General features: G+C 42.6%; 1 long non-coding RNA gene across 1 annotated transcript; it reads right to left on the reverse strand.

Moving 5' to 3' along the window:
- Nucleotides 1-21,706: 21,706 nt before the first annotated feature.
- On the reverse strand, nucleotides 21,707-30,860 carry LOC309361177. Its single transcript, XR_014164369.1, has 3 exons — nucleotides 30,147-30,860; nucleotides 29,886-30,048; nucleotides 21,707-21,848 (listed from the first exon to the last, which is right to left on the reverse strand). It is a non-coding gene; the product is annotated as an uncharacterized lncRNA (long non-coding RNA).
- Nucleotides 30,861-72,089: the final 41,229 nt, after the last annotated feature.

Below are 72,089 nucleotides of genomic sequence, written 5' to 3' on the forward strand. Positions count from 1 at the left end.
AAGGCAGCTTGGCCAAAAGGTGTGCTCTATTCAGACAGACAGGGGAGGAGAGTTTATGGCAAGCTCCCTAAGAAACTGGTTGTGATCCCAAGGGTTTAAACATAGGCTTACCAACATGGCAACTCTTCAGGAGAACGGAGTAGCAGAGCGTAGGGGAGGTGCCTTGTAAACACAAATGAAAGCATTGTTAGCAGATGCAAATCGTCCAATTAACTATTGGGCTGAGAGTATTAAGACAGCGAATTATATTGGAAATTGTTTGTGGCCAAGGGTATTAGACGACATACCCTACAAGATTCTCTATAGCAAAAGTCCCAGTTTGCAACATTTGAGAATCTTTGGGACAAAGGCATGGGTTGACATACCTGTAAAGAACCGAAGAAAGGGTGGGAAAAGGGCACAGCAGTTGCTATTTCTTGGGTATGAAAGTGGAACGAAAGCCTACAGCTTTGAAGATGATAAAAATATTTTGAGTTATAGTTGGTCAGCCAGCTTTAATGAGCAAAGAAATTGGCCCAAGATACATGCAAACCTGCTGCCAGAAAAAGGTTTTACTGCCAAGCGTACCTGATAAGGCAGTTGAAACAAAGCTAAGAATTGGCAGCACCCCCAAGGAAATTGAAAGGGAGGGGGTAAAGACTGAGCAATTTTCTCCAGCTGCTCGCATGGAGCAGGGGGAAAAAGAAAGTGCAACCGGGACAGGAGGAGGTAAATCTCCAGAGTCAATCCACCCCAAAAGCAGTCCTGAAGGTAGCCCAGGAGGCCTGCAAGAAGTAATAAAGGTCAACTTCCAGTCCGTTTTGGGTTCCCAGTCACCATAGACCAGGTTTGTGTAAGTGAGCCAGAAAACTTTGAAGAGGTGCAAGAGTTACCTACTCTAGAGAAAGAGGCATGGTTAAAGGCAATGCAGGCAGAGTATAACTCTCTGCTAAACAACAATGTGTTTGTACCTACAGAATTGCCTGAAGGTAAAAAGCCAATTAGCTGTAAGTGGGTTTTTTAAGTGAAAAAGCTGGCTGATGGTAGTTGTCAAAGGAAAGCCAGGTTGGTTGCTAGGGGCTTTACACAAAGGAAAATGATACATTATGATGAAGTGTTTGCCCCAACAGCAAAGGCTGAAACAGTAAAATCAGTTTTAGCAAAGGCAAGTCTGAGGGGATTAAAAGTTAATCATTTTGATGTTGCCTCAGCGTATTTAAATGCTCCTATTGATGCCGAGGTGTATTTACAGCAAATACCAGGTTATGAGCTGGAAAAAGACAGCATGGTGTTAAAGCTGCAAAGGGCACTATACGGTTTACACCAAAGTGCACGTCTGTGGCATGAATGCATAGACACAACTTTGAAAAAGATGGGATTCAAACAAAGCCTGGCTGATTCCTGTTTATATTCAGCAATGGTGCAAGGAAGCGTTTGTTATTTACTTTTATATGTTGATGACATCTGTCTAATAACAACTGCACAAAAGCAAGTTTCTTGGTTTATAAACAACCTAGGTAACAAATACAAGCTGAAGTATTTGGGAAAGATTCAAAATTACTTAGGAGTAGAGGTTCAGAGAAATGAAGAGGGCGTCTACTCTCTGAGTCAGAAGGAAAAGATTGAAAAGTTACTGAAGACATATGGAATGGAGAGGGCAAATGAGGTTGACACTCCCATAACGAAACAGTACAAAAATGAACCAGAAGAACAAAAATGTGAGAATGCAACAGCGTTTCATTCTTTGTTAAGTTGTCTGTTATATTGAAGTTGCTGGACAAGACCCAACATAACATTGGCAGTGCACATGTTAAGCCAAAGAAGTGCAGACCCAGCTTGGAGAGATTGGGTAGCACTTAAAAGAATCCTAAGGTATCTGAAAGGCACAAAAGATTACAAACTGGTGCTGAATACAGGATATAATCAGCAAGTGTATGCATACACTGATGCCAGCTGGGGAGACAGAGAAAATGGAAAGTCTACCACTGGCTATGCCATATATATTGGAAATACCCTGGTTCAGTGGAAATCCCAGAAACAAACATTTGTTGCCACAAGTACTTGTGAAGCAGAGTACTTGGCCATAAGTGAATGTGTGTCACAAATAGAGTGGTTTGCTTGCCTAACAAAAGAACTTGGAATACCTTCTGAAATGCCAATCACTGTGCTCAGTGACAACATGGCAGCACATCTTGCCAACCAACAGCAAAACCTGTCCAGCAGTAAAGGTGGTGGTGTAGTAGAGTGTGGTCAGAGAGAGTCTTCCTATTTGCCTTAAGGTGCAACCAGGTACTCTGTTTGAATGTATGATCTGCTTGTGTATTATAGCCTGTAGATATTTGTATATATAGCTCACAATATACTGCACTGAAGAACCTGGAACTCTGAGCATTTCTGCTAAAGTACCGTGAAGAATTTGCGACAAACTGTTCAGTTTTACTGAGTGTAATACAAGCTTGATTGTCAACATATACATGAACTGGAGAATTGCTTTGTATGCCCAAATCTCTCAGCAGCTGCTTGTAATACACTAACTCACTGCAGAGCTTACTAAGTGCAGCATATTCAGCTTCAGTGGATGATATGCTGACTATACTTTGCTTCCTGGACTTCCATCCAATTAGTGACCCACCAAACAAAACCACTAGCCCAGTCACTGATTTTCGGTCAGCTAAATTTGCCCAGTCTCTGTCTGAGTAGCACTTTAGCATTTCATCACCTGCTGAGCTTAATTTTAAAACACTATCAGCAATTTGCTTCAGGTACCTCAGAACACGTTTTACTGCCTTCCAGGGTTTAGACACTTGCCTGCTCAAAATCGCTACTGCGTAGCTGATATCAGACCTACTCCACTGCGATATGTACAGAAGACTCCCAATAGCTGATTGATATAAATCAGGTCGCTCAAACACCGAGCTTTCATCAGCTTGCAAAGACTTAACAAAACCTAAATCCATGGGAGTATTTGCCCCTTTGCAGTCCTGCATTGTGTATGCTGTTAGCAGTTGTTTAATTTTCTTTTCCTGGCTAAGCAACAAACTGCCATCATCCGCCCAGCACACTCCCAGACCCAGATAATTTTTCGCAAAACCAAGGTCTTTTACTTTAAATCTTTTGGCTAACTGCGTGGAAAGCGCTTTGATTTGTTTATCAGCCTTAGCAACATGGAGCAAATCGTCCACAAAAACCAAACAGAACTCTCTTTTCCACAAATTTTAAACACACACACACACACACACACACACACACACAAACAAACATAAATCCTAACCTTATTAAAACCAATCTTATTAACATTGTTAAGCGACTTCCTCGTATCCCCTTGGTTGAATTTCAGTGTATATCATTTTACCGGTTTTCCAAATCCTATATTCTCATAAAATTAACTTGGTCACATAACATCTTTCTTTCTTTCCTAATCTCTATTTCATAGACTCATAGAATCATAGAGTTGGAAGAGACCACAAGGGCCATCGAGTCCAACCCCCTGCCAAGCAGGAAACACCATCAGAGCACTCCTGACATATGGTTGTCAAGCCTCTGCTTAAAGACCTCCAAAGAAGGAGACTCCACCACACTCCTTGGCAGCAAATTCCACTGTCGAACAGCTCTTACTGTCAGGAAGTTCTTCCTAATATTTAGGTGGAATCTTCTTTCTTGTAGTTTGGATCCATTGCTCCGTGTCCGCTTCTCTGGAGCAGCAGAAAACAACCTTTCTCCCTCCTCTATGTGACATCCTTTTATATATTTGAACATGGCTATCATATCACCCCTTAACCTCCTCTTCTCCAGGCTAAACATGCCCAGCTCCCTTAGCCGTTCCTCATAAGGCATTGTTTCCAGGCCTTTGACCATTTTGGTTGCCCTCCTCTGGACACGTTCCAGTTTGTCAGTGTCCTCCTTGAACTGTGGTGCCCAGAACTGGACACAGTACTCCAGGTGAGGTCTGACCAGAGCAGAATACAGTGGCACTATTACTTCCCTTGATCTAGATGCTATACTCCTATTGATGCAGCCCAGAATTGCATTGGCTTTTTTAGCTGCCGCGTCACACTGTTGGCTCATGTCAAGTTTGTGGTCAACCAAGACTCCTAGATCCTTTTCACATGTACTGCTCTCAAGCCAGGTGTCACCCATCTTGTATTTGTGCCTCTCATTTTTTTTGCCCAAGTGCAATACTTTACATTTCTCCCTGTTAAAATTCATCTTGTTTGTTTTGGCCCAGTTCTCTAATCTGTCAAGGTCGTTTTGAAGTGTGATCCTGTCCTCTGGGGTGTTAGCCACCCCTCCCAGTTTGGTGTCATCTGCAAATTTGATCAGGATGCCCTTGAGTCCATCATCCAAGTCGTTGATAAAGATGTTGAATAAGACCGGGCCCAAGACAGAACCCTGTGGCACCCCACTAGTCACTCTTCTCCAGGATGAAGAGGAACCATTGATGAGCACTTTTTGGGTTCGGTCAGTCAGCCAGTTACAAATCCACTGAGTGGTAGCATAGTCAAGACCGCATTTTACCAGCTTCTTTACAAGAATATCATGGGGCACCTTGTCAAATGCCTTGCTGAAATCAAGGTAGGCTACATCCACTGCGTTCCCTTCATCTACCAGGCTTGTAATTCTGTCAAAAAACGAGATCAGGTTAGTCTGACATGACTTATTTTTCAGAAATCCATGCTGACTATTGGTGATCACAGCATTCCTTTCTAGGTGCTCACAGACTGTTTGCTTAATGATCTGCTCCAGAATCTTCCCTGGTATTGATGTCAGACTGACTGGGCGGTAATTATTTGGGTCCTCTCTTTTCCCCTTTTTGAAAATAGGGACAACATTTGCCCTCCTCCAGTCTGCCGGGACTTCGCCTGTTCTCCAGGAATTCTCAAAGATGACTGCCAGTGGTTCTGAGATCACATCTGCCAGTTCTTTTAATACTCTTGGATGCAGTTCATCTGGCCCTGGAGACTTGAATACATCTAGACTAGCCAAGTATTCTTGTACTATCTCCTTAGTTATTCTGGGCTGTGTTTCCTCTGCTGAATCATTTGCTCCAAATTCTTCAGGTCGGGCATTGTTTTCTTTATCGGAGAAGACTGAGGCAAAGAAGGCATTGAGAAGTTCAGCCCTTTCTGTGTCCCCTGTTTGCATTTGACCATCTTCTCCTCTGAGTGACCCCACTGTTTCTTTGTTCGTCCTTTTGCTACAAACATACCCATAAAAGCCTTTTTTGTTGGTTTTAACCTCTCTAGCAAGCCTGAGTTCATTCTGTGCTTTAGCTTTTCTGACTTTGTGTCTACACGTGCTGGCTATTTGTTTGAATTCCTCTTTGGTGGTTTCCCCCCTTTTCCATTTTTTGTACACATCCTTTTTTAATCTTAACTCAGTTAAAAGTTCTTTAGATAGCCACCCTGGCTTCTTTAGGCACCTTCCATGTTTCCGTCTCATTGGTATTGCCTGAAGTTGTGCTTTTACTATCTCCCTCTTAACAAACTCCCAGCCATCATGAACTCCCTTTCCTTTTAGTATTACTGTCCATGGGATCTCACCAAGCACTTCCCTAAGTTTTATGAAATCGGCTTTCTTAAAGTCAAGAAATTGAGTCCTAGTATGCTTGGCTGCTCCTTTCCGCTGTATAGTAAACTTCAGAAGAGCATGATCACTCGCGCCTAATGATCCTTCCACTTCTACCCCACTAACCAGGTCATCAACATTGGTTAGGACCAGATCTAAAATGGCTGTTCCTCTTGATGCTTCTCCCACTTTCTGGACAATGAAGTTGTCTGCAAGGCCAGTGAGGAATCTGTTTGACCTTATGCTCTTGGCTGAGTTTGACATCCAACAAATATCTGGGTAATTGAAGTCCCCCATTACTACTATCTTCCTTCCTTTTGCATGCTTGGCCATCTGTTCCAGGAAGGCATCATCTATGTCCTCCGTTTGGCTTGGGGATCTATAGTAAACTCCCACAATGAGGTCACTGTTATTCTTCTCTCCCTTAATTTTGACCCAAATGCTTTCACTTTGGCTTTGAGGTTCTAAATCTTGGATCTCTTCACAGGTATACACTGTTGGGATACTGCCAGGGAGACAAAGGCCATCACTGCCTCCACGTCGTCTCCGGACGATCTGTTGATGTCCCGTAGTCACACAGTATCAGCAATTAGCAGCACCAAGCCTCAGAAATAGAATGCCACATTCCTGGGCTGGTGCACACTCTTTCAGCAGAGTTCACACAGCAAAAGTTGCACTCAGGAGAGTATCATTTAGAATGTTTATTCAGCGTTGGTCAGAACAAAGAAAACATGACCGACTGCTATCGTGTTCTGGCGCAGAGAGAGAAAACGAAAGCAATAGCAAACTTAAACATCCTGAGAAACAGGACATGCGCAGACTCTGTGACTCACAAGCCTGCTCTCTCTTAAGGTGGAACGGAAATATCCTAACATCCTCCCCCTTTCCGTGTAACCTGTAGTACCTGTGGTTCACCCAATTGCAACTTCTGTACGTAAACCTTAAGTTGTTCTCTGTTAACAATCTTAGACAACAGATCAGCAGGAATTTCATTTCCTGGCATGTAGGACACCTGAATCAGTCCTTTCTGAATACACTCTCTTGCACGATGTAGCTTAATCTGCAAGTACTTGGTTCTTTGCTTGCAACTCTCTGAGTTCAGCAAAGCCAAACAGGATCTATTGTCTTGATATACCTGTATAGGACATTTCACAGAAACCCCAATGTCCTTAAACAGTTGCATCAACCATTCACAATCCATGAGTGAAAATGACAGAGCATTGAGTTCTGCTTCACAGGAACTTAGGCTCACTGTTGTCTGCTTTTTGCACAACCAGTCAAACAGACAGTGGTTGTACATGTAGCACACTCCAGAAGTGCTTGTACCATCCGTGGTGTCACTTCCAAAACTTGCATCTGCAAAGATTTCAAGACCTCCAGTCTTCTGACTGGTGAACCTCAGCCTGTAGTGCATAGTCCCTTTCAGATAGCGGGCTATGCGCTTCAGAGCTTTCCAATCCTGAACAGTAGGATTGTTAGCATGTCTGCTAAGCAGGTTAGTGCTTACAGCAATGTCAGGTCTTGAGCATCTAGCAATGAAATTCAACTTGCCTAGAATGCATCTGTACAGCGCAGTGTCAGAGAACGCTTCAGCAGTACTATCTACCTGGTAGCCTGTCACCATCGGTGTGTCTGCTGGGTTTGCATCAACCAAATTCAACCTGGTTAATACATCAGCAATTTTCTGTGTTTGGTGTACCAGAAAATTACCTGCTTGGTCCCTCTCCACCTGCAGAAAAAGATAGTTGGATACCTCACCAAGATCCTTCATGTCAAAGTGCTCCTTCAGCTGAGCTAGGGTGCTTTGGTAAAAAGCCTGATTCTTCCAAAACATCAGAAGATCATCAACAAAACATAAACAATACAGTTTGTTTTGCCCCTCCTCTTTGACAAACACACATGGATGAGCTTTGCCCTGGTGAAAACCTAGAGAAAGCAACGTCTCAGTGAGCTTTGTGTTCCAACACCTGGCACTCTGCTTGAGACCATATAAGGATTTCCGCAGTTTACAGACCATTCCCTTCTGTATCTGCATTCCATCAGGTGGAAGCATATACAGCTCCTCCCCCAGAATCCCGTACAAAAAAGCTGTATTAATGTCATGGTGAGAAACATGCAGTTTCTCCTCTGCAGCTATCTTGAGCATTAGCCGAATGCTCTCATATTTGACGGTGGGCGAGTAGGCCTCATGGTAATCCTGTCCTGGTACCTGTGAAAAACCTCTGGCAACCAACCTGGCTTTGTGTCTGACAACCTTGCCATTCTGGTCTGTCTTGGCCTTGAAGACCCATTTGCTGCCAACCAGTCTCATTCCTGGGACTACCGGTACCAATTCCCAAGTTTGGTTCCTGTTCAAGGAATCAACTTCAGCCTTCATGGCATTAAGCCAAGGCTCAGCATCTTTAGAGGTTAACTCCTGAACCTCTTTGAAGCTTGAAGGTTCCCACACCTTCTCTGAGCTACTAAGAACAGCAGTTGCCATCTTAGCAAACTCATCAGCAAATCTCTTTGGAGGTCTGCCTTTGGTGGCCCTCTCAGATCTGCGAACCAGACGTAAGTCTTCTGGACTCATCTCCTCCTTCTTAGGAGAAAAGTGACCAATGGTGAACAGTGGTTCTTCCAGTTCATTGTCAGACGCATCAGATGGTCTGACTGAGGCCTTTGCGCTCTTGTAGTCTGCTGTGTCATCACTGTCACTGACAGCAGCAGCAGCGCCACCAACTGAACTGGAATCCGAACTCTGATCATCATCATCATCCTCATCCTCAGCTTTCTCAACATCATCTGTCTTTTCCCCATCACCTTCATCCTCCTCTGGGTAACTCTGGAAAATTCCCACATTTTCCCCCCACTTAGGATTGTACTCAACACTCTTGGTGAACTTAATGGACTTAGAGTTAGTCATCCACACCCTGTATGCACCTTTCTCGTACCCCATGAACAAACCATGTGCCCCACGCTTCCCAAGCTTGTTGTTTTGTGGGGAGTGTACCCACATGTCAGAACCGAAGATTCTCATGTGCTTGACGTTCGGTTTCTTACCAAACATCTTTTCGTACGGAGTGCAACCTATGGGTGATGACAGTCTGCGATTAACGGTATAAACTACCGTCGACAGAGCTTCCCCCCAAAACTTCTCAGGGAGGTTGGCATCATGCAACAAGGTTTTTAGGCCTTGAAGCAACGTTTGATTTGCTCGCTCCGCAAGTCCATTCATCCATGGCGATCTAGGCGTTGACAAATCATGCTGGATTCCCTTCTCAGTCAGGAAAGCTTCAAACTGCTGAGAAGTGAACTCCCCGCCCCGATCGGTAAAAAGACAACCGATACTTTCACCACGAACATTCTGCAACCAAGCACAGAATGCCTTGAACTTAGGGAATGCTTGCGATTTCTGCTCAAGCATAAACACATGAATGTACCTAGAAAAAGAATCAATTAGAACCATGAAGTACCTTGCTCCTCCCAAAGAGGGCGCAAGTGGCCCTACCAGGTCTGCATGCACTAGCTGGTAGGGTTTGGAAGCCTGCCTGCTAGACTCCTTGCCTTTTGGAGCAACCTTCACCTTGTTCTCTGCACAAGATATACATTTCATGTGGTACTTACAAGGTTTGATGCTCAAACCTTCAACCAACCCTGGCATCTTGGCTAGCGCTTGCCAAGACATGTGACAAAATCTTCGATGTGCTTCATGAATACAACCTGCATGAAGAACCTTGTTAGTTTGTGCAACACAACAAGAATCAGCATTAGACACAACAGCATTGTCATCATAAGTTATACAGAATAAACCATCCATAAATTTTGCATGCAAAATGTCCTCTTTGCCTTTCCTGATGACACAGACGCTCCTCTTGAAGGAAATCTCAAAACCACGCCCAGTCAGCTGTGGAACGCTCAGCAGATTGTCCTTAGCTCCAGGTACATAAAGCACATTACTTATGGTTGTATGCAAACTTGCAAGTTTAACAGTCCCTTCTCCTGCAATTTGCAACGTCCTTCCATCAGCCAGGTGGATCTCTCCTTCTTGAGGTGTAAAGGAGATAAACAGGTGCCTATCCTTTGTTAAATGGCGCGTGCACCCTGAGTCCACAACAAACTTGGCTTTAGCCCTTGGAGTAGTCTTTGCAGCAAACAAAACCTTGTTTTCCACCAGCGTGGGCTTTTGCAGCTTGCCCCCCTGCTCCTGGCCATGAGGCTTGCCTTTAGCCTTTGGTGAAGCTGTGCCAGCTAACAAAGCTTTGTTTTCCACTGGCGTGGGCTCTTCACTCCCCCTCTGCTTCGGGCCATCTGCAGGCATCTGTCTTTGTTTACCTCTGGCCTTCCGGCCTCTGCAAAGACGATGACCTTGGCTCCCACGAGAAACAGAGCTCTCAGCTGCCGACTCCTTGGCTCCCCCTGGAGGCTGGAATGCTGCCTGGGCTGACATCACAGTCTGCTCCCCCTGCAGCTTGCAATCGGTGCCCTCAGCATCCCTGCATTCATTCGCATTCTGGGAAACAGCCAGGACTTCCGATGCAGTCAAACTCTGGGCATTCAGACTCTCAGCTGGGACGACTTTCAGATGAGCTCTCTTTAAAGCATTCCACATCTTACGTGCCGTCACGTTGCCAGCAAGCGTTTTTATTTCCTCCAGAGAGACGGACAAGACGATTATGTCAATGGCCCTTGAATTCTGGGCCTCCCATTTCTCTGTCAGAGGAACTGGGGGGGCTTGAGACACGGTTTGCCACACCCCGTACTGACGCAGCAAACTCTCACACCATTTTGCCCAGGTCTGATAATTTCCCCCATTTAACTTAGGGCATTCAGCAGCTTCAGACACTTGGAAAAACTCCATTCCAGGTCTTTACGTGAGCCCGAGTCTCTTTCTTTACTTCAAAGACTCCTTATCTTGGCTCCCATTAATCACGAAGCCTCTTTGGCTTGGCTCCCAGGCTAATTAAGCCTTGCCGCGCGGCCCAACAGAAAAGCCTCCTCATTTTGCTTTTCACATACCTCAGCAGCAGTCTGTTGCATTTTCATTCTTACTCTCCTTTAAGTGCCGTGAATCTGGGCCCGAAACCTGTTGTTGGGATACTGCCAGGGAGACAAAGGCCATCACTGCCTCCACGTCGTCTCCGGACGATCTGTTGATGTCCCGTAGTCACACAGTATCAGCAATTAGCAGCACCAAGCCTCAGAAATAGAATGCCACATTCCTGGGCTGGTGCACACTCTTTCAGCAGAGTTCACACAGCAAAAGTTGCACTCAGGAGAGTATCATTTAGAATGTTTATTCAGCGTTGGTCAGAACAAAGAAAACATGACCGACTGCTATCGTGTTCTGGCGCAGAGAGAGAAAACGAAAGCAATAGCAAACTTAAACATCCTGAGAAACAGGACATGCGCAGACTCTGTGACTCACAAGCCTGCTCTCTCTTAAGGTGGAACGGAAATATCCTAACATACACATCCCTGACATATAACGCCACTCCTCCTTTCTTGTCTGGTCTGTTTCTCTGAAATAGATTGTATCCCTCCATTATTACATTCCAATCGTGGGACTTATCCCACCAGGTTTCAGTGATGCCTATTATGTCATATTTAGTTTGCTGTACCAAGAACTCAAGCTCATCTTGTTTATTTCCCATGCTTTGCGCATTAGTGTACAGACATTGAAGTCCATTAATCATTCCCCCGTGTCTCTTATTTAAGGATTTTTTCCTCCCACCACTAGGTCTGCGTGCTGTTTGCTCCATTCGGTCTATGACATTTGGATGATCATCTTCATCAATTGATAGACTCCTACCTTCAGGAGCACTGTCTCCCTCCCCCACATTAGTCAGTTTAAAGCCCTCCTGATGAGGTTTCTGAGATTTTTGGCAAAAACATTCCTCCCAACCGTTGTGAGGTGCAGCCCATCGCTTGCCAGAAGTCCATCTTCAAGAAACTGCAGTCCGTGATCTAAGAATCCAAACCGTTCCTGTTTACACCATTTGCGAAGCCAGTTGTTCACTTCCACTATTTTTCCCTCTCTCCCTGGGCCACGTCGTTCAACTGGGAGGACAGATGAGATGACAATTTGTGCATTTAATTGCTTCAATTTCCTGCCCAGAGCCTCGTAATCTCTTTTGATCTTCTGGAGGCTATTGCTTGCAGTGTCATTGGTTCCCACATGAACCAAGAGGAAGGGGTATTTGTCAGTGGGTTTTATGATTCCTTGCAGTTGTTCAGTTACATCTTGGATCTTAGCCCCGGTTAGACAGCACACTTCCCGAGACATCTTGTCAGGCCCACAGATCACTGCTTCTGTTCCCCTCAGTAGGGAATCTCCTATCACCACTACACGCCTCCTCTTATGTCTGGTCGGGGTTCTTCCGTGAGCTGTCCGTTCCAAGGTCGCCTGCACATTCCCTGAGGACTGACTTTGCTGCTCGTCTTCATATACCTGATCATCATATAATTTATCACATTACATATTTAAATCCTAAGCCTATCTGATATTTGCAAGCTTTTCCAATTAATTTATCTTAACATATTTAACTAAATAATCATTAAATTTCATCCATTCTTCCTGGTAGTCCTCCTCCTTCTGATCACGGACTCTTCCAGTCAGGTCGGCTAGCTCCGAAAGTCCATCATCTTCATCTGCCAGACTTCCACTGTTGGTATTTCTTGTGTTTTCCAATTCTTAGCTAGTAAAATTTGAGCAGCAGTTGTGGCATACAAAAATAATTTAACATCTTTCTTGGGCAGTTCTAAACCTGTTATTCCAAGAAGAAAGGCCTCTGGTTTCTTAATAAATGTATATTTCAACATTTTTTTCAATTCATTATAAATCTTCTCCCAGAAGTCTTTCACCTTGGGGCATGTCCACCACATATGATAGAAGGTACCTTCTTTTTCTTTACATTTCCTACATAGATTATCACCAGTATGGTAAATGTTAGCTAATTTAACAGGGGTCAGGTACCATCTATACATCATTTTCATTATATTTTCCTTTAACACTGTACATGCAGTGAACTTGACCCCTCTCTTCCACAATCTTTCCCAATCCTCAAACATTATGTTATGTCCTATATCTCTTGCCCAATCTATCACCACTGATTTAACTTGTTCATCCTTTGTATGCCACTCCAACAATAAATTATACATTTTAGACAAAAACCAAACAGAACTCTTGTTTGTCATTAGCGCCACGCACATACAGACACCTGTCTGCAACACTGTGTTGGAAACCTAGAGAAACCAGTTTCATCTAAACACTTGTTCCAATTTCTCGCAGATTGCCGTAAACCATACAGTGCCTTGTGTAGCTTTTACACATTGCCCGACCCAGACTCAAAACCAGAGGGTTCTGCTAAATAGAGTTCCTCACTCAAACTAGCATGTAAATAGGCTGTCTGGGTGTCAAAATGATTTACTTTCAGCTTGCGTTTTGCTGCAATTGCCAGCAGCAGACACAAACTCTCACTTCTAGCTGTAGAAGCAAACACTTCATCAAAATCAAGCCCCAGTCTCTGGGAAAAACCCTGCACCACTAAGCGTGCCTTGTACTTAAAATTACCAGTGGCAAAAGGCTTGAGCTTATCTTGAGCCCAAGCAGAGCGTCGTCACACAGCAGAAGGATAAGCAGGTAATGTGCCACATGCTGACTTTATTTACAAGCTATGCTGAGAGCATACAAACATGCACCCTGCCTCTGTAAGAGCAGAGAAGCAACAACTCCCTCTCGACACAAAGAAAGCCGAGAGAACAGTGAAAAACAGGAAACCAGTGTATGTCACATCCAGTCTCCCATTCCCGTGGGAACCCAACAGTAACTTGGACTGTGGAATGCAAAACAATGTCTTGTGACATGCATTCGCTGCTCAGTGAGGAAGCAGAAACCAACATGCTCCCCCTTTCTGTGAACATCACTGGGCAGCGTGTTCGTACAGTATCAGTACAAACCCAACTTCTGCACATAGGTACAGTGTTGATCCCTTGGTACAACCTTGGACAATACATCAGCAGGAATTTCATTACCTGGCATATAGGACACCGTTATGAGTCCCTTCTGAACACATTCCCTAGCATGTTGCAGTTTCAATTGCAAATGCTTCGTGCTTTGCTTACAACCTTCAGAATTCAGCAAAGCCAAACATGCTTTGTTGTCTTGATAAACCTGGATTGGACATTTGACAGGAAATTCTCATGTCTTTGCACAATTGTAACAACCATTCGCAATCTTGAAGTGAATAAGACAGTGCATTCAGTTCAGCTTCACAAGTACTTAAGCTAACTGTTGTTTGCTTCTTGCATGACCAATCAAATAGACCCTGATTGTACATGTAGCAAACCCCAGACGTGCTTTTCCTGTCTGTAGTGTCACTACCAAAACTTGCATCTGCAAATATATCAAGACCACCAGACTTCTGATTGTTAAATCTCAGTCTGTAATGCATAGTGCCTTTCAAATAGTGAGCTATGCGTTTCAGAGCTTTCCAATCCTTAACAGTAGGGTTGTTGACTTGTCTGCTTAGCAAATTACAGCTAACAGCAATGTCAGGTCTTGAACATCTGGCAATGAAGTTTAGTTTGCCTAGCACACTTCTGTACAGTGTAGTGTCAGAAAATGCTCCTTCAGTGTCATCTACCTGATAACCTGTTGTCATCGGTGTGTCTACAGGGTTAGCATCCATCAGGTTTAGTTTGCTTAACACATCAGCAATTTTCCGTGACTGGTGTACTAGAATGTTACCATCTTGATCTCTCTCTATTTCCAGAGATAGGTAGTTGTTTACCTCATCAAGATCTTTCATGTCAAAGTGCTCTTTCAGTTGAGCTAGGGCGTTATTGTACATTGTGACATCTTTCCAAAAGAACAAAGTATCATCAACATAAAACAAGCAATACAGCTTCTTTTGCCCCTCCTCTTTGACAAATACACATGGATCAGCTTTCCCTTGCTGAAAACCTAGAGAAAACAATACTTCAGTGAGTTTAGTGTGCCAGCACCGTGCACTCTGTTTGAGACCATAAAGGGACTTCTTCAGAGCACAAACAAATCCCTGTTTTACCTGTACGCCATCAGGTGGAAGCATATAAAGAGATTCACCTAGAGATCCGTACAAAAACGCTGTATTCACATCGTGGTGCCTAACGTGAAGATTCTCTTCTGCAGCAAGCTTGAGCATAAGCCTAATGCTCTCATACCTCACGGTGGGTGAGTAGGTCTCGTGATAGTCTTCACCTGGTACCTGTGAAAAACCTCTGGCTACCAATCTGGCTTTGTGTCTGACTATCTTGCCATTCTGATCTGTCTTCACTTTGAAGACCTATTTGCTTCCAAGCAGTTTCATTCCTGGAACTACTGGAACTAGCTCCCATGTTTTGTTCCTCTCTAAGGAATCAAGCTCAGCCTTCATGGCATTTAACCATGGGTCAGCATTCTTTGAATCCAAATCCTGGATTTCTTGGAAGCTTGAAGGTTCGAATACCTTCTTGGAGCTTTTAACAGCTGCTACTGCTGTCTTAGCAAATTCATCAGCAAATCTCTTTGGAGGTCTACCCTTTGTGGCTCTCTGAGACCTGCGAATTAGTCGTAAGTCTTCAACACCCTCCTCTTCCTTCTTAGGAGAAAAGTGACCTATTGTGAACAAAGGTTCTTCCAATTCTTGATCAGAGCATTCAGAGGGTCGCATAGAGGCTTTCACACTCTTGAAATCCTCTGAATCATATGATTCAGTCTCTGATTCAGAATCAGGACCTTCATCAGCGGGTGTGGGTTGTTGCGGCAGCTGTGGCTGTTGCTGCTGCTGTTGCCTATCCTCAGTTTCATCACTGTCATCAGGATAACATTGGAAAATTCCCACATTCTCCCCTCACTTGGCATTGTGCTCAACACTTCTTGTGAGCCTAATTGTCTTAGAGTCGGCCATCATTACTCTGTAAGAACCTTTCTGATAACCTAGAAATATACCATGCAATCCACGCTTGCCTAACTTGGAGCTTTGTGGTGTGTGAACCCACATGTCAGAACCAAAAATTCTCATGTGTTTGATGTATGGCTTCTTGCCAAACATCTTTTCATAGGGGGTAGAACCAATCGATGAAGATAACCTGCGATTATAACTGTAAACAAAACAGGCCAAAGATTCCGCCCAATAACTCTCTGGAAGATTGGCATCATGCAGCAAGGTTTTCAACCCTTGAAGCAATGTTTGATTTGCTCTTTCGCAAAGTCCGTTCTGCCATGGCGAACGAGGACTAGACAAATCGTGCTGAATTCCTTTCTCAGTCAGAAAAGCTTCAAACTGCTGAGATGTGAATCCCCCCCCCCCCACGATCAGTGAAAAGAGTCTTTATCTTCTTACCATGCACATTTTCCAACCAAGCACAGAATTCTTTGAACCTTTGAAATGTCTCTGATTTCTGCTCGAGATTGTACACATAAATATACCTGGAAATGCATCAATGAGGACCATGAAGTACCTGTTTCCACCCAAAGAGGGCGATAGTGGATCAACCAAATCAGCATGCACTATCTGGTATGGTTCTGTAGCTTGTCTGCTAGACACCTTACCTTTCGCAGCCATTTTCACCTTGTTTGCTGTGCATGCCTTGCACTTCATGTGGTACCTGCAGGGTTTAATAGTCATACCTTCAACCAAGGCAGGCATTTTAGATACTGCCTGAAAATGCAAATGACCAAATTTTCTGTGAAAATCATGAATACATCCTGCATGCAAAACCTTGTTAGAACCTGCAATGCAACAAGTTTCATCCTGCACAACATCATCAAAATACAAAACAAACAAACGATCAACATATTCAGCATACAATACATAATCGTTTTTCTTTGTGATGGTGCACTTCTTGTTCTTGAAGGAAACGTCGATGTTCCGTTCATTCAGCTGCGCAACGCTGAGTAGATTGTGTGCAGCATCTGGAACGTAGAGAACATTGTGTATTGACAAGTCCAAACTGTGAAGAACAACAGTTCCGTAGCCTTGACTGGGGATCGTGTGGTCATCTGTCTGGTGAATCGCACCTTCCTGCGGTGTAAAAGACACGAACAGTCGCTTGTCGTTGTATATGTGGCGCGTTGCACCCGAATCCACAACGAAGAAAGATCTAGACGTCTTCTGGACCTTTGCAACCTTTGGAGTGAAGCGTGAGACCATTGCCTTGTGCTGCGTTGTCCTGTACACTGGACCTTTGCCTTTGCCTTTACCACGCAATGAGCCTTCGCTGCGTTGCTCTGTCTTGGCCCTGGGATATCTGCATTCCCTCTTCATATGGCCTAGATGTCCACACGAGTAGCATTTCACTGCCTTCAAAGCTTTGGCGCCATCTGGTGGTTCCACTGCATTCTGGGATGACGTCTGTGAAGACTCCCCCTTACCCATGCAGCTAGCACCTCGCCTGTCCGCTTCATTCAGAACAACGGCAGTAACATGGGCTACTGTGAGCTGAGCAGTTGGCAGAACAGCAATCTGAGTGGCAATGGATTCCCAACTTGAACCCAAAGAATGTAGTATCATGAAGGAATACACACCCTCTGGAAAGGTGAGTCCTCTCTGTTGCAGCTCATGTCTCAGATTCTGCATCTCCATCAGATGAGCACGCACATCTGCACCTTCAGCAAGTGCCATATCATGCAGCTTGGCATAGTAGAACAAAGAAGCACCAGCTTCTGTTCTCAAATGAGAATCTCTCAAAGTGTCCCAAATCTCTCTGGCTGTGGTCTTATCACGCAATAGGCATAACTCTTCTGGGGATAGTATCAACGTAAGCGTTCCCCTTGCTTTGGAATTGTTAGCTGCCCATTCATCTGTCATCAGAGCTGGGGGGGGGGCCTGTTATGACTTCAAACAGACCCTCTTTTCGTAGCAAAGCTTTTGCATACAACACCCACTTCACATAATTCTTTTTATCAAGCTTTGGAATCCCAAAAGCATCAGCCAGCCTTGCATTAACCATCTCTGCTGCATTAATCAAGCTGCGTCTGTGTACAGCTGCTTCCAAAAGCACTTGTAAAAGCACTTTCGGTTTTCAAGCCTCTGCGTAGCAGGCTTAAAAGTTCTAATCCAGCCTTGAAGCCAGCAATTAGGAACTGGCAGGCTGCCCATTGCAAGAGCACATACCTCTCATCAATCATCTTGACACGCAGAGCAGATAACGTCCGATCCGTCCCTCTGTTCCTCTGCCAGCAGCCATTAGTTCAGTCTGATTCTGTTTTTCTGGGCCCGGAAGCAGAAACCAACATCTGCACCCCACTATTTTAGCTCCTTTCGGTGGTGGTGTGGGTGTAAACACCTCATGCTCACGCAGAGAATCCATTTCCTCCTGCATAGCATTTTTCCAGAGCAAAAATTGGTCCTCTGGTAACCCCAGCACCTCCTTGTAGCTTTGAGGTTCAGCTGCTACATGGAAAACATTCGCAGTACCAGGTTTAAAACGATCTGGGGGTACACCTTTAGTCTTCCTCTGAGACCTTCTGGGAGGGAAACCGGCTTTGCTTTTACTGTTTCCCTCCTCAGATTCTCGCCCCCCTTGAGGAGAGTGGAATTCCTGCTGTGGCGAAAACTGACTACCATTCTCTTTAGCCTCAACAGAAGAATCCTCTTCTGTGTCTGTGTCTGGTTTTCTTTTAGCATTCAAAGATCTCCCCTTTGATATTTGAAACCAAACTTCAGAGTTGGCATGCAGCTTCTCCCAGCCGCTATGCTCACAGAGCCTAACATTCCTTGAAACAACCAGCCCATTTTTACCAACCGCAAACCTGTAACCTTTGCCCAAATCTTGGTAATCTACAAATATAAGCTGTTGTGCTTTGGGATCACCCTTTCTACGCTGTGCTCGAGGCACATGAACCCATGCCTTCACACCAAATGTACGCACATGATCAACTTTGGGCTTCTTGTTGAACAATTTGAAATAGGGTGTTGTTCCAATTGATCTATGAAATAAATGATTCTGCAAATAGCACGTGGACAGAAAAGCTTCTGCCCAAAACACCTTTGATAGACCAGCATCCTCAAGCATTGAGTACAACATCTCCTGTAGAGACCTGTTTTTCCTCTCTGCCAACCCGTTTTCTTCCAGACTATGGGGGCATGTTTTTCTATGACCTGTGTGTTGAATGGTCACTTTAAAATGTGAAGGTTCATTATTGTTTCACAAGTTGTGTATGTCTTTAAGGGTCAGGGCCAGGGCAAATAACGAGAACCAGTCTTACAGCTGTGAAACATAGCAGTTGCTGCTGAGTTGTGTTAATCAAGCTGTGTCAGCAATTGAGTATAGTATATAAGGGGCAGCACCTAGCTCTCTCATTACCCTGGGGGATGGGTTGGTGGTTGGGTCTGGTTTGTTGTTGATGTATTTAGTGTATAAGGAGTTTTTGTTTTTGTTATTAAAACCTTGTTTAAGTTATTTTTGTGTCCCTTTTTAATGCATGGTCTCCCCAGCAAGCTCTCTGCAGCACTAAAGGTAAAAGGTAAAGGTACCCCTGCCCGTATGGGCCAGTCTTGACAGACTCTGGGGTTGTGCGCCCATCTCACTTAAGAGGCCAGGGGCCAGCGCTGTCCGGAGACACTTCCGGGTCACGTGGCCAGCGTGACATCGCTGCTCTGGCGAGCAAGAGCCGCACACGGAAACGCCGTTTACCTTCCCGCTGGAGCGGTCCCTATTTATCTACTTGCACCCAGAGGTGCTTTCGAACTGCTAGGTTGGCAGGCGCTGGGACCGAGCAGCGGGAGCGCACCCCGCCGCAGGGATTCGAACCGCCGACCTTTCGATCGGCAAGTCCTAGGCGCTGAGGCTTTAACCCACAGCGCCACCTGCGTCCCGTATCTGCAAATAGCCAACACTGTGCCCTTTGTCTGTAACCAAGACTGAAAAGGTCCAGACATAAATTTGCCTCCACGATCAACGTGGAGGCAGTCTGTAGTAGCTGAAGCTGGGTGCAGGGCAGGAAGTCGGGTGAAGTCAGGAACAGGCTTGCAAGCAGGGAGCCAGGGTGGGTCAGGAGCTCGGGCAGGAAAGCTGGACAAGGTTCAGGCAGGAACTAACAATGTTGCTCCCACAACTTGGAACTGGGGCTAGCCGGCTTTTATCTGCCCCGAGGCATAGGGCGGCCCCGATCCTCTGGTGACTTGCCTCTCCTTGCCTGGAGGTGAGCACTCCTCCTGCGGAAACTTAGTTCTCTCCGCCTCTCTGCCCTGAGCCTCTGCAGCTCAGGAGAGGCTGGAGGGTTACTGGACCCAGAGGCAACCTTGGCTTCCCCTGATGGGGCTGAGAGTGGAGCACCTACAGGCAACGTGTCCTCCATCACCTCAGAAGCCAGAGCAGACTGATCTGATGCCTGCACCTGAGGATCCAGCACAGGTGAGGACCATTCAGGCTCATGCCACAGCCCCGGCTCAGCTGGTTCTGGAAGCGGGGAATCCTGTGCAAGCTGGGATCCCTCAGGTTCAGCATCCGAGTCCGAATCCCAGGCCATCACACTCCGCCTTTCTGGATCTCACAGTAACTGTCCCAGAAATGCACTACAAACCCAGCTTTCAGCAGACAGGAGACAGACATCAGGTTGCTCCTCAGCGAAGGAACACACAGAACATTGTCCAGATGCGTGCGAAGACAGGAGACAAAAACAGAACCACCCGACTCCACGTCAGATTTCCTTCCGTCAGCAAATGCCACCTGGCTCCGTGGTGTAGAAACCTTCTTGGCAAAAACCGCCTCTGAAACCACAATGTGCCAGGAACTCCCTGAATCGATAATCCAGGTGTTTCACTGCTCATCAGGACACTCGACCACGGCCGTCACAAGTTGTGCCATCTGCTTCTTCTTTCCAAACTTTGCTGTTTCCGCTGCTTTTGACCCTCAGATATGGTCTCCTCCAGACACTGCTTCCTCAGATGCCGAGTAGAACCGCACCTGTAACAACAACAAACAGCAAACGCAGATTCCTCACCAGCCGTAACTCGGGTATGTTGTTTTGGCTGGTTCTCCTCAGAAATGCCGTCTGCATTCTTCACAAGCCGATCGCTTGTCGAAGCACTCGGAGCAGACAACTGCTTGCTGTCACACCTCTGCCATTCCTCCAGCAGCCGGTCAGTAACATAATCCAGAGTCAGATCATCTTCATGCATAGCTTCCAGCGTGAGAGCGAGATTGTCCAGCTATTGTGTGTATATAGGGAAATATACATAATGGCTAACAAAAAGGGCCAACAGCTGATTACAGTGGTATCTCGGGTTACAGACGCTTCAGGTTACAGACTCTGCTAACCCAGAAATAGTATCTCGGGTTAAGAACTTTGTTTCAGGATGATAACAGAATTTGCGCGGCGGCAGCAGGAGGCCCCATTAGCTAAAGTGGTACCTCAGGTTAAGAACAGTTTCAGGTTAAGAACGGACCTCCGGAACAAATTAAGTTCTTAACCAGAGGTACCACTGTACAACCTCAATAGCGTCAGCAAGATGCCAGTCTATAGTAGAAGTAGATACCAAAAGACGCCAATCTGTACGAGAAGCAGGTTTTTTTAAATCATTGTTGGCAAAAACACTTGCAGAATATTTACTACTTAGCATCATTAAAAAAAATTCCGTGCCACACAATACCACTCAAAAATGGTATATAGATAAAATCAACAGGAATATCCCAAAGGTTGGGAACATGGATGAAACTAGGCCTGGGTGATACCTGATTTCAACACTGCAATATTGTCACCAGCTAAACATCACAATAAGGACGCAGGTGGCGCTGTGGGTTAAAGCCTCAGCGCCTAGGACTTGCCGATCGAAAGGTCGGTGGTTCGAATCCCTGCGGTGGGGTGCGCTCCCGCTGCTCGGTCCCAGCGCCTGCCAACCTAGCAGTTCGAAAGCACCTCTGGGTGCAAGTAGATAAATAGGGACCGCTTACCAGCGGGAAGGTAAACGGCGTTTCCGTGTGCAGCTCTGGCTCGCCAGAGCAGCGATGTCACGCTGGCCACGTGACCCGGAAGTGTCTCCGGACAGCGCTGGCCCCTGGCCTCTTGAGTGAGATGGGCGCACAACCCCAGAGTCTGTCAAGACTGGCCCGTACGGGCAGGGGTACCTTTACCTTTAAACATCACAATATATCACTATGTCTGAAGTAAGGATGGAGCTATAAAGAAGCATTAGCTGGCTTCACAGCTTTTCCTGCATCATGATTTTCAAATATCGCCCCGCTCTAGATAAAACCCCAAATGTTTTGTCACTTACCAGGTAATGATGTATTGCATGTGCTCGTTGCATAACGTCACCCTCGTCTGGACTCCAAAGGGCCCCCCCCTGGAACTGTGCTTTCTGTGGTTGCAAGAGAGAAACAGCAGGGAGTCAGAACCATATGCAATATGAGCCTTTAGAAAAGAAATTCAAACACCAGGGGCAGCTTACTTTTATGTAAAAAGTGAAAACCTATGTAGGTAGTCCTATGTAGGTAAACTTATGTAATCTCTACTCCCACTCCCATCTCACTCTCCCTGCCAATGATACAGCTCTCCCATGCTCAGATTTTCTGTGTAACTCCCTGTCCTACTTCACCCCCTGTATAGCATAGCAAACCAACCAAATGGCTGCTCTACCCAATCCACACCTGGCTCTGACATAAAGGTAAAGGTAAAGGGACATCTGACCATTAGGTCCAGTTGCGGACGACTCTGGGGTTGTGGCTCTCATCTCGCTTTATTGGCCAAGGGAGCCGGCGTACAGCGTCCGGGTCATATGGCCAGCATGACTAAGCCGCTTTCTGGCGAACCAGAGCAGCGCATGGAAACACCGTTTACCTTCCCGCCAGAGTGGTACCTATTTATCTACTTGCACTTTGTTGTGCTTTCGAACTGCTAGGTGGGCAGGAGCAGGGACTGAGTTCCCCCCTCCGCGGGGATTCGAACTGTCGACCTTCTGATTGGCAAGCCCTAAGCTCTGTGGTTTAGGCTCTGTGGTTTCTGACATAAGTGGTATTAAACTAAGTGGAACTCCATTCATTCAGATCCTGCCCCCTCCACAGCAGGAAAAAACATGCTGCTTCCATCTTCCATGTGACACTCCATAAGATACGTGAAGGTGGCTACCCTATCTCCTCTCAGTCTTCTCTTCCAGGCTAAACATACCCAGTTCCCTCAACCGTTCCTCATAAGGCTAGTGTCAGAGCTGCCCAAGGTCCCAGCTCACAGAGGACCAACGCCAGTTCTTGTTATATACAAAAGTCTTTATTAAGGTTCAGTTTCGATTCCAAAGCCGCGGCGCGCAGCTCTACGTCTCAACCCTAGACCGCTGAAGCTCCGTCTGAATCTCCTCCCCCCAGACACCAGTTCAAGACCCTAGCCTTGCTCCACCTCCTCCTTTGCTCCTTTCTCCTCTGGGTCCTTCTGCCCGCTGGGGTGTTGCCCTTTCTGGACTCTTCTGATGCTGAGTCCCCGGATTCTTCCCCCTGCCTCCGGCGTGCTTTAGGACCTGGCTCCCAGTCTGCGCTCCCGGCTGTCCCGCGCGCCTGTGCATTTGAACTTGGCGCGCGCGCCCAGCCGGCAACCTTCCTCCTGACCGTTACACTGCTCCTTTCACTGCTTCCCCCTTCGGGGGGGCTACCTAGCTCTGACTTCCCCTCTGTTCCCTCACTCAGCGATAGGGGCGTGGTCAGCCCTGACTCATCTTCTCTTTCCCCTGGAGGGGAAACCGGCCCTGACACGTGGGACCCTTCCCCCCCGCTACGCTCCGGTGGGGAAGCTGGTCCCGATCTCCAGCTGCTGCTTTGGGAGTCACCGCTGGTCCCTTGCTTCTGGTGCGTCCCCCCCGGGAACCCCCTTGCTCTGGCTACCGGTGCCCCCTTCTGGGAATCTTCCGAATCACTGGACAGACTCATGGAATCTCTTGCCCCACTGTCATCCTCACCTACACTGCTTTCGGATTGTTCCCCTTCACTCTCCGCTTCCTCCTTCCCCTGTGCCTCTGCTCCTGAACCCCTGACAGCTAGGTTTCCAGATCCTTGATCATTTTGGTTGCCCTCCTTTCCACATGTTCCAGCTTGTTAATATTCTTAAATTGTGGCACCCAGAACTGAACACAGTACTCCAGGTGTGGTCTGACAAAGGCAGAAGAGAGCGGGACTATGACACTATATTTCTGTTGATGCAGCCTAGAATAGCTTTAGCTTTTTTGCTGCTGCATCACACAGTTGACTCATGTTGAGGTTGTGGTCTAATAAGACTCCTAGATCCTTTTCACATATACTGCTGGCAAGCCAGGTGTCCCCCATCTTTTATTTGTGCAGCTGGTTTTTCCTGCCTAAGTGTAGAACCTCGCATTTGTCCCCACTGAAATTCATTCTTGTGTGTATGTAGCTCTGCATGTGTGTAGCTCTACTCAATACTACTCTATAATTTAGTGTAGATATATTTCTTATATATTTTAAATGTGTAAAAAAAATCCTACGGTTAAAAATATTCTAATATTGAACCAAACCAATAAAAGAGATGTCAAATTATGTGTTACTTACTAAATCTGTAGTGTTTATCCTCCAAAAAAACTCAAAATAATGTACATGGATTCCACCCCACTGCCTCTCATATTATATTATTTATTATGTAATATATTTATATCCTGTCAAGTTGGAATTCAAGGTGGCTTACAACATTTAAAAACATCAGTCATAGAATAAAGAATAATAAAAACAAACTGGTTAAAACAATACTTAAAATACATCACAATATATCTAAAACCAGCAATTAAAATTTGAACTGACAGCAGCCCAGTCATCAGCATTGTCTGCATCTTAGTTTCCAAATGCATAAAGCCCTTTACTGCAAAAGTAAATTGATGCCTCCTTGCCTGAATAGAAGCAGGAGCCAAGTCACAAAGAAGAAACTTTGTTTGCTGATTGGAATCTCCTTCCCACAGCACTGCTGAGAAACGAAGTTTCCAATAAGCAAACAAATTTTCTTTTTCTCCCAATAAGATCCATGGGGCTTTAAGGCACATACCATGCCTCTTGTTAGGCAGAGTAGAGACCCCAAGACCGTGCTAAGCTTGATACCGTGCTGGGTTTCTATTCTGCCTAGCAAGAGGCACGCAAGTGGATCTTATGGGGGGAAACAGATTGGGCAGGCAGAAAATGGCCATTAACTTTGCAGTAAACTTGGCTTTACCTTGCAGTAAAGTTCTGCTTCCTGCCTGATGTTGGTTTCTATTTCCCTCACTGAGCAGCAAATGCATGTCACAAGACATTGTTTACATTCCACAGTCCAAGTTACTGTTGGCTTCCCACGGGAATGGGAGACTGGATGTGACATACACTGGTTTCCTGTTTTTCAGTATTCTGTCATTTCTTTGTTGGAGAGGGAGTTGCTCTGTGCTCTCACAGAGGCAAGATGTACGTTTGTGTGTTCTCGATGTAGATGAGAAATAAAATTAGCATGTAGCACGATACCTGCTTATCCTTTCATCTGCGAGATTACACTCTGCTGTATCAGCTCCAGATGGGCAAGAGCTGATCGAAATCTCACATTTTAGGTTCCGGGCCCAGAAGTCGGAATCGGAATGACGAATGGCGGCCAGCAGAGAAACAGAACAGAGTTATCTGCTCAGCGTGTCAAGAAGATTGATGAGAGGTATGTGCTGTTGCTACGGGAAGCCTGCCACTTACTAATTAGTGGCTTTAAGGCTGGACTTTGAACTTTTAAGCCAAAGCAACCGTTTGCTGCGACAGAGGCTTGAGAGGCTTGAAATCGAAAGTGCCTTTGGAATGCAGCTGCTGTAAACAGACACAGCTTGCTTTAAAGCAACAGAGATGGCTAATGCAAGACTAGCTGATGCTTTTGGGATTCCTAAGCTCAATAAAAAGAATTACGTGGAATGGGTGTTGTATGGAGAAGCACTGCTACGAAAAGAGGGTCTGTTCAATGTCATTACAGACACACACCCAGCTCCGGTGACGGATGAATGGAAGGCTAGGGATTCCAAAGCAAGGGGAACTCTTACGCTGATTGTATCCCCAGAAGAGCTATGTCTTTTGCGTGATAAGACCTCAGGCAAAGAAATCTGGGACACTTTAAGAGACACTCATTTGAGAACAGAGGCTGGTGCTTCTTTGTTCTACTATGCCAAGTTGCAAGATATGGCACTTGTTGAAGGTGCAGATGTGCGTGCTCATCTGATGGAGATGCAGAATCTCAGGCATGAGCTGCAACAGAGAGGAATCACCTTTCCAGAGGCTGTGTATTCCTTCATGATACTACATTCTTTGGGTTCAAGTTGGGAATCCATTGCCACTCAGATTGCTGTTCTGCCAACTGCTCAGCTCACGGTAGTGCATGTTACTGCTGTGATTCAGAATGAAGCTGACAGGCAGAGTGCTAGCTGCATCGGTAAGGGGGAGTCTTCACAGACGTCATCCCAGAATGCAGTGGAACCACTAGATGGCGCCAAAGCTTTGAAAGCAGTGAAATGCTACTCATGTGGACGTCTAGGCCACATGAAGAGGGAATGCAGATATCCCAAGGCCAAGACAGAGCAGCGCAGTGAAAGCTCAACGTGTGTAAAAGGCAAAGGCAAAGGTCTGGTGTCCAGGACAACGCAGCACAAGGTGATGGTCTCACGCTTCACTCCAAAGATTGCAAAGGTCCAGAAGACGTCTAGATCGTTCTTTGTGGTTGATTCAGGAGCGACGAGACACATTTGCAACGTGAAAGGACTGTTCGTGTCTTTTACACCGCAGGAAGGTGCGATTCACCAGGCGGATGACCACACGATCCCCAGTCAAGGCTACGGAACTGTTGTTCTTCACAGTTTGGACTTGTCGATACACGACGTTCTTGACGTTCCAGATGCTGCACACAATCTACTCAGCGTTGCGCAGCTGAATGAACGGAACATTGACGTTTCCTTCAAGAACAAGAAGTGCACCATCACAAAGAAAAACGATTATGAATTGCATGCTGAATATGTGGATTGTTTGTTTGTTTTGTATTATGATGATGTTGTGCAGGATGAAACTTGTTGCATTGCAGGTTCTAACAAGGTGAAAATGGCTGTGAAAGGTAAGGTGTCTAGTAGACAAGCTACAGAACCTTACCAGGTAATGCATGCTGATTTAGTTGGTCCACTATCGCCCTCTTTGGGTGGAAACAGGTACTTCATGGTCCTCATTCATTCATTTTCCAGGTATATTTATGTGTTCAATCTCAAACAGAAATCAGAGGCATTTCAAAGGTTCAAGGAATTCTGTGCTTGGTTGGAAAATGTGCATGGTAAAAAGGTAAAGACTCTTTTCACTGATCACAGGGGGAATTCACTTCTCAGCAGTTTGAAGCTTTTCTGACTGAGAAAGGAATTCAGCACGATTTGTCTAGTCCTCGTTCGCCATGGCAGAATGGACTTTGTGAGAGAGCAATTCAAACATTGCTTCAAGGGTTGAAAACCTTGCTGCATGATGCCAATCTTCCAGAGAGTTATTGGGCGGAATCTTTGGCGTGTTTTGTTTACAGTTATAATCGCAGGTTATCTTCAGCGATTGGTTGTACCCCCATGAAAAGATGTTTGGCAAGAAGCCATACATCAAACACATGAGAATTTTTGGTTCTGACATGTGGGTTCACACACCGCAAAGCTCCAAGTTAGGCAAGCATGGATTGCATGGTATCTTTCTAGGGTATCAGAAAGGTTCTTACAGAGTAATGATGACTGACTCTAAGACAATTAGGCTCACAAGAAGTGTTGAGCACAATGCCAAGTGGGGGGAGAATGTGGGAATTTTCCAATGTTATCCTGATGACAGTGATGAGACTGAGGATAAGCAACAGCCACAGCAACAACCACACCCTACACCCACTGATAAAGGTCCTGATTCTGAATCTGAGACTGAATCGGATGATTCGGAGGATTTCAAGAGTGCGAAAGCCTCTATGCGACCCTCTGAAGGCTCTGATCGAGAATTGGAGGAACCATTGTTCACTATAGGCCACTATTCTCCTAAGAAGGAAGAGGAGAGTGTTGAAGACTTACGACTAATTCGCAGGTCTGAAAGAGCCACTAAAGGTAGACCTCCAAAGAGATTTGCTGATGAATTTGCTAAAACAGCAGTTGCAGCTGTTAATAGCTCCAAGAAGGTATTCGAACCTTCAAGCTTCCAAGAAATCCAGGATTTGGATTCAAAGGATGCTGACCCATGCTTAAATGCCATGAAGGCTGAGCTTTAGTCCTTAGAGAGGAACAAAACATGGGAGCTAGTTCCAGTAGTTCCAGGAATGAAACCGCTAGGAAGCAAATGGGTCTTCAAAGCGAAGACAGATCAAAATGGCAAGATAGTCAGACACAAAACCAGATTGGTAGCCAGAGGTTTTTCACAGGTACCAGGTGAAGACTATCGCGAGACCTACTCACCCACAGTAAGGTATGAGAGCATTAGGCTTATGCTCAAGCTTGCTGCAGAAGAGAATCTACACATTTCCCACAATGATGTGAATACAGCATTTTTGTACGGATCTCTAGGTGAATCTCTTTATATGCTTCCACCTGATGGTGTACAGGTAAAACAGGGATTTGTTTGTTCTCTGAAGAAGTCCCTTTATGGTCTCAAACAAAGTGCACGGTGTTGGCACTCTAAACTCACTGAAGTATTGTTTTCTCTAGGTTTTCAGCAAGGGAAAGCTGATCCATGTGTGTTTGTCAAAGAGGAAGGGCAAAAGAAGCTGTATTGCTTATTTTATGTTGATGATATTTTGTTCTTTTGGAAGGATGTCACAATGTACAATAACGCCCTAGCTCAACTGAAAGAACACTTTGACATGAAAGATCTTGATGAGGTAAACAACTACCTATCTCTGGAAATAGAGAGAGATCAAGATGGCAATATTCTAGTACACCAGTCACGGAAAATTGCTGATGTGTTAAGCAAACTAAACCTGATGGATGCTAACCCTGTAGACACACCGATGACAACAGGTTATCAGGTAGATGACACTGAAGGAGCATTTTCTGACACTACACTGTACAGAAGTGTGCTAGGCAAACTAAACTTCATTGCCAGATGTTCAAGACCTGACATTGCTGTTAGCTGTAATTTGCTAAGCAGAAAAGTCAACAACCCTACTGTTAAGGATTGGAAAGCTCTGAAATGCATAGCTCACTATTTGAAAGGCACTATGCATTACAGACTGAGATTTAACAATCAGAAGTCTGGTGGTCTTGAAATATTTGCAAATGCAAGTTTTGGAAGTGACACTACAGACAGGAAAAGCACGTCTGGAGTTTGCTACATGTACAATCAGGGTCTATTTGATTGGTCATGCAAGAAGCAAACAACAGTTAGCTTAAGTACTTGTGAAGCTGAACTGAATGCTGTGTATTACTTCAAGATTGCGAATGGTTGTTACAATTGTGCAAAGACATGAGAATTTCTGTCAAATGTCCAATCCAGGTTTATCAGGACAACAAAGCATGCTTGGCTTTGCTGAATTCTGAAGGTTGTAAGCAAAGCACAAAGCACTTGCAATTGAAACTGCAACATGCTAGAGAATGTGTTCAGAAGGGACTCGTAACGGTGTCCTATATGCCAGGTAATGAAATTCCTGCTGATGTATTGTCCAAGGTTGTACCAAGAGATCAACACTGTACCTATGTACGGAAGTTGGGTTTGTACTGATATTGTATGAACACGCTGCCCAGTGATGTTCACAGAAAGGGGGAGGATGTTGGTTTCTATTTCCCTCACTGAGCAGCAGATGCATGTCACAATACATCTTTTACATTCTACAGTCCAAGTTACTGGAAGGAGTTGCTCTGTGATCTCACAGAGGCAAGATGTACGTTTGTGTGTTCTCGATGTAGATGAGAAATAAAATTAGCATGTAGCACGATACCTGCTTATCCTTTCGTCTGCGAGATTACACTCTGCTCAATCAGCTCCAGATGGGCCGGAGCTGATCAAACTAACACCTGCTGGGTCTGCAAGCCCAGCTAGGCAGTGCATTCTCAATATATTACAGGGTGAAGAAATATGAAACCTTGATCGTGGTCTGGAGTTCATAATGGTAAGGAACAAAGTATCAATATATCACCCATCCCTACTTACCTACACAGAGCTATGATTCAGAGTTCCCTTGGAAGAGGGATTGACTATTAAACCACTAGTAACTGTAGCTCTGGGAGAGGAATTGGGGGGTGGGGGCTCCTAACAACTCTCAGCACTGTTAACAAACCACAGTTCCCAGAATTCTTTGAGGGAAGGCATGACCATGTCAAGTGGTATGATACGGTTTTAAATGCAGATGGGGCCCAAAGTCAGGAGCCTGTTGCAGTCCACTCCTATCAAAAGCTAAGACTACACAGCCAGGTCCTTGGGGAACTCACAGAAGTCTGCATCAAGGAAGATGGGGTCAGCTCTTGTCACTCTCGCCATGGCATCCAGGTCCCGGTAATGCCAATGATTCCTTTCAATGTCGTTCTTTGGAACAAATGGCTTGCTGGTTTCTGACAGCCTCACCACTCCTGTGAGCTCAATCTCCTCTTGGATCTACAAGGAAGAGTCAAATAGCAGTTTCTGTCCTTTAAAAAAAAGAAAGCAGTGTCTTATGATACATAATGTGGCAGTTTCCATCCCTTGCTACCTACCTGTCCTCGCAACCTGGTCTCTGGCTTAAGTTTCTTTCTGGAGACAAACTCTCTGTTGACAAGGATTGTGATCCTGCAGGGTCAGGGGGAAAGGGAGTGAGAGAAGATAATAAACTCTGTAAGCATGGAAGCATCCCAGCCCCCTAAAAGCAGGAGTGGAAAATGTTTGGCGTGCCAGATCTTGGCTGACCTACAACTCCAGGTACCCCTGGCTGTTTGGTATGTTGGCTGGAGCCGATGGCAGTTGTAGTTCAGCAACATCTGGAGGGTCCACTTCTGCTGTAAGGCACCTAACATTGTAATTCTATGCCAGTCTACTCAGAAGCAAGTATCATTTATTCAATTTGGCTTACTCACAAAGTCCATTTTTATAAAACTTATTTTTGCTAGCCAGCTGGGAAGAGTTAAGAACACAGCCATCAACATTGCATTGTCGCAATTTGTTTGGATTCTATTATGAGTGCCCTACATTGTACTGTTAACATACTAACAGTTCTCTTTCATGTAACTTGGCTTTTGACTCCACAGCAATGGTTTTTCTCTCTCCTCTCTGTGCTCAGAGTAGATCCACTCACTTAGCTAACCAGCCCATGCACCTTAGAGTAGATTCTAGGGCAGAAGACATCTGTTGGCCTTGAAGATGCAGAATTCTCTCTTGTTTTCTGCAACAGACTAACATGGTCACATGCCTAGAAAATTGACACTTTACGTTATGACAGTTCAGACATTGTTACCAACGTGAAAGAAACCTATGATAGAGGCAAAATTCAGACATATTAGTGAAATTAAAGGTAAAGGTAAAGGTACCCCTGCCCGTACGGGCCAGTCTTGACAGACTCTGGGGTTGTGCGCCCATCTCACTTAAGAGGCCAGGGGCCAGCGCTGTCCGGAGACACTTCCGGGTCACGTGGCCAGCGTGACAAAGCTGCATCTGGCGAGCCAGAGCCGCACACGGAAACGCCGTTTACCTTCCTGCTGGTAAGCGGTCCCTATTTGTCTACTTGCACCCGGAGGTGCTTTCGAACTGCTAGGTTGGCAGGCGCTGGGACCGAGCAGCGGGAGCGCACCCCGCCGCAGGGATTCGAACCGCCGACCTTTCGATCGGCAAGTCCTAGGCACTGAGGCTTTAACCCACAGCGCCACCTGCGTCCCATTAGTGAAATTACATACATTTAATTATAGGACATATGCCTATCTTCTATAATCAAATTCATGTAATTTCATTTATACTTTTGGAAAAGTTAAGAAACAAAAAACAAAAACAAATCATCACAGGTATAAGTACATTCTGAAACAAGCTCTCACTCCTTTTACAGAATCCAGAGAATGGCTTAAATTAAAACAGTGCAGAACATTTCAGGTCCTCATGGTTTTGAGGCAGAATCTGAATATATACAGACTGTATTTACTGAAGGGACACGAGCCTCAGATACGTTTAGAGACCCATGCACACTCTGTCAACAGAGTGTGTAAATCTCCACAATGGAAGAGGCGGACAGAGAGAGATGTGTAAGCATATTTACAGCATTTATTCAGCATACTTCAGGAACAAAGGAAAACATGACTGCTTGCCTTCGTGTCCAGCAAAAACAGCAGTATAAAAACCAAATCTATTGTCATAACCTTCCAAATCCAACAAATCTGTATTTCTTAACAGTATCCATTCCCTTAACCAACAGAAGCAAACCGCTTCATAATACAACTTCAAGTCTGGCAGGGTGAAGCCCCCTCTTTCTTTAACATCTGTTAACAATTTATATTGTATTCTCAGTTTCTTCCTCTGCCAGACATATCTTGAAATTGCTTTTTGCCATTCTTTAAAAATTGCTGCCCCCTTGATTATAGGAATTGATTGAAACAAAAATAACATTTTTGGTAGCACATTCATTTTTATAGTTGAAATCCTTCCCCAAAATGATAATTTCATTCTTCCCTATATTTCCATGTCTCTCTTAATTCCATTCCACACCGGTGTATAGTTATTTTGAAATAAATCTATATTCATTGTGGTGAACCAGATTCCTAAATACTTAACTTTTTTAACTACTTCTATACCAATTTCCTGCTGCAACATATCAACCAAGTCTTGTTTCATATTTTTAGCTAATATTTTAGTCTTGCTTTTGTTTAATTTAAAACCTGCTACTTGTCCAAATTGTTCTATTTCTTTAATAACTTCTTTGGCATTATTTAATGGTTCTTCTATAGTTAGTACCAAGTCATCTGCAAAGGCTTTCACTTTATGTTCTTTCCAGCCTACTGAAATTCCTTTTATTTTCTCATTTTCTCTTATTGTCCTTAGAAAGACTTCCAGTACCGATATGAATAATAACGGTGAAAGCGGACACCCTTGTCTTGTACCTTTCATAATTTCAATATTTTCAGTTATTATATTAAGGTAAAGGTAAAGGTACCCCTGCCCGTACGGGCCAGTCTTGCCAGACTCTAGGGTTGTGCGCTCATCTCACTCTATAGGCTGGGAGCCAGCACTGTCCGCAGACACTTCCGGGTCACGTGGCCAGCGTGACAAGCTGCATCTGGCGAGCCAGCGCAGCACACGGAACGCCGTTTACCTTCCCGCTGGTAAGTGGTCCCTATTTATCTACTTGCACCCGGAGGTGCTTTCGAACTGCTAGGTTGGCAGGCGCTGGGACTGAACTATGGGAACGCACCCCGCCGCGGGGATTCGAACCGCCGACCATGCGATCGGCAAGTCCTAGGAGCTGAGGTTTTACCCACAGTGCCACCCGCGTCCCACCTTATTATATTATATATAATATTATTATATTATTTACTATCAATTTTGCTTTTTGATCAGAGTATATAGCTTTTATACCTTTTATAAACAATTGTCCAATGCCCATTAATTCAATATTCTTTATCATAAATTCCCAAGATATATTATCAAAGGCCTTTTCCGCATCTACAAACATTAACTTCGCTTGTTTATCATTCCTGGCCGTCAAATATTCAATTATGTTCACAATATTCCTTATGTTATCTTTCATCTGGCGACCAATACTAGCAAATAGCTTATAGTCATTATTCAACAGCGAAATTGGCCTATAATTTTTCACTTGTAGTAAGTCAGAATCTGGTTTTGGTATTAATGTAATATATGCTTCTTTCCATGTTTCTGGTATTTCTCCATTGTTTCATATATTATTCATCACTTCTTTCAATGGTACAAGTAGGGTGTGCTTTAATTCCTTGTAGTATTTTGCTGTAAATCCATCTGGCCCTGGTGCCTTTCCACTTTTCAATTGCTTTATTGCTTCTTGAATTTCTTCTTCCTCTATTCTTTCATTTAGTCCTTCTTTCTTCTCTGTCAGGATTTGTTGCACTCCTTTCTGTTTCAGGAATTCCTCTATCTTTTTTACGTCTTCCTTTCCAGGTTTTTTATACAGTTGTTTATAAAAGTTAATAACTCCTTTTCTAATTTCTTTCAGATTTTCTACTTCTTTCCCATCCAATATTATTTTGTTTATTGTACTTAGAGCTTTCCAGTTTTTAATTTGCCACGCCAACCATTTACCTGATTTGTTGGCATGTTCAAAGTTCTTCTGTCTAATTCTTTTAACATTCCATTCCACTTCTTGATTGATTTGCAAATTGGCTTTGTAGCATCTTAATATTTTGATTTATTCTTAAATCTCTCGGATTTTTTATTAGCTTTTTCTCATTTTCCATAATCTGATTTAAGATCTCCTTTTTACCTTTCTCTCTAAATTTATTCCCGATGCTATTTTGTTGTATAAAGAAGCCTCGCATAACCGCTTTACTAACGTCCCAAACAACACTTATTTTAGTTCCTTTATTACAATTATTAACAAAATATTCTGTTAGCATCTTTTGAGCCTTCTCATTAGTTTTTTCATCTTCTAACAAATTTTCATTCAGTCTCCATCGAAAGGTCTTTACATCCAATTCTTTTATTTCGCATCTAATTGCATTATGATCCGAAAATATCTTTGGTTGTATTTCTATTTTTGTTACTCTGGGTGTTAATTCACTGGAAAGCCATACGTAGTCAATTGTAGAAGCTGATTGATTTGGTTTTGAGAAATATGTAAATTGTTTGTCTAATGGGTGTCTCAGTCTTCAAACATCTATTAAATTACAATTCTCTATCATAGAGAAAAAGGTCTTTGGTAACTTCCCTTCTTTCCTATTCTCTTTTTTCCTTGTTCTATCCATTTCCAATGAGACTACTCCATTCATGTCTCCCATAATTATAATTTTTTGATCCATAAATTCAAACAGTTTTTCTTCCAAATCTTTGTAAAATTCCATCTTACTACCATTAGGTGCATAGGTTCCGACAATTATCAATTTTTCACCTTGCCAGGTGACTTGTACTGCTATTACTCTGCCTTCTTAGTCCTTAAAGATTTGTTGAGCCTCTATTTTATTTTTTATATACATCACCACTCCTCTCTTCTTACTTTTATCAGATGAGATAAACACATTTCCTAATTTTTTGTTGATCAGTACTCTTCTATGTTTTCTAGCTACATGCGACTCTTGTAAGCAGATAATATCCAAATTCTTTTTTAACGAAAAATGTCCAATTCTGCTCCTTTTATTTCTATTGTTAATGCCATTTACATTCCATGTCCATAATTTCAATGTCATTTTGGCCTCCTTTGTAGTAAAGTTCTTAAGGTTCTTAAACCTGTCCCTCTTCAGTGTGGTGTAGTGGTTAAGAGCGGTAGTCCCGTAATCTGGGGGACCGGGTTCGAGTCTCCACTCCTCCACATGCAGCTGCTGGGTGACCTTGGGCCAGTCACACTTCTTTGAAGTCTCTCAGCCCCACTCACCTCACAGAGTGTTTGTTGTGGGGGAGGAAGGGAAAGGAGAATGTTAGCCGCTTTGAGACTCCTTAAAGGGAGTGAAAGGCGGGATATCAAATCCAAACTCTTCTTCTCTTCTTCTTCTTCTTCTTCTTCCTCTTCCTCTTCTTCTGATTTATTAATGTTTTCTTCCTCTGGTTCTGCTGCTGCTGTCTCTTCTCCTTTTCCCAACTCTTTATATCTTCTCAGAAATTTGTGTGTCTCATCCACATTCTTAAATTTAATTTTTTCTCTCCTTATAGTAGAATGAGACTCCTTCTGGAAATTCTCATTTAAATTCAATACTATTTTCCCTCAAAATCTGTGTTAATGTCCTATATTGGTCGTGTTTTTTCAACAACCGAAGTGGGACGTATTTAAATATGATTATAAACACTCCATCATCCATCAATACACCATTTCTAAGAAGGTGTCGTAAGTTGTTAGAGGTATCGGTTTGTTGCTCGAGAGCAATCAAACAATATGCTTCAATAGTCTGTTTTAAAGGTTTCTTATTGGTGAATAAAACCGTTAGAATGCAGAGCGCCTCTATTCCATGTCTTGCTCATTCACTGGCAGAATCTGAGAGTGGGCGGTCCTTAAACCTTCCCCAGCAGTTTCTTGACGCCCAGTCTGTGCCTTCCCTCTCTGCACGGAAGCCTACTGCACAAGGAAGGCGTGGGTAACAGGGGACCTCTCTCCTCCCTGCTTTGCTCAGGCAAGGTGTCCTGGCACCGCCTTGCCTCCTCCGAGCCCTGCATCTCCTCTCCACTAGAGGCGTGGCTACCTTCCTCCGCTGAGGAAGTGCTGCTTCCCACGATCTTTGGGAGCTCTCTGTAATCCATCCTGCTTTTCCCCTCTTGCCCCTGAGCCGATGGCAGTTCCCTGACATCCACCCCCTCCTCAAGACCCCCCTCCCCGTTGGTGAGTTCTTTAACCATCTCCTCTTCTTGAACGTCAGCAGGCGATGGAGGAAAACCCCGGAAAGACCCGTCATCATCCTCCGTGGATTCAAAAGCTGCTTCCCATCCTCTCAGGTCCCTCCCCACTGGTTGGACTTCCCAGTCTGATTCTTCTCCCTCGGATACTTCCCCGACCTCGTCCCCGTGGCCTTCCTCCTCCTCTGAGGCAGGGAAACCTACAAAGTCCCCTTCGTCGTCCATGGGTCCAAACACCTCCTCGCAGAACCGTGCTGGGGGTTTAGGCTTATGTGGGAACAAACCATGGAACTCTTCCACCAGATAATCCTTTGTGATGGATCCTGTGGGAACCCACGTGTTTTCGGAGCTGGGTCCCCCCTCCCAGGCCACCAAGGCCCTGGTGCCCTCCCCACCTGGAATCGAGTATTTCCGTTGCTTCATTACAGTGTTCCCTCTCCTCTGCGTGTGGATGGGTGGACCCCCATTCCTCCCTTCCAGGGAAGCTGTGCCCCTCCCTGTAATGCGAAAGCAGGGACCTATGAAACACCGGATGTATCCTCATGCTGTCCGGCAATTTCAGCCTGAAGGTCGCTGGGTTAACCTGCTGTATTATCTCAAAGGGCCCCAGCCGTCTAGGCTGCAATTTTTTGCAACCCCCCCTTTAAGGGCAAACCCTGGGACGACAACCACACCCTGTCCCCCACCCGTATGACCTCCCCTGGCCTGCGGTGCCTGTCTGCCTGCCTTTTGTAGACTTCCTTAGCCCTTTCCAAATTTAGCCGGAGTTGTTGGTGTGAAGCCTCCATCTCTTCTGCAAATTGCTCCGCCACTGGCACACTCCATTCCTCCTCTCCACGCCATGGGGTGGCACCCGTAGTTGGCCATGAAGGGGCTCATTCCCGTGGACACGTGTTCAGCGTTGTTATACGCAAACTCAGCTAGCACCAATTTCTCTACCCAATTGTTCTGCCTCTCACTGACGTAACAGCGTAAGTACTGCTGCAATATTCCGTTTGCTCTTTCGGCCTAGCCGTTGGTTTCTGGGTGCCTTGCCATCGAGAAGCTCACCTCTACCTGCAGCAGGCTCATGAGTTTACGCCAGAACTTTGAGGTAAATTGTCTTCCTCGATCGGATACAACCCTCAATGGCGTCCCATGCAGCCTAAAAATGTGGTCCACAAACAGCCTGGCTGTCTCCTCTGCTGACACCGCATGGGAGCAGGCCACAAAGTGACACATTTTGGTCAGTAGATCGACCACCACCATCACTGCTGTCTTTCCCCTTGACTTGGGCAGATCTGTCATAAAATCAATGGACACCACCTCCCAGGGCCTCTCCGGTGTAGGTAAGGGTTCCAGTAACCCCGCTGGTAGGGTTCTTTCCCCTTTGGCCCTCTGGCACCTGTCTCACCCTCGGACATATTCCCGTGCATCCTCCCTTACCTTGGGCCACCAGAACTGTCTGGTGACTAGTAGCATGGTCTTATGCTGCCCAAAATGCCCGGCTGTGGGGTTGTCATGGAGCTGCCTAAGTATTTTCGTCCTCAATGTCTCTCCCGGAGCATACAGTGCCCCTTTGTAGTACAAGAGCCCTCCTTTTCCCTCAAAACCCCCATCTCCCCCTTTTCCATCTCTGAGCTCCCTGATTTTAGTCTGAGCAAACTCATTGTGTCTGGTGAGCCCAACCAGTTCTTGCTCCCCTACCAGTGCTCCCCCACACGACCATTGGTCTTCTGGAAACATGTGCCTGGCCACAGGTCGTCCTTCCCCTTCCATGTACTCAGGTTTCCTGGAAAGTGCATCCACCCTCACATTTTCCCTCCCAGGAACGTATTGTATCTGAAAGTGATACTGAGAGAACGTCTGCGACCACCGGACCTGTCTCTGCTTGAGCACGAGCGCTGTTCGCCAGTATTCCAGGTTCTTGTGGTCTGTCCGGACCTGAATCTGGTGCTGCGCCCCAATCAAAAAGTGCCTCCACTGCCTAAAGGCCACATAAATGGCCAGCAATTCTTTGTCATAAACAGTATAATTTTGCTCTGTGTGCTGGTCCCGGGGGGTTACCGTGCAGCGTGGTCTGAGTCCAGTCCAAGGTCAAGGGTGTGGTATGGAGGCTGTCCATCAAGGCTGAAGCGGGGTCCAAGGCAAGGAGTCAGGTGTGGTCAGGAACTCTGGCAGAAGAGCAGGACAAGGTCTGGCAGGATCAGGTTACCAACAATGTTGCTCCTGAAACTTGGGACTGGGACTGGCCGGCTTTTATCTGCCCCAAGGCATAGGGCGGTCCCAGTCCACAGGTGTCTCGCCTCTCCTGGCCTGGAGGCGAACACTCCTCCTGCAAGAACTCAGTTCCCTCCACCTCTCTGCCCTGAGCCTCTGCAGCTCAGGAGAGGCTGGAGGGTTACTGGACCCAGAGGTAACCTCACCTTCTCCTGACAGGGCTGAGAGTGGAGCACCTGCAGGCAATGGGTCCTCGATCACCTCTGGAGCCAGAGCAAATTCAGCTGGTGTCTGCTCCTGAGGATCCGGCACAGGTGAGGGCCCTTCAGGTTCAAGCCCTAGCCCCGGCTCAACTGGTGCTAGAGACAGGGACTCCTGTGCAGGCTGGGATTCCTCCGGTTCAGCCTCTGAATCCAATTCCCAGGCCATCACACTCTGACTTGCTCAGTTTCCTGGAGAAAAACGCACAAGGCCTCCAGTCCTCCCCTGGTCCTTGTTGCAACAGTACTGCTCCGGTGGCACAGTCTGAAGCGTCAGTCTCCACTCTCAGTGGCTTCCCAGGATCCACGTGCAGGAGCTGCTCCACAGAGGCAAAGGCCTTTCTAAACCTTTCTCTTTTTTTTAGATAATTTTTATTAAATTTCCATTTAACAAACCAATCATATCACATTAATTCCAAATTATATCAATACACAATAAATTCCAAATATTTAGCCGAGTTTTAATTTTTTGTTGGGGGTACCCATGTTTTGAGTTCAGAAAGGGTCCAATCATCTCATATTTCTGCTGCTTTGATGTTCACAAGTCCCATCTTCCCATCTCTTTGTTGTTATCCTTTTTCTTCTTAACAACCTCCAAGTATTTCCACAGGCAAGTTGAATCAAACATTATTTATGTTTCTGTGTGAACTTTGTAATGCTCTGCCGTAATTCGTCTCACGCTGATCCAAAAGTCTTATTCCAGCCGCCGGCGCCATTTTCGACAATTCCAATGAAATACAGTCTTAGCTTCTGCTCCTTAATTTTTCCAGACCAGTTGCACCATAAATCAATCTTTCCAGGGGAGTTTTGCCCATTCAGATCTATAATCCACACATGAAAGCAAAACGATGGCTCTACTCCCCCTTTGACTGTAAATCTCGCAACAAAGTCTGTCTCATAATGGCGGATCCCTGTAGTAACTGCGCAACTGCCTTTCTCTTTCCAGATCGTCCACAAAACAAAGCCTTTAGTTAATATTTTGTTTCCACATAGTTTATTTTCCAGTCTCACTTGCTATCAATCAATCATGTTCTTCTAGGGGAGGAATTGTTAGGTAAACATATTGAAAAAGAAAGAATTCCCCCCCTTCCGTTCCGTTTCAACATACTGACATAGCTGTGATTCTTTGCTGTAATCTTCTGTTCAATCCATCCCATCACTCTTGACTTCTCAGCGGTAGATTTAATTAGCAGATAAAACATCCTTCCTTCGCTCGAAACATGTGCATTTACTTTTAATCCAATTATTTTATCTTAAGCAATGCAACTAGGTTGCACTCAGAAGCAGCATCAGGGAGATCCAGAATCTCACTCGAGGGCTTTCCGTCCAGTGCCCTCACCCCCTCCTTCTTTCGAACTCAGGGGTGATTTATTGGCAACTGTGAATGAGGCAGTGTCTCTCCATCCCCTGGGGAGATCCCGGGAGGCTGATTTACTCCCATCGTCAGCTTCTTAATTACCCCGTGTGAGCTGGAGAGATGGTATTGTCGGCCATCTTCCAAGGCACCCCTAGCGCCCCCCCCCCCGGCCTTTTTTAACCTTTCAAAGGACTGCTGCATTTCCTTGGTCCACGCAAACTTCTTCTTGCCGCTGAGACAATCCGTTATGGGTGCTGTCAAGTGTGCAAAGTTCTTGATGAACTTCTGGTAGAAGTTGCTGAAACCCAGGAACCTCTGCACATCCTTCTTTGTTTTGGGGCTCTTCCATTCCAGCACTGCTTTCACCTTCTCTGGGTCCATGGCCAGCCCCTTGTCCGACAGTCGGTACTCCAGGAACTCCACCTGCCGAGCATGGAATTGGCATTTCTCGGAAAACTCAAGATTTTCCCACACTGGAAGACTGGCAGATGCAACTGATAGACTATATGGAACTGGCCGAGATGACTGGCAGAATCCGAGATCTGGGAGAGGAGAGGACGGAAGAAGACTGGAAGAAATTCAAGATTTATTTACAAAAACATTGTAATTTGGCTGAATGTTAAGCAGGTTGCTAAATCATAAATAATTGAGCACCACTAAACTAGATAGAATTAGGAAGACAAGTGAGACTGAGAAAATATGAACCATTTGGAGAACTATTAGATTATAAATTAAGTTTGTGGGATATAAAATGCAAATAAGATGACAAATTGCTGGTAAAAAAAATTTTAATGATGAAAATGGGAGCGGGAGATGTGAGGAAGTCCAAAGAAGTGGTGAAAATATGTTATGACATATGTTGTATTGTGAGTTATCTATGTATCCATATTGAAAACCTTAATAAATATTTTATATAAAAAAAAGGAATTGGCATTTCTCCAGCTTGACCCACAACTGATGCTTCTTCAATCTCTCTAGCACGTCTTTAACGTGCTGTGCTTCATTTTCAGAGAAGATCAAAACATCATCCAAAAAGGCCACACAATTCTTGTACAGCAGGGGGCCCAACACGTGGTGCATAAAGGCCTGAATGCAGGCGGATCCCGATCGCAGTCCAAATGGCGTGACGAGATACTCAAACGCCCCCGGGGGGTGAACATGTTCGTCTTCCATTCTCCTCCCTCTCTCACTCTAATCAGATTGTACGCTCCCCTGAGGTCCAGCTTGGTAAAAATTTTTCCCTGCCTCACATGTGTCAAAACATCGTCAATTCTGGGCATGGGGAAGGCTAAGGGTTCAGTTACCTTGTTTAGGAGGCGATAATCAAGTACCAAACGATCTTGATTCTTTGCTTTCTTTTCCACAAAGAATACTGGGCTGCCCCTTACGGCCTTCGATTCCCTTATAAAACTCCTCTTTAAGTTCTTGTCAATAAACTGCCTCAATTCTTGCATCTCCTGGTCGGACATGGAATACAGCTTACGCACCGGCAACTGGGCCCCCGGGACCAGGTTGATTTGGCAGTCGTAGGGCCTGGGGGTGGGGTGCAACTTGTCAGCCTCTCTCTCGCTGAACACCTCCTTCAAATCCGCATATTGCGGTGGAACACCCCCCTTCTCCTCCAGGGTCATCCCCGCAACAGTGGCCATAGTCATTCTTGGTTCCTTCCCTCCCAGGCAATTTTCCAAGCAGTGAGCCGACCCAAAGGTGAGGGATAATTGATGCCACGACACCACTGGGTCATGCTGTGCCAACCAGCTCATCCCCAATATAACGGGGGTGCTGCCAGTATGGCTACATGAAAGGCAATTGTTTCCACGTGCCTGGACACCTTCATCCTCATCGGGGGTGTCTGGTGCGTTATCCCCCCCCCCCCCAGTAGCTCTTGCCCATCAATGGTGGTAACTTGCAAAGGGAAGTCTAGTGGCAACAGGTGTAGCTTGTGGGCTAGAGCGAAGTCTCTGCTTAAAAAATCGCAAGAAGACCCAGAGTCCAACAAGGCTTGGATTTCGATTGGGTCCCATTAGGAAGCTCCAGCACCACTTCAACAGCTATGCCCGCCTTTGGAGTCTCTGGTAGGGGCTCTTCTTTTTTTTTCTTTTTTCTTTTTAATACATTTTTATTAATTTTAACATACAAATTATAAAACGTACCACACAAATTATTACAAATACACCTTTTTTTGGACTTCCATCAGCACCTCTGATGATCTTCCATCTTAACCTCTTTTTATGCATTACTTAATTTTATATTTTCTTTACCTCTCTTAACTTATCATCTCCCCTTTTCCATTTTTACAATATTTCCAACAATACTCCTCACAGAACTTCTTGCAACCCTACAAATGTCGTCTGATCATCACAAATACTTTTCATATAGTTCGTAAATTTACTCCAGTCTTCGGTAAATTTCTGGTCCCGCAGGTTTCGAATCCTTCCTGTTAATTTGTCTGATTCTGCATAGTCCATCAACTTCATCCTCCATTCTTCAATCATTGGCAATTCTTCTTGCTTCCATTTCTGGGCTAATAGTATTCTAGCTGCTGTTACTGCATATAAAAAAAGCTTACATTCTTTTCTATTTATATCACTTCCCACCATTCCCAATAGAAATGCTTCTGGTTTCTTTGTAAATGTATATTTCAACATTTTTTTCAACTCGTTATATATCATTTCCCAAAAACATTTCACCTTTTTACATTCCCACCACATATGATAAAATGTTCCTTCTTTTTCTTTACATTTCCAACATTTATTGCTAGTTTTATACATTTCCACTAGCTTAACAGGAGTGATATACCATCTATACATCATTTTCATCACATTTTCTTTTAATGCATTACATGCAGCAAACTTTAAACCTTCTTTCCATAATTTCACCCAGTCGCTCAATTGTATGTTATATCCAAGATCTTTAGCCTAATGAATCATAACAGACTTAACCTCCTCATCTTTCAAATGCCATTCCAGCAGCAATTTATACATTTTTGACAGAATTTTAAAATCATTCTTTAATATTTCTTGTTCAAATTTTGATTCTATTTCCTCAAATCCTCTTTCTTTAAAATCTTGTTTAAACCTTTCATTGACCTGGTAATAATGTAACCAATCATAAACATAATCTTTAATTTCTCCATATGGTTTCATTTTCCATTTACCATCTTCCTTACTTATTAGTTTCCCATATGTTATCCATTTCCCACTCATATTGACCTTTTTCACATTCATCGCTTCTAATGGAGATAGCCAATGCGGTGTTTTTTGTTTCAATAGGTTTTTATACCTATCCCAAACCTCTATTAGAGATCTTCGAAAAATATGGTTTCCAAATCCTTTATGGACTTTCGTCTTATTATACCACAAATAAACGTGCCAACCAAATCTATTGTCATAACTTTCCAAGTCCAGCAATTCCATATTTTCTAGTTTCATCCATTCCTTTAACCAACAGAGGCAAGATGCTTCATAATACAATTTCAAGTCTGGCAGGGTGAAGCCTCCTCTTTCTTTAGCATCTGTTAATAACTTAAATTGAATTCTTGGCTTTTTACCCTGCCAGATATATCTTGAAATTGTCTTTTGCCAATCTTTAAATATTGCAGCCCCTTTAATTACAGGAATTGTCTGAAACAGAAATAACATCTTTGGTAGCACATTCATCTTAATAGCTGAAATCCTACCCCAAAATGATAACTTCAACCTCTCCCATGTCTCTAGATCTCTTTTGACACTATTCCACATTGGCGTATAATTATTTTGAAATAGATCAATATTTTTAGGAGTTAACCAAATTCCTAAATATTTCACTTTTTTAACAACTTCTATACCTATTTGTTGCTGCAATGTATCAACCAGGTCCTGTTTCATATTCTTAACAATTATCTTAGTTTTACTTTTGTTCAATTTAAAACCTGCCACTTGCCCAAACTGTTCTATCTCCTCTAATACTTCTTTAACACTTGTAGATGGTTCTTCAATTGTTAATACCAAGTCATCAGCAAAGGCTTTCACCTTATACTCATTTCGACCGACTGCCACACCCTTTATTAACTCATTTCTCCTTAATGATCTTAAGAAGACTTCCAGTACCAATATGAATAATGGTGAAAGGGGACACCCTAGTCTTGTGCCTTTAGTAATCTCAATATTTTCTGTTACTATATTATTCACAATCAATTTTGCTTTTTGTTCCGAATATATTGCTTTAATTCCATTAAGGAAGAATTGACCTATATCCATAAATTCCATTTTTTTAACCATAAATTCCCAAAATATATTATCAAAAGCTTTTTCAGCATCCACAAAAATTAACATTGCTTGTTTTTCGTTCCTGGCTGTCAGATAGTCAAGTATATTAATTATATTTCTTATATAATATTTCATCTGTCTGCCAGGAAGAAAACCTGCTTGATCTTTATGTATAATTTGCTTCAATATTTTTTTCAACCTATTTGCCAATATACTTGCAAATAATTTATAATCGTTATTTAACAAAGAGATCGGCCAATAATTTTTTACTTGTGTTAAATCCGAATCTTGCTTTGGAATAAGTGTAATGTAGGCTTCTTTCCATGTTTCTGGCAATTCTCCCTTTTTTTGTATATTATTCTTTACTTCTTTCATTGGCACAAGTAGGGTGTGCTTCATTTCTTTATAATATCTTGCAGTGAATCCATCCGGTCCCGGTGTCTTTCCACTTTTCAATTCCTTTATGGCATCTTTAACTTCTTCTACATCAGTTGGGTCATTCAGCCTGTCTTTTCTGTCCGTCGGGATTTTTTGCACCTCTTTCTGTCTCAGAAAATCTTCTATTTTCTTAACATCGCTTTTCCCAGTTTTTTTATATAAATGTCTGTAAAAGTCCACAAATCCTTTTCTGATTTCTTTCGGATTGTCTATTTCCTTTCCTTCTGACATAAACTTATTAATTGTATTCTGTTCCTTTCTCTTTCTAATCTGCCATGCCAGCCACTTTCCCGATTTATTTGCATGTTCAAAAATTTTTGGTCTCATTCTTTTAATATTCCATTCTACTTCTTTATTTATTATCATTGCGAATTGAGTTTGTAATATCTTGATAGTCTGTTTTATTTTCAAATTATTAGGGTTTTTAAATAAATTCTTCTCATTTTCCTTTTTTTTAAAAAAATATTTTTTATTAGTTTTCAATACAGTCATACAACTTTATCCACATTTTACCTAATTTTAACAAAGTTCAAATTTTGGTCTTCCTTCAGCTTCTCTGGTAATCATCCATTTTTACCATTTAATACACATTTCTTTAATTGTATTGCCATTTATCATCCCTCCTTTTTTCTATTTTCTTTGAACAATACCTCTTAAAGTTTTACAGTGCTTCTTGGAACCCCACTAGCGTTGTTTTGCACCTCACATATATTTTTCAGATATTCTACAAATTTTCCCCAATCCTCGATGAACTTTTGGTTTCGAGCATATCTTATTTTCCCGGTCAGTTTGTCAAGTTCCGAATAGTCTGTTAGTTTCATTCTCCATTCTTGAATCGTCGGTATTTCCTCTTGTTTCCATTTTTGGGCCATTAAAATTCTTGCTGCTGTAACTGCGTACTGGAAAAGTTTACAGTCTTTTCTTCTTATTTCTTTTCCTGTAATCCCTAAAAGAAAAGCTTCTGGTTTCTTAACAAAGGTATATTTTAACATCTTTTTCAATTCATTATATACTGCTTCCCAGAAACTCTTTACTTTTTTACACTCCCACCACATATGGTAGAATGTACCCTCCTTTTCTTTACATTTCCAGCACTTATTACATGTTTTATACATTTTTGCCAGTTTTACCAGTGTGATATACCATCTATAAAACATTTTCATTACATTTTCCTTCAACCCCACACAAGCAGTAAATTTTAGGTTTTCTTTCCAAAGTTTTTCCCAATCTTCAAATTGAATGTTATATCCAAAATCTTTGGCCCACTGTATCATTACCGATTTCACCTCTTCATCTTTCGTATACCATTCTAGCAATATCTTATACATTTTTGACAGAACTTTATATTCATTATTTATTATCTCTGTTTGGAACTTTGAACCTTTTTCTGCAAATCCACTTTCCTTTCTATCCTTTTTAAACATTTCGTTTACTTGGAAATAATGCAACCAGTCATACACATAGTCTTTTACAAACTCGTATGGTTTTAGTTTCCATTTTCCTCCTTCTTTAGTTATTAACTCTCCGTATGTGGCCCATTTCCCTCTCATGTTTATTTTCTTAACACTTATAACCTCTAACGGAGATAACCAATGTGGAACTCTTGGCTCCAGAAGGTTTTTGTACCTGTCCCATACTTCTATTAATGAACTCCTGAAAATGTGGTTCCCAAATCCTTTGTGAACTTTCTTCTTATCACACCATAGGTAAGCGTGCCACCCAAATCTGTTATCAAAACCTTCCAAGTCCAGTAATTCCGTATTATCTAATTTGATCCATTCCTTTAACCAGAAAAGACAAGCTGCTTCATATTATAATTTCATATCTGGCAGGGCGAAGCCTCCTCTTTCCTTCACATCTGCTAGTAATTTATATTTTATTCTTGGCTTCTTGCCCTGCCAGATATGCCTTGAAATCATTCTTTGCCAATCATTAAATATCCCTACCCCTTTAATAACAGGGATAGTCTGAAATAAAAATAACATCCTTGGAAGCACATTCATTTTTATCGTAGATATTCTGCCCCAAAAGGACAGTTTCATTCTACCCCATACCTCCAGATCATTCTTAATTCCTTTCCACATCTGAACATAATTGTTTTGGAACAGGTCAATGTTTTTAGGAGTTAACCAAATTCCTCAATATTTTACTTTCTTTACCACTTCTATCTCTGTCTGTTGTTGCATTATTTCTATCTTGTTAAGCTCCATATTTTTCACCATTATTTTGGTTTTTTTCTTATTTAGCCTAAAACCGGCCACTTTCCCAAATTGTTCAATCTCTTCTAACACTTTTTTGACACTCTCCCCTGGTTCTTCCATCGTTATAACCAGATCGTCGGCAAAGGGTTTTACTTTATATTTGTTCCGACCTACTGTCACCCCTTTAATTAAAATATTTTGTCTAATTGTATTTAACAGAACCTCCAGGACCATTATAAATAACAGTGGCGAGAGCGGACAGCCCTGCCTTGTTCCTTTAGATATTTTTATATCTTCTGTAACCACATTATTAACTATCAATTTAGCTTTCTGTTCTGTGTATATTGCCTTGATTCCATTAAAAAAATCTTTTCCCACTTCCATATTCTCTAAATTTTTCAGCATAAAATCCCATATAATGTTATCAAAGGCTTTTTCAGCGTCCACAAACATCAGTATCACTTGTTTCTCATTTTTGGCAGTCAAATATTCTAAAATATTAATTATATTCCTTACATTATCTTTCATTTGTCTGCCTGGCAAAAACCCTGCTTGATCTTTGTGGATAATATTTATCAAAATCTTTTTCAATCTCTTCGCCAAAATTCCTGCAAATATTTTGTAGTCCGTATTCAATAAAGAGATAGGCCTATAGTTTTTAACTTGTGTCAGATCTGCATCTTGTTTTGGAATCAAAGTAATAAATGCTTCCTTCCACGTTTCTGGGATTTCTCTTGCTTTTAAGATGTTATTCATAACTTCTTTCATTGGAAATAACAAGGCATCTCTCATCTCTTTATAATATCCTGATGTAAATCCATCTGGACCCGGGGCTTTGCCTCTCTTCAATTCTTTTATCGTCTCTCTGATCTCTTCCACTTCTATTGGGATATTCAGCTGGTCTTTTTGTTCTGTCGGGATCTTTTGCACCTTTTTGTCTTTTAATTTTTTTTCTATTTTCTTTGAGTTATTTCTCTCTTTATTTTTATATAATTGCCTATAAAAGTCCAAGAATCCTTTCCTAATTTCTTTCGGGTTAACAATCTCTTCGCCATCTACAATAATTTTATTAATCGTGTTCTGCTCTTTTCTCTTTTTAATTTGCCAAGGAAGTAGTTTTCCTGATTTGTTGGCGAACTCAAAGTTTTTCTGTCGAAGTCTCTTTATATTCCATTCAACTTCTTGATTTATCATCATTGCAAATTGGGTTTGTAGAGTCTTAATTTCTTGTTTAATTTTTGCATTATTTGGTTTTTTGATTAGTTTCTGCTCATTGTCCATAATCTGCTTTAAGATTTCCTTTCCCCCTTTTTCCCTGTATTTGTTCTTCAATGAATTCTGTTGTATAAAAAATCCTCTCATAACTGCTTTACTTGCGTCCGACACAATATTCATCTTTGTTCCTTTATTGATGTTATCTATAAAATATTCCGATAGTTTCTTTTGTGCTTTGTCTATGATATTCTGATCCTCCAACAGATAATCGTTGATTCTCCATCTAAAAGATCTTTCTTCGAAACCCTTTATTTCTAATTTTATTGGGTTATGGTCTGAGGTTACTTTAGGTTGTATTTCTACTTGCTGGATTCTTGGAGTCAGTTCATTTGAGACCCAAATTTGATCGATTCTTGACATTGACTGATTCGGCTCTGAGTAGTAAGTAAATTGCTTCTCTAATGGGTGTCTAAGTCTCCAGATATCAACCAAGTTGCAGTTCTTAGTCATTGGGAAAAAAGTCTTAGGTAGTTTTCCTTCTTTATTTAATCCTTGTCTTAGTCTGTCCATTTCCAATGATACCACCCCATTCATGTCTACCATTATTATAGTTTTCTGATCCATGTATTCAAATAGTTTTTCTTCCAAAGCTTTGTAGAAATCAGTCTTATTTCCATTAGGTGCGTAGATCCCGACAATTATTGTTTTCGCCTTGCCATTTGATCTGAGTAGCTATAATTCTTCCTTCTTCATCTTTGAAAATTTGTTTGGCTTCAATTTTGCTTTTGATATATAACACAACCCCCCTTTTTTTCTCCTTGTCCGAAGATATAAATTCATTCCCTAGTCTTTTATTGATCAAAAAATTTTTGTGTCTCCTTGCCACATGTGTTTCTTGTAGACAAATAATGTCCAAATTTTTCTTTCTTAAAAATTGTTCAATTTTATTTCGTTTTCTTTTATCGTTCATCCCATTTGTATTCCAATTCCATAGTTTTAGAGCCATGTTGAAATCAAATTAAATAAATTTAATTTAAATTTAGTTATAACCTATCTTCTTTTCCTTCTTCTTCTACTACTTCTTCTTCTTCAGATCTTTTCCCTTGATCTTCTTCTTCTTCCGCCGATCCTGACTCATCTTTAGGTCCTGCTCCTCCTCCTGCTCCCTTTGCCTCCTCATCCTCCACTTGCAGTTCCTTATATCTTCTCGTAAACTTCCCAATTTCTTCTGGGCTTGTCAGCCTACGTTTCTTAGATTTATAGAAGAAGGAGATTCCTTCTGGATACTCCCATCTGAAGTCAATCTTGTTTCTCTTCAGGATCTGAACCAGCGGCTTGTAGGGGTCTCTTCGTTTCAACAACCTTATTGGTATGTCTTTAAAGATAATTATGTAATTTCCGTCGATATATAGTCTTTTCTCTCTGTTATTTTGCAAAATCAAATTTCGCATCTCTCTGTCCTTAAACGTAATTAAACAATCACCTGGAAATTTCTTTGCCTTCGTTGTTCTTACTCTCATCCTAAATGCATTTTGTACAGTTTTCCCCACTTCCTCTACTGGCAGCTCCAGCCACTGTGCAATTTCTGTTGTCAGTCTCTCCTTGATATTTTCGTTCTGTGTTTCCGGTACTGATCTCAGCCTCAGATTGACTTCCCTCTGTCTCAATTCATTCATTGCAATTGTGTCCTTAATCTCTTCCTGAGATTTGTTTATTTCAATCATCTCCACCTTCATCTTTTCTTCCTCTCGCTTCACTTCCCTCATCTCCAATTTTGTCTTTTTCAATCCCTCTTCGACTGATTGTGTTCTTTTGGACACCTCTTTAATTTGTCCTCTCAATTCATTAACTGTTTCATCTATTTTTTTATCCATTTTCCCAACTTTGTTATCAACTTGTTCCATTTTATTATCCACTTGTTCCAACTTTGATTCCAAATTCTTTTGACTTTGTTTAATTTCTGCAAACATTTTCAATATTTCTGTTCTAAAGTCCGATTCTTGCTTGGATGCTCTCCTATCTATTGGTGTCCCCCCTTCCGCCCCCTTTTTTTATCTATTTTATCCATTTCTAAGTCCCTGAACACTCCCTCCAAATCCAATCTCAAATATATCTAATTTACAATTCAATTCAAAAACAAGAAGAGAGAAAAAGTACCGAGATTATATAGACCAAAAAAATAACAAACGTTCGCAATTGATAGCTTTTGTAATATAAAGGTACTTAATCCTTCAATAATTTAGGAGGACACACCACCACCAACAAAAACAAAAGCAATCTTCTTGCCCCCAATTGGGCTAATCCTTATTTAGGTTCTTCCTTTTAATCTTTGACTTGTAATCCAAATGGGTTGAATTTCATAAAAATTCAGCAAAAAATTAATCCAGAAGAAACACCCAACCAGAAATTAAATCCAAGTGATGTTGCATACCCAAAAAAAGTAAATAGATAGGAACTTGATGTCAAATTCAAATTCTTCCTTTGTACGTCCCAAAAAATAATAATATAGTATTAATAAATATCAGCCGTTGCAGTCCTGAAATATCCAAGAGGGAGAGATCCACAAAGAGGATAGCAAAACAAGAGCAGGAAGGGAACCAAGTTCACTTTATAAAAAATTTTCCACTGGCTTAAGTTGAATCAGAGAAAACAAGTTGTAATAGCTCAGTCCCAGCACTAGGGAGTTTGTTGCCAAATTTAAAAGGACACGGAGAGAAAAAAGGGGGTCTAATAAATCCATATACCCAAATTCTATCTATTATTTTAATATCCAATTTTAAGTCGGACTTCCGGTGGAGCGCGAGCTTGCTGCAAGCGAGGGATTTCTTGGAGCGAGGAATCCCAGCTATTTTTGGTGGAAAGGCGGGCTACAGGGCGCAGTAGCTCCCCAGAAAACCTCTGGAGGGTGTCCAGAGGGTCAGGTTCTCGGCAGTGCCCTAAAACTGCCCGTCCGGCCGTCAGGTAGCCCCTAAAAGGGTGTAGAGTACGACGGAATGGGCTATCGGGCTATCGGGAAGCCATTGCTGCACTCAAATATTGAAGCCCTGAGCTTGCAAAGAACAGCGCTTCGCTCTCAAAACTAAGGAAATTTGTTTTTTTTTATATAATAATATTTATTAAAATTTTGTTTAAACAGTAAGCAAACATACAAAATAACATATAATTTTTCAATATCCACATTTCATTTACCTCGTTGGACTTCCTCACAGCTCTCGTTCCTGCATTCCAAAATCTCAAACTTTGCCAGCAATTTATTGCCTTGTTTCAATTCTTATAATATAATTTTCCAATATTATGTCCCTAATTTTAGATAATTTAGATCCCGGTTTTAAAAACTTAATTTTAACATAGTATTTATCCAAAATTTATCTTTTCTTTTCATTACATTTATCTTCATATTCCTTTTAACTAACTTATTGGTGCCGTATTGTTGCTAATCTTACATCTTTCTTAACATTCATACAATTTACAGTGTTTTTGTAAATAGTCCTTAAATTTCTTCCAATCCTCCTCCACAACTTCTTCTCCCAGGTCTCGGATTCTGCCAGTCATTTCCGCCAGTTCCATATAGTCCATCAGTTGCATCTGCCATTCTTCCAGTGTGGGCAAATCTTGGGTTTTCCAGTATTTAGCGATGAGTATCCTTGCTGCTGTTGTTGCATACATAAAAAAAGTTCGGTCTTTCTTTAACACCCTCTGGCCGACAATGCCTAAAAGAAAGGCCTCTGGTTTCTTAGGGAAGGTATACTTAAATACCTTTTTCAGCTCATTATATATCATTTCCCAGAAAGCCTTGACTCTAGGGCAGGTCCACCAGAGGTGAAAGAACGTTCCTTCAGTTTCTTTACATTTCCAACATTTATTATCTGACAAATGGTATATCTTTGCAAGCTTGACTGGGGTCATGTACCACCTATATATCAATTTCATAATATTTTCCTTCAAGGCATTACATGCTGTGAATCTCAGGCCGGTGGTCCATAACCTTTCCCAGTCAGCAAACATAATATTGTACCCTATGTCCTGTGCCCATTTTATCATAGCTGATTTGACCGTTTCATTTTGTGTGTTCCATTTTAGCAGCAAGTTATACATTCTTGAAAGTATCTTAGAACTGGGTTCTAACAGTTCTGTTTCTAACTTTGATTTTTCCACCTGGAATCCTATCTTTTTGTCCAACTTAAAAACTTCTTTAATCTGAGCATAATGTAACCAATCTCGCACTTTATCTTTCAGTTTCTCCAAACTCTGCAACCTCCAGTTATCTCCATCTTTTTCTATTATTTCCCAATATTTCAGCCATTTGGCCTCCATATTGAGTCTTTTCGGGGGCCTTAGCTTCCATTGGTGACAACCACCTTGGGGTCTCATTTTCCAGTAAGTCTTTATATTTTATCCAGACATTAAACACTGCTTTTCTGACAATATGGTTCTTGAAAGCCTTATGGATTTTAACCTTGTCATACCACAAGTATGCATGCCATCCAAAAGCATTGTTAAATCCTTCCAAATCTAAAACATCAGTGTTTTCAAGAAGCAGCCAGTCCTTCAACCAGCAGAAAGCTGCTGATTCATAGTACAGCATTAAGTCTGGCAGGGCAAAGCCCCCTCTTTCTTTAGCATCAGTTAATATCTTGAACTTAATTCTGGGCTTTTTGCCCTGCCAGACAAATTTAGAGATATCTCTCTGCCACCTCCCAAAACACTCCATTTTATCCACAATCTGTAGTGTCTGAAACAAAAACAGCATTTTTGGCAATACATTCATCTTTATAGCAGCGATACGTCCTGACAAGGAAAGTTTCAATCTTGACCAAACTTCAAGGTCCCTTTTAATTTCAGACCAACATTTTTCATAGTTATCCTTAAATAAACTCATGTTCTTCGCTGTTATGTTTACCCCTAGGTATTTTACTTTTTTAACCACGTTTAGCTCTGTCTCTTTCTGAAACCTTTCTGATTCTAAAGAAGTCAATTTTTTTCCCCAAAACCTTAGTTTTCTGCTTGTTAAGTTTAAATCCCGCCACCCGACCAAACTCATAAATCAGTTGCAATACCCTTTTGGTACTTGACTCTGGCTCCTGTAGGGTCAATACTAGGTCATCTGCAAATGCTTTAAGTTTATACTGTTTCGCTCCGACCTGAATTCCTTCCACCAACCGGTCTCCTCTAATCATATTCAAGAGCACTTCCAGGACCGAAATAAATAGCAAAGGGGAAATAGGGCAACCTTGTCGTGTTCCTTTTTCAATTTTGAACTCTTCCGTCACCACATTGTTCACTATCAATTTAGCCTTTTGCTCCAAATAGATTGCCTCTATGCCATTCTCAAACCCCCGCCCCACTCCCATCCCTTCCAAGTTTTTCTTCATAAACCTCCATGAGATATTATCAAAGGCCTTCTCCGCATCTATAAATATCAACACAGCTTTTGTATTGATATTTGTTTGCAAAAGTTCCAAAATGTCAATAATATTCCTTGTATTAGCAAACAAATGTCTACCTGGGAGAAAGCCTGCTTGGTCCTTGTGAATTACTTCATTTAACACTTTTTTAAATCTACTTGCTAAAATGTCTGCAAATATTTTGGGAGGGAGATGGGGTGGTAGTTCTTAAGTTGTGTCTTTTCAGTTTCTAGTTTAGGTATCAATGTGATGAAAGCTTCTTTCCACGACTCCGGTGCCTTCTTCCCCTCCATAATTTCATTGCAAACCTCCATTAATGGATGTATCAAATAGTCTTTCAATGTCTTGTAATATTTGGAGGTGAGCCCATCTGGCCCTGGAGATTTGCCCAGTTGCATGTTCTGAATGGCTTCTTCAATCTCTTGTGTTATTTTATGGTTCAGGATTGTTCTATTTCGCTGAGACAACCTTGGTAAACCATTCTTCCTTAAAAATTGTTCTATCTCCAATTCATTTTGCGGCCCTTGTGTATATAGTTGTTTAAAGTATCTCTGGAAACACTTTCTAATCTCCGCTGGGTTCTGGATGTTTCTTCCTTCAATCTCTAAATTTGTGACCGTGTTCAATTTTTGTCTCTTTTTCAGCTGCCATGCTAGCAGCTTTCCACATTTGTTTGCCGATTCAAAGGATCTTTGTTTCATTAGCTTAACTTTCCATTCCACTTCCTGGTTTATCAATTTTGAATATTGTGCTTGGTAAAGTTTAATTTCTCTTAGGATCTCCTTTGACTTCGGTCTCGTTCTTAACTTCTTCACGCCTTCTTTAATTTTCTCCAGAATCTTATCTTTTTTCTCATTCTGTGCTTTTTTCTTTATAGTGTTCTGTTGTATCAGAAACCCCCTCATAACCGCCTTACTTGCGTCCCAGACAGTTCTTTTTTCCACCGTGGTGTTCAAATTTATCTCAAAATAGTCCTTCAAAGCTTTTTGGGCCTTTTTAATAATCTCCTGATCTCTAAACAGATTGTCATTCATCCTCCATCTGAAGGAGCCGGTTGGAGTTAGTCTCATATCCATCTTTACAGCGTTATGGTCGGAGCAGGTCTTTGGGCAGATTTCCACTTTTTTTATCATGGGTGCCAGGCCTCTAGTTGTCCATATTTGGTCGATTCTTGTCCATGTCAGTTGGGCTTCAGAAAAGAATGTTCCTTCTCTTCCTAGAGGGTTCTTTGTTCTCCAAATGTCAATCAAGTCCATGTTGTCAGTCAGTTCAAAAACATTTTTTTGAACATTTTTCATTTTTTTCCCCAAAACTAAGGAAATTTGGACTCAATTTAAATGGTAATTTTTAGATGTGGAACTAAGGAAGGCTCCGGATTAATAAGATCATTTTTTCCGAGTTCGGCTGTCATCTGGAATCAGCTTTGACACAGCAACGTATGCAGAGCTTGAAAATGAAAGTAAGTCGCCATTAGCGACTATTGTTTTCCGTTTCCCCTGCAACTCTTAGAAAGCAGATTAAGAAATATAGACAACTTTTTGAGAACTGGGAAGAACGGAAAGAAGGAACTGGTTTATATGGGAACAGAATGCAACTATGGGACTATATAAAGATCTTTGATGGAACGGAGGATAATTAAAAGAAGGTGTCTCTGGCTGCACCACTTTCACTTTTAAAGACTAAGCGCAATCTGCTAAGGTTATAGTTGCAATGATTTGGCATACCCTCTGTTTTCCTTACTCTCTAAATTTTTATTCTTCAGTTCCTTTTTTAAAAAAATAATTTTTATTCATTTTCCAAACAGATTTTATACAATCAACAAATTATTTTGCACCCATTCTTCAATTTTTGACTTCCCTCAGTTTCTCTGTCAATCTTTCGTAAAATTTCTATTTATTGACACATTTCTAAACATGATATTGCCTTTCCCAACTCCTTTTCCTCTTACTCTCTTTTTTGCAATATTTCTTACTCTCACAGAGTCTATTCAAAACCAACAAGCGTTGTCTGTACATCACATATATTTTTCAGATATTCTGTAAATTTCCCCCAGTACTCGATAAACTTTTGGTCTTTCTGATATCGAATCTTCCCAGTCAATTTGTCCAATTCTGCATATTCAGTCAATTTCCTTCTCCATTCTTCCACTGTCGGGATTTCTTCCTGTTTCCATCTTTGGGCCAGAAGTATCCTTGCGGCAGTCACTGCATATTGAAACAGTTTACAGTCACTCTTATTAATTTCGTTTCCTACCATTCCTAATAGAAAGGCCTCTGGTTTTTTAACGAACGTATATTTCAACATCTTTTTCAATTCATTGTATATCATTTCCCAGAAGTCTTTCACCCTTTTACACTCCCACCGCATATGATAGAAAGTACCTTCTTTTTCTTTACATTTCCAACACTTATTGCATGTTTTATACATTTTGGCCAGTTTAACTGGCGTTATATACCATCTGTAGAACATTTTCATTACATTTTCTTTCAACGCAGTACATGCCGTAAATTTTAACCTTTCATTCCATAATTTCATCCAATCATCATACTGTATATTATAACCAAAGTCTCTTGCCCAGTGTATCATTACTGCTTTTACCTCTTCATCTTTTCTATGCCACTCCAGCAACATTTTATACATTTTAGACAGATTTTTATACTCATTATTCAATACCACCACTTGGAATTTTGATTCTTTACCTTCATACCCACACATTTTACAATCTTTTAAAAACATTTCATTAATCTGAAAGTAATGTAACCAATCGTAAACAAATTCTTTCACCTCTTCATAAGTTTTCATTTTCCATTTCCCCCCCTCTCTTGTTACCAATTCTCCATATGTTATCCACCTCCCCCTCATATTAATTTTTTTCACACTCATCACTTTTAATGGTGAAACCCAATGGGGGAGTCTAGGTTCCAACAAGTTTTTATACCTCTCCCACTCCTCTATCAATGATCTTCGGAAGATGTGGTTTTCGAAACCTTTGTGAATTTTTTTCTTCTCATACCATAGATAAGCATGCCAACCAAATCTGTTATCAAATCCTTCTAAATCTAACAGCTCTCCATTCTCTAATTTAATCCATTCCTTTATCCAACAGAGGCATGATGCTTCATAATATAATTTCAAATCTGGCAGGGCGAAGCCACCTCTTTCTTTTGCGTCTGTTAAGAACTTAAACTGAATCCTTGGCTTCTTACCCTGCCAGATATTATCTTGAAATTATTTTTTGCCTTTCTTTAAAAATTGATGCCCCCTTGATTATCGGCAGTGATTGGAAAAGGAATAACATCTTTGGTAGCACACTCATTTTTATCGTAGATATTCTCCCTCAAAAGGACAATTTCAGTCTTCCCCACACCTCCAAATCCCTTTTTATTTGATTCCACATGGGTAAATAATTGTTTTGAAACAAATCAATGTTCTTGGGGGTTAACCATATTCCTAAATACTTCACTTTGTTCACCACTTCTATCTCTGTCCTTTGTTGTATTTCCTCAATTAATTCTTGATTCATGTTTTTAGCCATAATTTTTGTCTTTTTTTTGTTGAGATAGAATCCTGCAACTCGTCCAAATTGTTCTATTTCTTCTAAGATTCTTTCAATACTTTCCACTGGTTCTTCTACTGTCATTACCAAGTCATCCGCGAATGCTTTAACTTTGTATTCATTTTTCCCTATAGACACCCCTTTTATATCTTCATTTTTTCTTATTGATTTCAGCAAAACTTCCAGCACCGTAATGAATAATAATGGCGACAGTGGGCATCCTTGCCTTCTACCCTTGGTTATTTTAATATCTTCTGCAGTATAGTTATTTACTATCAACTTCGCTTTCTGTCTGTATATATTGCCTTTATCCCATTATAAAATTCCTTACCCACTTCCATGTACTCTAGATTTTTTAACATAAAGTTCCATGATATATTATCGAAGGCCTTTTCCGCATCCACAAAAATTAAAATAGCTTGTTTTTCGTTCCTGGCATTCAGATATTCCAATATATTTATTATGTTTCTTATATTATCTTTCATCTGTCTCCAAGGAAGAAAACCCGCTTGATCCTTATGTATAAATTCTTGCAATACTTTTTTCATTCTCTTTGCTAATATACTCGCAAAAATTTTAGTCAGTGTTCAACAGCGAAATAGGCCTATAATTTTTGACCTGTGTCAAATCCAAATCTTGTTTTGGAATAAGTGTGATAAAGGCTTCTTTCCATGTTTCCGGAATTTCACAGTTCTTTAATATGTTGTTTATGACTTCTTTCAATGGTACAAGTAGGGTGCTTCTCATTTCCTTATAATATCTGGCTGGAAATCCATCTGGTCCTGGAGCTTTCCCTTTTTTCATTTCCTTTATTACCTCTTTTATTTCTTCTGTTTCAATTGGGGAGTTCAAAAAATCTTTTTTCTCTGTCAGGATCTTCTGCACTTCCTTTTCCTTTAAAAATCTTTCTATCTTTCTCATATTATTCTTTTCCTTGCTTTTATATAATTGTCTATAGAAGTCCAAGAATCCTTTTCTAATTTGTTTCGGGTTTTCTATTTCTGTACCGTCAATAATGGTTTTATTTACTGTATTCTGTTCCTTTCTTTTCTTAATCTGCCACGCCAGCCATTTTCCTGATTTTTTCGCGATTTCAAAATTTCTTTGTCTCATTCTTTTTATATTCCCTTCTACTTCCTTATTTATCATTATTGCAAATTGTGTTTGTAGGGTCTTTATACTCTGTCTTATCTTCTCATTATTAGGTTTCTTTATCAATTTTTGTTCATTCTCCATTATCTGTTTTAATATTTCCTTCTTATTCTTCTCTCTGTTCTTGTTTTTCAAAGCATTCTGCTGGATAAAGAAACCTCTCATCACTGCTTTGCTGGCATCCCATACCATGTTCATTCTTGTTCCCTTATTGCAATTATTCAAAAAGTTCTCTGATAAATACTTTTGAGCATTTTCAACTACCTTCTGGTCGTGCAAAAGGTTCGTTCATTCTCCATCTAAACGTTCTTTCTTCAAAACCCTTTAATTCGAATTTTATTGCACTATGATCCGAAATCACTCTTGGTTGAATTTCAACTTCTGAGATTCTTGGAGTTAGTTCATTTGAGACCCAAATTTGATCTATTCTTGACAGAGATTGATTTGAATCAGAATAAAACGTAAATTGTTTCTCAAGTGGGTGTCTCAGTCTCCAAATATCAATCAGATTGCAATTCTTTATCATTGAAAAGAAAGTCTTAGGTAATTTTCCATCTTTACCCACCCCCGTTGTTCTCGATCTGTCCATTTCCATTGACACCACTCCATTCAGGTCTCCCATTATTATAATTTTCTGATCCATATATTCGAACAATTTTTCTTCTAGATTTTTGTAAAAGTCAGTCTTGTTTCCATTTGGTGCGTAGATTCCGACAATTATTATTTTTTCTCCTTGCCACTTTATTTGAACTGCCATAACTCTGCCTTCTTCATCTTTAAAGATTTGTTGAGCTTCAATATTTTTCCTAATATACAAAACTACCCCTCTCTTTTTACTCTTATCTGAAGATACAAATTCATTTCCCAGTCTTTTGTTGATTAAAATTTTTTTATGCCTTCTCGCCACATGAGTTTCTTGTAGACAGATGATATCCAAATTTTTCTTTTTTAAATGTTGTTCAACTTTATTTCGTTTTTTTATCGTTAATCCCATTAATGTTCCAAGTCCATAAATTCAACACCGTTTTAGCCATTTTGAGTTCTTTGTTATAAATTGTATAATTCGTCTACCTCTTCTTCTTTCTCTTCTTCCTCTTCTTCTTCCTTCCTTTTTTCTTTTTCTAACTCCTCCGGGTCCACTCCTCCAGCATCCTCCATTCCTAATCCAGCTCCTCTTGTTTCTTCGTCCTCGCTTCGTAGCTCTTTGTATTTTCTCAAAAAATTTCCTAATATTTCCAAGCTCGTAAGTCTGTGTCTTTTACTTTTGTAAACAAAGGAGATCCCTTCTGGGTATTCCCATCTGAATTCTATATTATTCTTTTTTAGAATCTGCACTGTTGGTTTATATGGGTCTCTCCGTTTAAGAAGTCTGATCGGGATGTCTTTAAAAATAATTATATAATTTCCTTCTATATTCAGTCTCTTCTCTCTGTTCTTTTGGAGAATCTGGTTTCTCATCTCCCTGTCCTTAAAGGTAATCAGGCAGTCTCCTGGAAACTTTCTTGCCTTGGCTGATCTTGTCTTCAGTCGAAATGCACTTTGCACAGATTTTGTCACTTCTTCTATATCCATCTCCATCCATTGTGCAATTTTTAAAATTAATTTCTCTTTAATATTTTCTCCTTGCTGCTCTGGGACAAGTCTCAATCTTAAATTCACTTCTCTCTGCCTGAGTTCATTCATAGAAATCGCATCCCAGACCTCCTCTTGAGTTTTGTTGATTTCTGACATCCCCACCCATATTCTCTCTTCTTCCTTCCTCATCTCCCTCATTTCCACTCTTGTCTTTTTCATTCCCTCTTCCAGATTCTGTGTCCTCTTATTCACATCCTTCACTTGCCCTTTTAACTCATTAACTGTAACATCAATGTTTTTGTCCATTTGGCCCATTCTCTTATCCATTTGTTCCAGTTTCGCTTCTATATTCTTTTCACTCTGCTTGATGTTGGAGTTAACCTCTGCAAACATTTTCATAATTTCCCCTTTAAGATCTGATTCTTGTTTTCTGATTCTTCTCATTTTCCATTATTTGTTTTAATATTTCTTTTTTCCCTTTTTCTCTAAATTTGTTTCTAATAGTGTTCTGCTGTATAAAGAAGCCTCACATTACTGCTTTGCTGGTGTCCCATGCTATACTCATTTTTGTACCTTTATTGCAGTTATTTACAAAAAAATCTGTCAAATTCTTCTGTGCCTTTTCTATTATTTTCTGGTCATCAAATAAACTCTCATTTACTCTCCATCGAAAGGATTTTTCCTCTATTCCTTTTATTATACATTTTATTGCATTATGATCCAAAAGTATCTTTGGTTGTATTTCTATTTTTGAAACTCTTGGGGTTAATTCACTAGAGATCCAAACTTGATCGATTCTTGACATTGATTGATTCGGATCTGAACGGTAAGTGAATTGTTTTTCTAATGGGTGTCTTAGTCTCCATATGTCTATCAAATTACAGTTTTCACTGGTAGGGGCTCTTCTACTGGTCGCCTGCCTGGCTGCTGCCCCTGTTGGTCTGCAGCCAGGCTCTTTCGTTTCCCTGCACCTGAGCCTTCTCTCCCTCCTCCTCTTTGCCTGCTGCCCCCATCATGCCTTGCCAGGTTTTCTTCTGGGGCAGGCCTTCGCAAAATGACCCGGACACTGACAGATGAAACACTTTTTGGCCGCCTTCCAGTCCCTCCCCTCTTTCTTCCTGAGCTCACCGGCGTTTGAAAACTCGCACGTGCGGGCTCCATCAATTTCCATCGGCTTGGCTGCTGGCAGACTGTGGGAAGTTCCTGTTGGCATCTCAGGAATGCGGTTGCCTTGGAAACACTCGCCTCTGGCTTCCCGCCTCTCCTGAGCCCGCACCTCCTGTTGCACCCCAATGACTAATGCCGTCTTAGTTAGCTCATCCGTGGACCGTGGGCGGGGGGCTCTGGATAATTCATCCTTTACTTCGGGATTCAAACCTGCCTCAAACAGAGCTTGCAGGGGTTCAGAGTCTAAGTCCCAGCCTAGCTTGTGCACTAGCATTGCAAAACGTGACCAGTAGCTCCTGACGGTCAGAGACCCCTGTTTGAGACTCAGCAGCTCCCTTCGGGTCACACTCCCTTCCGCGCCTCGCTGGAGAACATAGCGTCCATCGCCTGATAATTTTTTTCAGGTCTTTCAAGACATCGTTCCCTGCTGCTATGAGCGGCCTAATATATTCTCGAGCCCCACCCCCAGGTGTCCAATTACAAAAGCAACTTTCTCTCGGTTGCTAGCAAACTCCCCTTCTTGTAATTCCAACGCGTATTGTATCTCCGTTCGGAACGCATTGTAATCTTGGGGCTTTCCTCCAAACTTATTCACTAGCCCTGGCACCTTTCTTCCGATCGGGGTGGCTCTGACCTGACCATCCTGCGCTCGCCTTTCCTCCAGCCGGGCTGACAGCGTAGCAACTTGCGCCTCGAGGTCTCGGTTCCGTTCCATTAACCCTCGCACCATCGCTTCCGTCTCCACGGCTGCTCCGGTCTGGCTCATCGTGCTGCCTTCATGCGGCTACCCTCGAGCAATGTCAGGGACTCTCAGATTGCTGTTAGAGGTATTGGTTTGTTGCTTGAGAGCAATCAGGCAATATGCTTCAATAGTCTGTTTTAAAGGTTTTTATTGGTGAATAAAACCGTTAGAATGCAGAGTGCCTCTATTCCGTGTCTTGCTCATTCACTGTCAGAATCTGAGAGTGGGCGGTCCTTAAACCTTCCCCAGCAGAGTAGTTTCTTGATGCCCAGTCTGCGCCTTTCCTCTCTGCGTGGAAGCCTACTGCGCAAGGAAGGCGTGGGTAACAGGGGACCTCTCTCCTCCCCGCTTTGCTCAGGCAAGGTGCCCTGGCACTGCCTCCCCTCCTCCAAGCCCTGCATCTCCTCTCCACTAGAGGCTTGGCTACCTTCCTCCGCTGTGGAAGTGCTGCTTCCCATGATCTTTGGGCTCTCTGTAACCCATCCTGCTTTTCCCCTCTCGCCCCTGAGCCGATGGCAGTTCCCTGACATAAGTCTTCATAGAATCGATCAATTTCAGTTTCTTCAGCACTAGTAGTTGGTGTATAAACTTGGATTACTATGATGCGAAAAGGTCTGGCCTTGGATTCGTATCAAGATCATTCTATCATTTTTGAGATTGCATCCCAGTACAGCTTTCACCACTCTTTTGTTGACTATGAGGGCCACTCCATTTCTTTTACGGGATTCTTGCCCACAGTAGTAGATATGATGGTCATCTGAACTGAATTCGCCCATTCCCATCCATTTTAGTTCACTGATGCCCAGGATGTCAATATTTATTCTTACCATCTCATTTTTGACCACATCCAACTTACCCAGGTTCATGGTTCTTACATTCCAGGTTCCTATGCAATATTTTTCTTTACAGCATTGGACTTTCCTTTCGCTTCCAGGCATATCCGCAACTGAGTGACTTTTCGGCTTTGGCCTAGCCGCTTCATCAGCTCTGAATCTACTTGTACTTGTCCTCTGCTCTTCCTCAGTAGCATGTTGGACGCATTCTGACCTGAGGGGCTCATCTTCCAGCATCATAACTTTTATATGCCTGTAGTCTTTGTCCATGGAGTTTTCTTGGCAGGGATACTGGAGTGGCTTGCCGGTTCCTGCTCCAGGTAGATCACATTTGGTCAAAACTCTCCACTATGACCTGTCCATCTTGGGTGGCCCTGCACAGCATAGCTCATAGCTTATTTATTTCATAGCATAGTTATTCAACCCCCTTCGCCACAGCAAGGCAGTGATCCATGACACAAACATATTCTGAAAGCCAGTCATGAAGATATCCTCATACCTCGTAAAGGTCAGCACGTGTGAATCAAGTTGCCACTAAAGTCTGTTCAACACCTGAATGAATGGCATCAAGTTAATGGTGAGATAATTTTAAGGCAGCAGGTAGAAAAAAAGGATGGCCAAGTTTAGTCAATTGCTCACTTGGAACATATTTTTTCAACCTTTTGTTTTAAGCAAAACACAGAGTGGGAAGCAGGCAAGAAACTGAGATAAAATCAATAGCTTCAATTTCAAGCTATAGACGTGAAATTGTACTATGAAGCTTCTTGCCTTTGTTGGTTAAAGGAATTGATGTTGTTAGAAAATACAGATTTGTTGGATTTGGAGGGTTATGAAAATAGATTTGGTTGGCACACATATTTATGGTATAATAAGACAAAAGTCCATAAAGGATTTGGTAACCATATATTCCGAAGATCTCTATTAGAAGGTAAAACACCGCGATGGGTGTCCCAATTAGAAGCGATGAGTGTGAAAAAGATAAATATGAGTAAAAATTGGTCCACATATGAAAAATTAATACAAAAGGATGGAAGTAAATGGAAAATGAAACCTTATGAAGAGGTAAAAGGATATGTGAATGATTGGTTGCACTATCACCAAGTCAATGAGATGTTTAAACAGGAGTTGAAGGAAAAGGGATTTGATGATAATAAATCAAAATTTGAATTAGAAGTACTGAACAATGATTATAAAATTTTGTCTAAAATGTATAAATTGCTGCTTGAATGGCATTTGAAAGATGAAGAGGTAAAGTCGGTTATGATACATTGGCCAAAGATTTTGGATATAATATACAGCTAAAAGATTGGGAAAAGCTGTGGAAAGAAGGATTAAAATTTGCTGCATGCAATGCTTTGAAAGAAAATGTGATGAAAATGATGTATAGGTGGTATATTACCCCCGTGAAATTAGCTAAAATGTATAAAACAAGTAATAAATGTTGGAAATGTAAACAAAAGGAAGGAACTTTTTATCACATGTGGTGGTGTCAGAGCTGCCCAAGGTCCCAGCTCACAGAGGACCAACGCCAGTTCTTGTTATATACAAAAGTCTTTATTAAGGTTTAGTTTCGATTCCAAAGCCGCGGCGTGCAGCTCTACGTCTCAACCCTAGACCGCTGAAGTTCCATCTGAATCTCCTCCCCCCAGACACCAGTTCAAGACCCTAGCCTTGCTCCACCTCCTCCTTTGCTCCTTTCTCCTCTGGGTCCGTCTGCCCGCCGGGGTGTTGCCCTTTCTGGACTTTTCTGATGCTGAAGAGTCCCCAGATTCTTCCCCCTGCCTCCGGCGTGCTTTAGGACCTGGCTCCCAATCCGCGCTCCCGGCTGTCCCGCGCGCCTGTGCATTTGAACTTGGCGCGCACGCCCAGCCGGCAAACTTCCTCCTGACCGTTACACTGCTCCTGTCGCTGCTTCCCCCTTCGGGGGGGCTAGCTGGATCTGACTTCCCCTCTGTTCCCTCACTCAGCGATAGGGGCGTGGTCAGCCCTGACTCATCTTCTCTTTCCCCTGGAGGGGAAGCCGGTCCTGACACATGGGACTCTTCCCCCCCCCCCCCGCTACGCTCTGGTGGGGAAGCTGGTCCCGATCTCCAGCTGCTGCTTTGGGAGTCACCGCTGGTCCCTTGCTTCTGGTGCGTCCCTCCCGGGAACCCCCTTGCTTTGGCTATCGGTGCCCCCTTCTGGGAATCTTCCGAATCACTGGACAGGCTCATGGAATCTCTTGCCCCACTGTCATCCTCACCTACGCTGCCCTCGGATTGTTCCCCTTCGCTCTCCGCTTCCTCTTTCCCCTGTGCCTCTGCTCCTGAACCCCTGACAGGTGGGAATGTAAAAAAGTGAAAAACTTCTGGGAATTGATATATAATGAGATGAAAAAGATGTTGAAATATACATTTATTTAAAAAACCAGTAGCTTTTTTACTTGGCATTGTAGGGGAGGATATTAATAGACAGGATTGTAAGTTGTTTTTGTTGGACTCCTGCCTGTCCAGTACGCTTCCCTGCCCCAAAAAACACTGCTTTCCCTCTCAGTGCAATCTTCTTCTCTCAGTGCTGAGGCAGAAGTAGTAGCAGAAAGAAAAACACGTGATAAGGCTACATAGGAAAATATTGGTAAATAAAAGATTGGGACAGGAATTTATTTCATCAGACAAAGTAAAAAAAAGAGGAGTAGTACTTTACGCAAAGGAGAGCCTATCACCGAAATTTCTTTTTAAAGATGATCAAGGAAGATTTGTAGCAATTGAAATCCAAACGCAAGGAGAGAAGTTTTTTATTCTAGGTATCTATGCACCAAATGAGGGAAAATCGGAATTTTTTAAGAAGCTACATGAGACTCTGATGGACTATATGGACTACAATATGATTTTGATGGGGGATATGAATGGAGTGGTGTCTACAAATATGGATAAAGCACAGAGACAGGTAGTCACAAAGGATGGTAGATTGCCAAAGACTTTTTTTGATATGACTGACAATATGGACTTAGTTGATATTTGGAGAATTAAAAACCCTATGGGAAGAGAGGGAACCTTCTTCTCTGAGGCCAAAATGACATGGACAAGAATTGACCAAATTTGGGTAACTAGAGGGCTGGTTCCAAAGACTAGAAAGGCGGAAATATGCCCTAAAATGTGCTCTGACCATAATGCTGTAAAGATGGAATTGAAATTAACACCAACTGGCTCCTTCAGATGGAGGATGAATGACACATTGTTTAGGAGCGAAGAAGTGACTAAGAAGGCCCAAAAAACTTTGAGAGACTATTTCCAAGATAAATATGAAAACCCTGTGGAAAAAAGAGTAATTTGGGACGCTAGTAAAGCGGTCATGAGAGGATTTTTGATACAACAGAATGCGATCCAAAAGAGAGCCCAAAATGAGAAAAAAGATAAGATCCTGGAGAAAACAAAGGAAGGAGAGAAGAAACTGAGAGCGAAGCCAAAATCGCAGGAGATTCTGAAAGAGATAAAGCTATACCAAGTACAATATATGAAAATGATAAATCAGGAAATAGAATGGAAAATTAAACAGATGAGACAAAAGACATTTGAATCGGCAAACAAATGTGGGAAACTGTTGGCTTGGCAAATAAAAAAAGACAAAAACTTAACACTATTACAAATTTGGAAGTAGAAGGGAAAAATATACAGAATCCAGTGGAGATTAGAAAATGTTTTCAGAGGTATTTCAAAGAACTATATACGCAGGAAACTCATAAACAAATGGATATAGACAGCTTTTTGAAAATAAATGGACTACAAAAAATCTCTGAAGAAAACAAGTTAATGTTGAATTACAAAATAACGGAGCAAGAGATAGAAGGGGCCATCCAGAATATGCAATTGGGTAAATCCCCAGGACCGGACGGTTTGACTTCAAGATACTACAGAACTTTGAAAGAATGGATAATACAGCCCTTAAAGGAAGTGTGTAATGGAATATTGGAAGGGAAAGGGGCACCAGAGTCGTGGAAGGAAGCTTATATTACACTTATACCGAAAATAGAGTCTGAGAAGACACAGCTTAAGAATTACCGCCCCATATCTTTGCTTAATGTGGATTATAAAATTTTTGCAGACATTTTGGCTAAGAGACTAAAAAAGGTATTAGTAGAAGAAATTCATAAAGACCAAGCTGGCTTTCTCCCGGGTAGAAACTTATCTGACAACACGAGGAACATAATTAACATCTTAGAAAAGTTACAAGTGAATATTAATACTAAAACCGTTTTGATATTTGTGGATGCGGAGAAAGCCTTTGACAATATTTCCTGGAGTTTTATGAAGAAAAACTTACAGGGGATGGGGGTTGGTCAAGGGTTTGAAAACGGTATCGGGGCAATTTATTCAGAACAAAGGGCTAAATTAATTGTGAACAATGTAGTGACGGAAGAATTTAAGATAGAGAAAGGAACACAACAAGGTTGCCCAATCTCTCCATTGCTTTTTATATCGGTCCTGGAGGTTCTTTTAAATATGATTAGACGGGACCAAACAGTTACAACAACAACAACAACAACAATATTTATTACGGCCGTAGGCCCATACAGGTAAAAACAACACATAAATAACAGCTTGTGCACGTGGGGGGGAAAAAAACAGCCGCTAAAACACCACTATAACAATAAAATACTATAAAGTAGAATGGCATACTACGCCTTAGTTAGCTTGTAATGCTCCTTGGCGTCGCTTTTGGGTAAGGACAGCGACCAGGAACCTGGCCACTTTCAGGGTCGTATGAGTATCCTTATCCTGCAAGATTTGAGCAAGGTGGAATTTTGGTGGGGTACCCTCTAGTTTCTGTATGATTGATCCCAACAAATTTGCCCGTGGCACATTGAACAGGGGGCAAGTGAATATGATGTGCTGGAGCGACTCCGGCGTCTCCTTATCACATTCGCACGTGGCGGGGGCTTGGCCCTTTGAGAATCTATGTCTCAGGACGTTGGAGGGAAAAACGTTGAACCTCGCTTTGGTGAAGGCCAGTCTATGGGCAACAGTCGAAAGGGAGGAGAGGTATGATGGAACGCAGTAAGTTAAAGTGATACCAATGTTCTGGGGCGAACAAACACCTCCCCCCAGCATATAATTTCGCTGTAGATCGATGTCATCCAGTCTTTGGCGGATCAGTCTTTGAGCAGTAATTTGGTCTAGTTTTAGGGAATCTGAAGGAGAGATTCCATAGCTCAGGAGTTTGGCATGAATTCTACTAGTCCAAAGGCTAGAGAATTCATCTTGCCATAAGCATTGGACAAGGTAGTGGTTTGGTAATCTATGCCACAATGATAACCAATAATTGAAGACTTGCTTCCACAGGCAAGTTTCTAAGGATGCGATCTTCAGTTCTAGTCGCATGGCTGCGTTGCTTACGCACAGGGGAAGCATTAGGAGCCGACGTAGGAATTGATTTTGCAGTGTCTCAAGAGGAGCAAGATCTGTCATCACAGCCCAAAGCGGGGCAGCATAAGCAAGCACGGCAACCACTTTTGCCTTGAACACCTTTAGGGCCGAGGGAACATGCAAAGCTCCATCCGAAAAAAAGAATCGGAGGAGCGCATATGACAGAGTTTTGGCCTTGTTAAGTAGGTTTGAATTTGAGCTTTCCACCCCAAATTGTGTTGAAAAATAACTCCTAGGTATTGAAATTTTAGGACTTGCTCTATTTTTCTCCACCAAGCTTCCATTCGTATAATCTCCGGCTTCTGGAGAAAATCAGAATCTTGGATTTAGCATGGTTGATGGTTAATTGGTTGAGTTGACAATACGTGGCAAAGATCTTCAAAGCTCTGGTTAGTCCAACACGTGTATAAGATAGAATTACCGCGTCGTCCGCATATAAAAGGAGTGGGCAGCGGTAATCCGCAAGTCTAGGCGCGTGTGTACTTGGAGATGAGTTAACTAGGGGTGCTCGCATGTCGCTGATGAATAGGTTGAATAGACAGGGAGCCAATATACATCCTTGGCGCACTCCCTTGTTTATTGGTATCGAATTAGTGAGGTCGCCCGCAGGAGTAAGTCTCACTCTAGCAAGGGTACCTTCGTGGAGCTGACTTATAAGCCATAGGAGTCTTCTATCAATGCCCTGTTTCGCAAGTTTCTCCCATAGAATATTTCTAGGAACGCTGTCAAAGGCTGCCTTTAGGTCTAAGAAGGCAGCACAGAGGTAGCCCTGGGGAGGAGAGGAGTACTTTCGAGCCAGATGGTAAAGAACTATCGCATGATCGGTTGTAGAGCGTTTAATTCTGAACCCTGCTTGTTCGTGGCCAATCTGATTAGTCTCATCTACCCATCGCAATAGTTTAGTCAGCAAAAAACTGGCATAAATTTTCCCTATGATCGAAAGGAGGCTGATGTTACGGTAGTTTTCCGGCTCCATTGGAGAACCTTTTTTATGAATTGGTACTATAATGGCCTCCTTCCATATTTTGGGGATGAGGCCGGAAGCGTTGATTGCATCGAAGGTTTTGGCCAAGATGCCAGCCCACCATTTTGGGTGTAGTTTAATGGCTTCAGCAGGGATCAGATCGGGCCCTGGGGCTTTACCCGGTTTCAGCTGAGCTATTAGCTTGGCTATTTCGTCAGGATCGGTGGGAGGCCAAATAGGTAGGTGGGTAAACAGATGCGTCAGGTGGTCGGAGGGAGCATCTGCCTGTGAGAAGCATTTCTTCAGGAACAATTCCCATGTCGGTGCAGGGATGACTGCCCTTGGGTATTTCCTCACCCTTCTGTTGATCAAAGACCAGAATTCCCTGGATCTGTGTGATTTTGAAGCAGTAATCAAAGCCTGCCAGCGATTGTGTTGCCACTCACGTTTGGCAATTTTCTGCGTGCGTTTGTAAACTAGCTTGGCTTGTGCATAACTAGCTGGCAGAGTAGCTGCATTGGAGGTCTTATATACATTATATATAGCACGGAGGCGCTGTCTTGCTTGTTTACACTGAGAGTTATACCAGGGGGCACCGTAAGTATATTCATTTCGATTTAATATTTTGGGTGGTAGCCTGAAGAAGGACGTAAGATCAGTCGTATGATGGTGGAAGCATTTCAACACTATGCTATGCTCGTCTGAGGCAGAGCCTATGTTGGGATGGGGCCCGAGGATTACTTTTTGAAAGAATTCCTGATACCTTTGAGCCTGGGTCTCCGACCATTTGATTCCTCTTACTTGGAGAGATCCGTTGGTTACCATCTGGGTCGCATGTCTATGAGCCTCCGACTGCCAGTTCAGGGAGAGCTTGGCTACAAGGGGAAGATGATCACTAGATTGTATATTCTCGATCTTAAAGGTGGAAATACACTTAAGTAGATCCCTGGAGACCAACAGGTAATCGAGGACGCTGTTTGATTTAACGCTCAGGTGGGTAAAATCCCCAGGAATGTCAGGGAGGCATGTGCCATTTAAGGGGACCAGATTTAAGGGGATCTGCCAAGCATCGATGGGTTTTGCCCTCAAGTGGGGGAGGCATGGGTTTAGGAACTGGACTAAGGTAAGGAAGACTTCCTGCTTCCTTAAAACATGGCTCCGAAGAGCTGGCAGGATTATCCTGAGAAGTGAGCAGGACTTTTCCGTTCTTCTGGACATGTATGAGCTGATGATTAAGTAGTTCTAGTCTATCAATTATTTCTTGTTGTTCCCTCGGTGGGAGGTCGCCAAAGGTGGCTAAAAGCTCTCTTTCCTCCGGTGGGGTCAGCGGATTACTTACGCCAGTGGGTTTCTTTAGAGCTCGTGGGGGCGTAGAGTAAGTCCAGTTTCGGTGCGGATGGATATCCTCCGGGAGAGGAGGCTCGATGTCCCGAGGTGCTCCCGACCTCTCCGACAGAGTCCGCTCCTTGCCGTGACCGGCGAGTAGAAGGGGGTGGATCTTACTATCCATAAAAACTCTTGTTGGGGTGATATCGTACCTAGCCAAGAGTGATTTCTGCCTGATGATAACTGAAGGGATCCTTGGAGAGTAAAACGCAAGCATCACTTTCTGTGGCCTGAAGTGCTGGTTCAAAGGTAATACTGCAATGAGGTCACATTGTGTGGTTTCTATGTTTAGGAGATTGCTTAGATGCTTTTTGACCCCATCCAGAGTGAGCCACCTTGCTGACCCTGCCCCGATGTTTAGGCAGATTTTCTTAGGTTGCAGGGACAATGCTTGGTGTTTCAGTGCAGGATTTGGTCCATATTTAGGAATCACACTTCCTTTTTTGGTTGAGGGTAAGGTTCTCCGGAACTTCAATTCCCCCGTATCTACAGATGGCTTAGACTTTAACCAGAGGTTATCAATTTTCTGTTCGAGGTTACATAGCTGGGAGGATAGCACATCAATCTTCTTGAATATGCAATTAAGGGTTCTGACCACAAGATGGAGATGTTCATGTTGTTCTTGTCTTGCGCAGTCCTCAGTTCCGGTGTCCTGTACCACCTTCAGTGGGACACTCCTTCCTCCTCCAAGCTTGCCGTTTGCAGTTTTAATCTGAGGTGAAAATAATTCCTCTGGTGTTGACATTGTTTGTGGGGACATTAGAGGGTAGAAACGGTTCTGAGTTTTCACCCTATAGCAGTGTTCCGTGGGGTCACTCCATTTGCCAGACACGGGGGGGTCGGTTTTTGATTGTTTGGCTCTTGGGGAGGGCAATGCCTCGTCACAGTCCCTTAGGCGTTTGCCTTGACCCATCGTTATGAGTCGTTTAAAATAGCAGTGATTAAAAGGTAATAAAAGGTAATAGAAATAGCAATACAACTGAATGTGAGCTGGCGGGAAACTAGTGAGTCGAAGGCTGCTTCCAAGGCTGCCGGAGAATACAATTATCTGCTCATTAAAGCTGATTTACGATGCAGGCTTTACAGTTATCGGCAATGTGAACTCCTAGCGTGGACTCCAACACCCTGGTACAATCTTCAGCAAGAACTTGAAAGGCTGGGAGCCACAACACCAATTTAGGGAGGATTCAAGCTGAGCTCCGGCAAAAGCGTCTTACCTCATCGCCGTCTTGGAAACGCCCCCCGACCAAACAGTTAAAGGTATACAAGTTGGAGCTAAACAGTACAAACTGAAAGCATTTGCTGATGATTTGGTATTGACACTACAGGAGCCAGAATCTAGTACCAAAAGAGTACTGGAATTGTTTCAAGAATTTGGACAAGTAGCGGGATTTAAGTTGAATAAGATGAAAGCCAAAGTCCTAGAGAAAAATTTAACAGTGATGGAGAGAGAAAGGTTTCAGAAGGAGACAGGGCTAACACTGGTTAAGAAAGTGAAATATCTAGGGGTTAACATGACTGCCAAGAATCTGAATCTGTTTAAGGATAACTATGAAAAATGTTGGATGGAAGTGAAAAAGGATTTAGAAATATGGTCAAATCTGAAGTTATCATTGTGTCAGGGAACTGCCATCGGAGCCAAGAGTGGAGGTAAGGCTCCCTAGCGATGCAGGAGAAGGACCCAGCAGGGAGAGAGGGAACACTTCCTCTGAGGAAGGAAATCAGCATGACACCAGGAAGAAAGGGGAGCAGGGAAGGACTTCGGAGAGATGGCTCCAAGACTCTTCCACAGAGACCAGTGGGGAGAGCCCAGAACCTCCGCTGGCCACGCCCACTCTGCGCAGAAAACTTCCGCGCAGGGAGGCTAGGCGGAGACTTGGCGCCAAAGAGCTTTTATGCTGGAAGAAGTTCAGGAAACGCCCACTGACGGATTCTGCCAGTGACTGACACAGCCACGGAGAAAGGGCTGTCCAGCCAGGGAAAGGTTTAGCCAGACAACGTTGCCTAGAGCAGCGGCCACTTACGCACGAGCAACCCCAATTCCCTTTACAGCAATCCGTCAGTCATTGATGTT

Source organism: Podarcis melisellensis (genome assembly GCF_964234715.1).
Source record: "Podarcis melisellensis genome assembly, chromosome: W".
In the NCBI taxonomy this organism is placed as follows: Eukaryota; Metazoa; Chordata; class Lepidosauria; order Squamata; family Lacertidae; genus Podarcis; species Podarcis melisellensis.